Source organism: Cricetulus griseus, chromosome 8 (genome assembly GCF_003668045.3).
Source record: "Cricetulus griseus strain 17A/GY chromosome 8, alternate assembly CriGri-PICRH-1.0, whole genome shotgun sequence".
NCBI classification, from domain to species: Eukaryota; Metazoa; Chordata; class Mammalia; order Rodentia; family Cricetidae; genus Cricetulus; species Cricetulus griseus.
The window spans coordinates 22,847,477-22,908,424 of NC_048601.1; the positions used below are offsets into that span (position 1 = coordinate 22,847,477).

The 60,948-nt window shown below is 45.3% G+C and overlaps 1 protein-coding gene across 1 annotated transcript; it reads left to right on the forward strand.

Annotated features, from left to right (window-relative positions):
* Positions 1-18,178: 18,178 nt before the first annotated feature.
* Positions 18,179-59,325, forward strand: A2ml1 (alpha-2-macroglobulin like 1). The gene is made up of 35 exons (XM_035449021.1): positions 18,179-18,246; positions 18,973-19,159; positions 19,510-19,672; positions 20,202-20,254; positions 23,305-23,325; positions 24,163-24,322; positions 24,568-24,652; positions 25,494-25,620; positions 26,162-26,276; positions 27,465-27,574; positions 29,406-29,573; positions 31,087-31,314; positions 33,659-33,719; positions 33,971-34,116; positions 35,859-36,008; positions 36,588-36,782; positions 37,912-38,005; positions 38,270-38,381; positions 38,727-38,955; positions 39,525-39,651; positions 41,145-41,266; positions 41,800-41,851; positions 42,388-42,471; positions 43,934-44,110; positions 46,559-46,640; positions 46,929-47,085; positions 48,289-48,363; positions 48,767-48,929; positions 50,101-50,312; positions 54,883-55,098; positions 55,381-55,508; positions 55,769-55,859; positions 56,386-56,454; positions 58,551-58,653; positions 59,285-59,325. Exons 1-35 carry the CDS (start codon positions 18,179-18,181, stop codon positions 59,323-59,325), a joined length of 4,371 nt encoding a protein of 1,456 aa, XP_035304912.1.
* The last annotated feature ends 1,623 nt before the right edge of the window (positions 59,326-60,948 follow it).

Consider the following 60,948-nt stretch of genomic DNA (forward strand, 5'->3'; position numbering starts at 1 on the left):
GATCCAAGTTTTTAAAATCTTAAAAACAACAACAGTTATTTGAACAAAAGGACTCAACCAACAAAAGTGGCCCCAGATGTGCAAGTCACCAGCAACATGGAAAACCATGGTAACATGTCCCTCCCCTAAATTACTAATTCCATAGTAATACACCCAATGAAAATGGCCTGCGGCCTGCGGGAACTTCTGAAGAATAAAAAAGAATGATTACAACTGTGCTCAAACAACTCAAAGAGGATATGAGTATACACCAGAGAGCAAGACTCAAGCTGAATGAAATAAGGTGGTCCACTCAAGATCCATAAATAGCAGTGGCTTTAATCCCAGCAGTCAGGAGGGGAGACAGACAGATCTCTGAGTTTGAGGTCAGCCTGGTGTATAAAGTAAGTTCCAGGACAGAGAAACCTTGCCTTGAAAAAATAAACGAAATAAAACAAAACAAAACAAAACAGCCAAAGATACAAAAATAGAGTTCAATAAAGAGATAGAATTGCTGGAGTAAAGACGGACTGAAGTGATGCTGGAAATGAAAAAACTCAACAAAACAAAACAGGCCTCATTGGGCAGCTTTATATACAATAGATCATGTGGAAACAGTGTCAGGGGTGGAAAACAAAATAGAGGAATTAGATCACTTGGCCTCCAAGCATTGACCTTCACCAAGTGATCCAAATGATAAATTTACAAAGAAATGTGAACAGAACATGGAGAAGTTTGGGATGTGGTAAAAAAAAAAAACAAATATAAAAGGTATACAGAATATTCTCAATAAAATCATAGAAGAAAAATCCTCAAACCTTCTAAAGAAAGAGCTATCCATCTGTGATAGTTTGAATGCAATTGGCCCCCTGTAATCTCATAGGGAATGGCACTATCAGGAGGTGTGGCTTTGTTGGAGGAAGTGTGTCTCTGTGGGGATGGGCTTTGAGGTTTCCTATGCTCAGGATACTGCCGAGCTTGTCAGTTGACATTCTGTTGCCTGAAAGACATAGGACTTTCAGCTCCAGCACCACATCGGCCTGCATGCCTCAGCCAAGCATCCCTACTTTGATGATAACGGACTGAATGTCTGAAACTGTTGGCAAGCTCCCTCAATTAAATTGTATCACCTTAGAGTAAAAGTTGGGAAATAGTATTCCAAGGGAATGGAAGCCAGAATGCAAGAATAGCTATTCTTATGTTTGATAAAATAGACTTCAAACCAAAGCTAATCAACAGAGAAAAGGAAGGTTACTACATATTCATTAGAGAAATAATAAACTGAGATGATACTACAGTTCTAAACACATACAATAAACATAGGTGCTTCAATTTCACAAAAAAATTCATTGAAAAACCACAGGTTAACCTCAACACAGCAACAGAAGGTGACTTCAATACCCCCTTTCAGCAATGACAGCTTGTCCAGACAAAAACAAAATAGAGAAACACTGGAGTTCAATGATATCATAAACCAAATGAACCTAACAGAAGTGGCGGTGGTGGCACATGCCTTTAATCCCAGCACCCAGGAGGCAGAGGGAGGTGGGTCTCTGTGAGTTTGAGGCCAGTCTGGTCTTCAAAGAGAGTTCCAGGACAGCCTCCAAACCTACAGAGAAACCCTGTCTTGAAAAACAAAACAAAAACAAAAAAACAAAAACAAAAACAAAAACAAAAAGCTTTCTTTTCAAGACACACGGGGGGGAGGGGGGGCGCTAGGCCCTATCCCAAAGAATACGCTAGACTCTAATGGCCCCCTATGGAAGGCCTCACCATCCAGGGGACGCAGAAAGGATATGTGATCGGTAGGGTTTTAGTTGGGTGGTGGTGGCAGGGGAGGATGCGAGGGACAAGGGAACTGGGATTGTCATGTAAAACAATCTTGTTTCTAATTCAAATAAAAAAATCTGAAAAAAAATACTGGCAAACCTAATTTAAGATCACAAAAAAACTATTACTCATCACAACCAAGTTGACATTATTCCAGAAATGCATGTGTGGCTCAATATATGTGCCTTAGGTTTTTTGTTTATGTGAGGAGACACCATGACCACATCAACTCTTATAAGAAAAACATTTAATTGGGGTGGCTTACACTTTCAGAGGTTTAGTCCATTATTATCAGGACAGGGAGTATGGTGAATTCAGACAGACTTGGTGCTGGAGCACTTTACAGGCAACCAGAAATCAACTGTCACACTGAGGGAAGCTTGAGCAAGAGAGACCTCAAAGCTCACCCCCACAGTGACACACCTCCTCCAACAAGGCCACACCTCCTAGTAGTGCCACTCCATTTTGGGGCCATTTTCTTTTCTTTTTTAAAATTATCTATTATGTTTACAGTGTCCTGTCTGCATGTCTGCTTACTGGCCAGAAGAGGGCACCAGATCTCATTGTAGTTGCTGGGAATTGAATTCAGGACCTCTGGAAGAACAACCAGTGCCCTTAATCTCTGAGCCATCTCTCTAGCTCCCGGGCCATTTTCTTTTCTTTCTTTCTTTTTTTTTTTTTTAAGATTTTATTTGTTTATTATGTATACAACATTCTGCTCCCATGAAAACTGTACACCAGAAGAGGGCACCAGATCTCATAACAGATGGTTGTGAGCCACCATGTGGTTGCTGGGAATTGAACTCAGGACCTCTGGAAGAGCAGTCAGTGCTCTTAACCTCTGAGCCATCTCTCCAGCCTGACATTTTCTTTTCAAACCACCACAATATGCAAATCAATAAATGTTATCCATCATGTAAATAGACTCAAAACAGAAATCTCATGATCATTTCCATGGAGGCAGAAAAAGTCCTTTGACAAAATTCAGGATTCCTTTACAATAAAAAGTCATGAAGAAGCTAGGAATGGGGGCTGGAGAGATGGCTCAGCAGTTAAGAGCACTGACTGTTCTTCCAGAGGTCCTGAGTTCAATTCCCAGCAACCATATGGTGGCTCACAATCACCTTAAATGAGATCTGGTGCCCTCTGCTGGTGTGCAGGCAGAAGACTGTATATATAATAAATAAATAAAATCTTAAAAAAAAAAAGACTCAACCAAAAACTCTTAGAGCTAGTAAACACTTTCAGCAAAGTGGCAAGATACAAATTAACACGCATAATCAGCAGCTTTCCTATAAGCCAATGTCAAACACACTGAAATATATATCAGGGGAATGACACAATAGCTCCTAAAATAATTAAATTCATAGGAATAAACCTAACTAAACAAATAAAGCCCTCTACAATGAAAACTTTGAGACATTAAAGAAATTGAGGAAGACACTAGAAGATGGAAAGAACTTCTGTGTTAATGGATTAGAAAGATTAATACTGTAAAAATGACCATTCTCCCTAAATCAATCTACAAATGCAATGCAACCCCAATAAAAACTCCAGGATGACATTTTACATATGTTTGGTGGCACAAAAAGTCAATCTGCAAGACAAGCTGCCAGGCTGAACCTGCCTCCAGTTACAGGCGTACTCTAAGGTAACCATGGGTTAGGATTCAGCATGAATTTGGAGAAGGAAACATAATTTAACCCACAACACAGTTCAAGAAATACTTATTGACAAAGTATTTCTTTCTCATTGAGTAACCTGAACCCGTGAATCCCCTGTTTCTCTTTCCATCTTTTAACACAAACCTTCTTTTCTTTCTTACTTTAGGGAGTGAACTGTATGTTTTCAAACAGCCATCTAAGCTTGGGTGGGGTTAAAGGCCATCTCATTTGCCTTCATGCATTCATTTGGGAGCTTTGGCACATTGCAGAAGAAAAGGAAATAGGATTGAGCCTGTAATTAGTCAAGGGTGGAGGGGACACAGGGGCATCAAAGAGTGGCCAGGAGTCACTGGCTCTTCCTTTTCTTTTCCTTGTTATTGTGGTTGTTGTAGCCCCAGTTCTCCAGAGTAGTCTTGAGTCAGCATTTCTGGAGTGAGACAGAAGGAGGCCTCTCTTTTCTGGTCTCCTCTGGAATAAAAACCTAGCTACCAAGAATTCCATCTCCACCCCTACCTCCTGCAGAAGGTACCCCGATATTCTTAAGGTGTCACCAAATGACATGGATTAGGAACAATTTTGAAACCATTTCACAGAGAATGAAAACAGTCACAATAAATATTTTCAGGTATGAGACCAATGATATATGTGAATGCTTTAGAGCAAAATATCAAATACTTAGAGGTCTGGCTTGGTTTAGGTTTGTTTTGTTTTGTGTGTGTGTGTGTGTGTGTGTGTGTGTGTTTTGAGACAGGATTTCTCTGAGTAGCTTTGGAGCCTATCCTGGAACTCACTCTGTAGACCATGCTGGCCTTGAACTCACAGAGATCTACCTGCCTCTGCCTCCTGAATGCCGGGATTAAAGGCATGCACCACCACTGCCGGCCCCACATTTCTTTGTATGCATGTCTGTGGTGTGGTGTCTTCATTCCCCTCTGCCACAGTCAGGTCAGTCCCAAAGCCATGCAGGTCATGGCAATGTACCATTTGCCATCTCTACTTTTATTTAATTTGGGTATTTCCTTTCATTTGGTTAGTTTTGGATAAGGCTTTGTTGACCTTGATTAGTTTTCCAAAGAACCAATTCTGTTTCATTGAGTCTTTGTTTTTTCTTTTAGTCTCTATAGAAGTAATTCATGCCCTAACCATTTCTTAGCATGAGTATGAGAATGTGTGTGTGAATTCAGGTGCCCATTTAGGCCGGAGGCATTGGATTCCCTGGAGCTGGAGACTACAGGTGTTTGTGAGCTGCCTGATAAGGGTGATGCCAATCAACCCAGGTCCTCTGGAAGAACAGTACATACTCTGTAGCCCCTGAGCCATCTCTCTAGCCCAACCTTGACCATTACTTTCCATGAATAACACTGGCTTTGGCTTGCTCTTTGTTTTTTAAGGCCTTAGGGTATACCCTTATATTGATTTTCTAATGTAAGCACTCATAGCCAAAAACTTTTCTACTGGTTGCATCTCTCATCATTGTGACAGACTACCCAACAGAGGCAATTTAAGTGGGGGGGGGGGCTTGTTTGTGACTCACGGTTTAGGGGATATAGTCTATCCTGGCAGGTGTGTTAGTATTTCTTTTACAGTCTAATATGTGATCTATGTTAGAGAAAGTTCCATAATCAGTTGATAGGAATGTGTTTCCATAGCTATAGGATAGAATATCCTATAGGTGTTTGTTAAAATCCATAGTTTTTAAGATTAATGCTAAAGTTTTTTTAGTTTGTTGGTTGTTTTTAAAATTTTTGTACATATTATCTAGTACAGAGAGTTGAATGTTAAAAGCGCCACTGTAAATTTTATGGCCCCATCTGTCCCTTTATGTCAAACAATGTTTGTTTTATGATACTGGGTACATAAATATTTGCTGAATATATATGTATAATCATTATTCTTTAGACAGGGTTTCACTATGTAGTCATGGCTGGCCTGGAACTCACTATGGGAACCAGGGTGGCTTTGAACTCACAGAGATCCACCTACCTCTGCCTTCTGAGTGCTGATGATCTATATGTGTAGGTGTAGTACACATATAGACTGTGTTGTACACAAGGTAGCGAAAGAGGAGTTTGGGTTTTATGTTTGAGCAGGTAAAATATAAATCATGGGTTTTGTAGTAGTTTTTTAGGTTTATTTTTTATGTTTATAGTCAGGATTTTTAGGAGGGTCTTCATTGATCAAACTTGATCATCTTTAACCTGGAATAAATCCACAGCCTTTCATTTCCTATGGAAATAAAAGCATAACCTCTCTCCCGGAGCAATATACCTTTTGACTTCTATTTTGAAGTCAAGATAGTTTTAAAAACATATAGGTAAGTTTAATCTAGCAGCTTTTATAATCCATTGTCTCTCGGCAGCCCAAAAACTTAAAGACAACACAATAACATACAGTATTTTTAACATACAGATGTAATAACATACATCTCTGAGTATTTTTATGTGGGTATTTTTTATATTACTTTAATACCTTTTAAAGGATTTTATTATTTTAAAACTACACACACACACACACACACACACACACACACACACACACACACACAGTGTATATATAATCACTGTCAATACCAATTTTTTCTCTCCCAAACCATTGTACGTTTTTAAATACACTACAACCCATTTAGAGTTTTTGTTTCCCATCTGGATCTATCTTTACTGAGCATCTGTGACTTTTTTGTTGTTGTTGTTGTTTGTTTGTTTGTTTTTCAAGACGGGTTTCTCTGTAGCTTTGGAGGCTGTCTTGGAACTCTGGCTGGCCTCAAACTCACAGAGATCCACCTGTCTCTGCTTCCCAAGTGCTGGAAGCTGCCAGGAGACATGTCTCTGTACCACAGCTGGTATGAGAGACTTGAGATTAGGAAACCGCATTTGGCTCCATTTTTGAGTGTTCAGAACCTTTTAAAAGCTTTTTTAGGTTTTATGTGGATGTAGGTGCAGGTCGTTTGGGCGCCATTTGTGTGGATATAACTCACTGTGATTGGTTTAATGAAGAAGCTGACTGGACAATAGCTGGACAGGATAAGGTTATTCTGGAGAACTGGGAAGAAGAGGGGCGGAGTCAGAGGAGTCACCAGTGAGACACAGAGAGGAAATGGGAGGTGCAAGATGAAAGGGAGGTAATGTCCTGTGGCAGAATGTAGATTAATAGAAATGGGTTAATTTAAGTTCTAAGAGCTACTTAATAATAAGCCTGAGCTATCAGCCGAGCATTTATAATTAATATTAAGTCTCTGTGATTATTTGGGAGTAGCTGCTAGGACACAGAGAAACTGCCTAAGGCATCATTCCATAAACTGGGGAGATTGGATTGGACTATATAAAAAATAGATAGCAAGCTGAGCACCTGTGTTTGTCTCCCTGTCTGTCTCCTGCTGCAGATACAATGCAATCCATTGCTTCAAGCTTCTGCCACCATGGTGTTCCTGTTGTGATGGACTACACCAGGAACTTCCAGCACAAACCCTCCTTCCTTAAGTTTCTTTAGTTACAGAAACAAGAAAAGTGACTACTACAGACAAACTTAGCCAAACCATAGCATGAGATAATATATGATTATGACAATAGAGAATTTATATAATTCTTGTTCTAAAAATACATTTTTACAATAAAGGTTCAAGTGGAAAAGTCCTTCCAGATAATACATTTATCTATGTGTGCTAAAACTCTGAAGCCAGAAATCTGTTGTTCTCTCTCTCTCTCTCTCTCTCTCTCTCTCTCTCTCTCTCTCTCATTTTTTCAAGATAGTTTCTCTGTATAGCCCTAGCTTTTCTAGAACTTACTCTGTAGACCAGGCTGGCCTTGAACTCTGAGAGATCCATCTACCTCTGTCTCCTGAATGCTGGGATTAAAGGTGGGCACCATCACTGTCTGGTCACTATATGGCTGAATAGAACTTATATAATTCAGGGTTCTCTAGACGAATAAAACTGACTGTGTGTGTGTGTGTGTGTGTGTGTGTGTGTGTGCACGCGCGCACACGCACGTGTGCTGGGTGGCTTGCGTGTTAACTTGATACAAGTTAGAATCATCAGAGGAAGGAGCCTTAGCTGAGGAGATGCCTCCATGAGATCCAGCTGTAAGGCATTTTCTCATTTAGTGATCAATGGGGGAGGGCCCAACCACATGGTGGGTGGTGCCATCCCTGGGCTGGTGGTCCTGCGCTCTACAAAAAAGCAGGCTGAGCAAACCACGGGAAGCATCCAGTAAGCAGTTCTCCTTTGTGGCCTCTACATCAGCTCCTGCCTCCAGGATCCTGCCCTGTTCAAGTTCTTATCCTGACTTCCTTCATTGAACAGCAATGCTGAAGTGGAAGCCTAATAAATCCTTTCCTTCCCAAGCTGCTTTTTGGTCACGGTGCTTTGTCACAGCAATAGAAACCCTGACTAAAGCAGGGCGGTGGTGGCGCATACCTTTAATCCCAGCAAAAAAAAAAAAAACCCAAAAAAGAAACCCTGACTAAAACAGTGTGTGTAAATATATGTTATATGTGACTACATATATATATGTGTGTGTGTGTGTGTGTGTGTGTGTGTGTGTGTGTGTGTGGAATTTATTACATATATATTAGGTATGTATATATTATATATATGGAATTTATTAGAGAATATTACAGGCTATAGTCTAGCTACCTCAACAATAGTTGTCTACCACTGGGAAGTCCAAAAATTCAGTAGTTGTTCAGTCCACTCACGAGGCTGAATATCTTTATTCACCAGAATCCTGGAGAGGTAGGCTGTAATGCCAATGAAGGAATGGCCTTGTCAGTAAGAGTGAGGGCAAGCAGGCAGAGAGAGCTTCCTCCTTCCATGTCCTTTACATACGCTGCCACCAGGAAGTGTGGTCCTGATTAAAGGTGGATATTCCTGCCTCAAAAGATTTGGATTAAAAGTGGGTCTTCCCACTTCGGATGATTTGATTGTGAAAAAAAAATCTCTCACAGATGTACCCAGCTGCTTGGGTTTAAGCTAATTGCAGATGGAGTCAAGTTGACAACCAAGAGCGGCCACAACAAAGCCCCCGAGCCTGGTGCTCCTGGCTAACTGAAACTTTGTACTCACGAATCAACTCTTCTCTTTCCTTTCCCTGCCTCTCCCCCTGCTCACTGTTATTGAGAATGAAGATTAGCACAGCCATTATATAACACCATGGTCGTTCCTCAAAACAGTCTGGAGTGGACCTTCCTGTGATCCAGGAACTCCACCACTGTGCAAAGGAAAGAGGCCATATTCTCCTCTCAGCTTCCCAGACACCACTTTCTAGTTTCACACATGCGTGAGATCACGTGGCTCTTGTCTTTCTGTGTCTGACTAAATTTACTTAAGGCAACACTCTCCAGTGCACTGGTGCTGCTGGCAGTGCAGTGTCCTTACTGATGCCCCAGGGGTGGACACTTCCAATAGTTCCCTTTTTGACTGTTGTGAATAGCTCTGCCGAGAGTGTGGATCTCTTTGGTACGATGACTTCATTTCCTCTGTACATTAGTCAGATTCCTAGGTCACATGATCATTTATTTCCCTTTAAAAATTAAATTCTGGACTGGAGAGATGGCTCATTGGTTAAGAGCACTGCCTGCTCTTCTAAAGGTCCTGAGTTCAAGTCCCAGCAACCACATGGTGCCCTCTTCTGGCCTGCAGGCATACATGCAGGCAGAACACTGTATACATAATAAATAAATACATCTTTTAGAAAAATTAAGCTGGGTGGTGGTGGCACATGCCGTTAGTCCCAGCACTCAGGAGGCAGAGGCAGGCGGATCTCTGTGAGTTCAGGCCAGCCTGGTCTACAAAGTGAGTTCCAGGACAGCCTCCAAAGCCACAGAGAAACCCTGTCTTGAACGCCCCCCCAATAAAAAAAAATAATTAAAATTAAATTCCTGATATTTTTCAGGAATCAATGCTGTTTTCCATAGGTGCTGTACTAACCAACAGTGTGCAAGGGCTGCTCATGGGTTATGCCATCTGCCAGGAGGGGGGTTTGAGTCAGCCTCACTTAGGGTTATCTAACTAGACTACCCCCGCCCCACCAAATTCCAGGCAGATAATCTGGCTTATAATTGCATTTAAAGAGAGACAGAGGAGATGGAGACAATTAGAGGACCAATTGCCTGGTGTAAGTGACAGTGTAGACAAACAGCTCCCACTGGAGGCCACTAGGTCTCCTACAGAAGAGGTAGTGTTAATGGGCCTGGGCACAGCACTTCCCCAGGCAGAGTGGTGGGACAGAGAAAATTCAAGACTTACCGAGTGATCGTTCATGTGTTTCTAACATGCTGGTGTTTTGACCAACCCTTATTCATGGGCCCTCTGCAGTTTTCATGCTCTGAAGTTTATTTCAACTGCAGTTTGATTTAAACTGAAAGCAGACATGGAGGGACTCTCTGATTAAAATCCAAAGCAGGTATTAATCAGATAGTAAATGTAGTTGATTGGAAAGTACTGGACTTAATTAATGCAATATAGTGCTTAACTGTTGACTATTTGAAGCTTCTAAGAGGTGAGGTTGGCACTCTCTGGCAGTTTAAAAGCCATGCAAACACCCCAGGAAAGGCAGAGAGCAAAAAGAACACTTCATATGTGCGTCAGTGAGCTTTCAGTGGCTGTGACAAAATACCGGAGAAAAACAAGTAATACAGAGGAAAAGTTAATTTTGATCCATGGGCTCAGAGCTTTCACTCCATGTTTTTGGACCTTCCCCGTGGGAAGCCTGTGGTTAAGCACAGGGACCAAGTAAGAATTATTTGTAGTAAGCAATTGTTTGTTTGAGAGTTTATTTGGTGTATATCAAAACTTTAATTGGATGTACAGGTTTTCCCCTGTGCACAAATCAATCCAAGCCCCCAGGGAGACTCTCCGGGGCTCCATGTTTAGTAAAGAGTGCTAGGCCGAGCACGTCTGCTCTGCCCTTTGTATGTATGTGGCAGAGGAGTAAAGAGCAATACCAAGGGGTTATCTTGGGTTGTAGAAACAAGTTCCCCAGAGTTTCCCTAACAAGGCACTTAAATCATTTATAACCAGTCTTATGCGACACACACACACACACACACACACACACACACACACACACACACACGCACGCACGCACGCACGCACATGATATATATGTACATGTGTGTGCACAGTTATACCAGTATTGATTGAAAGCTTCCAGGCACCATACAACTCTTGGGAGACAGAATCAGCCGCGCACAGTCTGCCCGGGCTCGGAGCATTGCCCAGAAAAGAGTTTTGCAAGAATGTTGATTTGAATCACTTTCTGGGCCTTCTGGGGCAAACCAAAGACCCTAAGGTGTGGATGAAATTTAGCATTCATTATTTTACTATGTATGCATCATTGCTTTTAGGGATGTGTTTTAAAAGAAAGCCATACACCATAAAAGCTTGAAACAAGCCCTCATAATTTTGAAGTAACTCTCTGCATCTGGATTCATTCCACCGAGGCCTCATTAATCCAGAACCTTGTTCCTTTCACCGAACACGGCTGCTATTTCCATCTTCCCCGGGGGAGCACAGTCCCAATCTAAAATTGCTGATAATAGGGATAATAGGCTCAGAGACGTCCTGGGAGGAACAGACTGAAAAGGGTTTCCTGGCCTCTCTCTGTTGGCGTTGGAAAGGGAGATGCGGAGATGGGATGGGCTTTCTGAGAACTTCCGCTCTAAACTCCAGGCCGCGTTTCTGGCCACTGCTCCCTCTTACAGCAGTGGTTCTCCAAACACCATCCCCGGGCCAGCAACACCAGTTCCGCCTGAGAATTCGATTCATTCGTATCCAAATTCTTAGGCCCCACCACAGAACGATGATGGATCACAGACCCTGGACCAAGGAGCATGTGCTTTACCATGGTGCGATGTCTCCATCGCTAATTCATGAGACAAAAGCTGCGTTCACCCCACAGTCTCTCATCTAGAGTATCCAATGCTAATTGTCAGAACGAACAGTTCTGATGTCAGCAGTCATAAACTCCTCACCAAGCAAGAGCTCCAAACACAAACACTGTCGAGAGGGTCGTTGGGAGCAGGAGTAGAACTGCGGAGGACATAGAGAGGTGGACAGAGTGGGACGCTTCTCCCACCCCTGCCCGCTCGCCGTGCTCTTCATCCAGAGGCCCCAATGAGACCTTAGGCTCAGGGAGAGCATGTGGGGAAACGGTGGTTGCCACTCTGAAGGGTTTCATAGTGTTGAGTGGGAGTCACGCTGATGAACGGGGACAGGACAAAATGGCTAGATCTGTGGTCAAGCTCACAAGGTACTGAGGTTTGGGGACATAGACAAAGGAGGAATTAGCTCTGCCCACAGAAATAGAAGATGATGGGTTGAGTTAGGTCCAGGTGTGATGGCACATGACTGTCATCTCTGCAGTCAGCCGGGCATAGCCCCTTCGAGTCCCTCAAATCTAGCGTGGTGGCACAAAGCAGTTATAGGTAATGGTGACATGAGCCGGTGATATGCAGATGAGTTATTCTTACCGGTTTCATCGAAACTTTACTTACAAAATAGACAGCAGGCTGGGTTTGATCTTGAGGCCACAATTAGCCCAACAGTACATCTTCTGCCCAAAGAGCTTCCTTTAATATTACTGGTGGCAACAAATTCACTCTTTTTTTTTTTTTTTTTTTCTAGAGAGAAGGCTCAAGGATTAAGAGCACTGGCTGCTCCTACAGAGGATCTGTGTTCAATTCCTAGCACCTACATGGTGGCTCATCAGCACCAGTGACTGCAGCTCCAGGGGCTCTGACACCCTCTTCTGGCCTCCTTGGACCACAGACATGCATATAGTATACAGACATACAGGCAGGCAAAACACCTATAGACATAAAATAAAGATTTCCTTTCATAGTAGGAAGACACTTTTGCTGTACCGAGAATTTTGAATTTCCACGTTTCTTTTCTTTAAGCATTTTAATGTTACAAGTGCATTTTTTCTGGCGTATGTTTTCTCACAAAACATGGTGATATGGGTTAGTTAGCCACAAGGAGCGGTTGGATTCTTATCTTAGGTAGCGTGTCTCTGTTCTTTGATCACCTTCAAGGTTTCCTTTTTAGCTCTTATTTCTAACAGTTTGAATGTGCATTTAGGTCTATTTTATTTTATTCTTCTGTTTCTTTTTTAAAGACAGGCTTCTCTGTGTAGCCCTGGCTATTCTGGAACCCTCTCTGTAGACCAGGCTGCCCTGGAACTTAGAGATTTACCTGCCTCTGCCTCCTGAGTGCTGGGACTAAAGGCGTGCGTACTACTCCCAGCGGCATGCTTTATTTTGTTATTTATCTTAGGAAGTCTCTGTGATTCTTGACCTGGGTTAACATCTTTGATAACATTTAGAATATTCTCACTCTTTAAACTGTTTATTTATTTATTTATTTATTTATTTATTTATTGTTTACAGACAGGGCCTCACAAATCCAGGCCAGCCATGACCTCACCACGGAAGTAAAAGAGAATGATTTTAGAACCCCCGGCTCCCCCGTCTGCACCTCTTGAGTGCTGGGATTGAGTACAGGCGTTGCCACATCCGACTCCACGCTAGGCTTGGAATCAAACCCAGGGTTTCGGGCTAGGCAAGCGCTCTGCCAACTGAGCTGCATCCCGGACCCTAAACCTTTTTTTCTGTTGATTCTTTCTCTCTTCTCCTAAGCTTCCAGTAAGTAAAGCTAAGCCACTTACGACTTTGTCCTGCAGCGCTTGGGTATCTTGTTCAGTGTTTTCCCACTTGTTTCCCCTCACGGTAATTTCTGTGGATTTAACATCCGATGTGACTGATGGCTTTCCCGATGTGACTGATGGCTTTCCCGATGTGACTGATGGCTTTCTTCGGTGCGCTAATTTACTAATGGGCTTTCCAAACTTGTTCGGCTCTTATGTTGTATTGCTATTCCTTCCTCCTCTTCCTCCAACTCCTCATCTTCCTCCTCCTCTGTCTTTGTGGTGAGGCTGAACTCACAGCCCTATGCACACTTGTGTTTTTATTTTCTGGAATTTCTATAACTTCTGTTTTCCTTTTGAAATTCCCTACCTGTTCATGCATGTGCTCCATATATGTTCATTAGAACCTTTTACATATCATTTCCTGTATTTTAGACTATTTTTGTGGATTTTTTTTTTTTTTTGAGACAGAGTCTCATTGTGCAGCCTGCCTGTCCCAGAACTTATTTTGTAGTAGAGGCTGGCCTGGAACTCACAGAGATCCACCTGTCTACTTCACAAGTGCTGGGATTAAGGCCCTCATCTTCTTGCCTAGTCTGCACGCAGGTGCAGAGGACCCCTTAAAAAGATAGGCCCCTGCACCTTTATGCTCTCTCTGTCTCGCTCTCTCTCTCTCTGTGTGTGCTCTCCTGTCTCTGTTTGCCCGCTCTGTCTATGGCGACCGGCCATGGCGGTCAGCCATTACCCTGTTCCTCTTCTTAGTCTACCCATTCTGTTGCGCCTTATAATAAACTTATAGTCAATATGTCTGTCTCAATATTTCTCTTTTCTTCTTTTTAAACAAAAGAATAACAGTGACTACCCTGTATTTTTTGCAAAGGAGACAGTTGCTGTTTGCCTCTTCTTTTGGAATATGTTATGATTTTGTTTGTTTTGGTTTTTGGCATGGTTTGGAGATCAAACCCATAGCCATGTACATGAGAGGTGAGCTGTCTACCACTGAGGTAACCCCCATCCTCCCACTTGAAAATTGTATTTGAGGGCAGGTGAGATGGCCCAGACAGCAAGATGGCTTGTTGCCGAGCCTGGTGACCTGAGTGCAATCTCCAGGTGTTTTTGGCAGAAGAAGAGCTGACTCCTGAAAGTTGTCCCGACTCCAAGCAACATGCTGTGACAAGCTCCCTCCTCCAGCTTCCTCCCAAATACAAATAAACAAACAAATAAATAAATAAATATAATTTTTTAAAAATCTGCTTTGTGCAGGGTCTCATTTATGTAATCCAGGCTAGCCTGAAACCTGAAATTGCCCTTCGTGCCTTAGCCCCCAGAGCAGCTGGAGTTACAGGCATCTGCCACAACACCAAACACATTTTCCATTCTTCCCCCAGCACTTGAATCTTGGGCATACAAGGGAGACAAGCACTCTGTCACTGAACAACAGCCCAGCCCTTGGATGTTTCAGTTTTTCATCGACTATATAGCATCTTGTGTGAATCGAAACAAACTTGAGAAAACAGTACTTTTTCCTAGAAATGAGCACATCTCTCCCCAGGTAGGCAGTGCAGGAGGCTGAGTCAACCTCATTACAAGGTGTGCTGGAATGAGATTTGTCCAGAATTTCACTGTAGCACAGTTTCCCATTACAAAGTCTTACACCGAGGGCGGTGTCGGGAATGCAGTAGGTTTCTCAACAGTCTTGCTTCATGGAGCTCAGGCCTTGCTGTATACACAGATGTACCGCACAGGAGCCTCTCTCCTGTCAGTAAGAGGCGTGCAGTTAGTATTTTGACAATTGCTGTTTTCCCTACGGTGAAGGAAGCAGAGGCAGAGGCAGAGGCCAGGAGAGGGCATTGGATTCCATGGAATTGGAGTTATCCACAGTTGAGAAGCACCGTCTGGTGCTGGAAATCCAACCGGTTTCTCTGGAAGATCAGCAAATGCTCTTAAAGGCTTAGCCATCTCTCCAGCCCCTGTCAGGTGTTTGTTATTCTCAGAGAGGGAGCAAGGCTCACATTTTTTCTGGATTCTGAGCGACAGTGGAACTTCATACTTGTTGATTTGTGTCTTATTAACAGGGAAATTCCATTCAATCAATATCGTGGAACAATATTGTTGCTATTTTCCACGCCAAGGATTAGCCCAGAGCCTCACACACAGAAAGCACACATTCTACCCACTGAGCACACACTTTTAAGTATGTACCAGTCACATCCTGCTGCCCAGCTGGCCTCGAACACATAAGCAACCCTCTTGCTCAGCCTGGCAAGTAGCTCGGACTACAGTCCTGCTGAGGCACACAATGTGTGGTTCAGAAAACAATATTTCTTTCTTTTCAAAATGCGTTTTTGTTTCATGTGTATGGATATTTTTTTAACATTTAAAATATTTATTTTATGTAGATGGGTGTTTTGCCTGCAAGTCTGTCTGTGTATCACTTGCATGCCTGGTGCCAGAGAGCAAACACAGATCCCTGGGAACTAGATTTACAGATGGTTGTGAGCTACCATGTGGATGCTGGGAATTAAACTCTGGTCCTCTGGAAGAGCAGCCAGTGCTCTTGACTGCTGAACCAGCTCTCCAGTCCTACAAAACAATATTTCTGACTTTAATTTTTTTTTTAAATGTTTGAGATTTTTTAAATGTAGCCCAGGCTGACCTTGAACTTGAAATCCTTCCCCCCTCAACCTTCCTAGTGCTGGGATTACATGTATGGCTACCATGATCGGCCTAAGAAGCATGTTAAAAATTGTTATCAAAAAGTTTATTTACTATTTATTTTTACACTTACTTGTTGTGTGTGCCCACATCTGCACATCTGCAAAAGTGTATGGGTGGAAGCTGGAGGAGAGGGTTGGGCAGTTAGCCTGCTCCCTCCACAGTGTGGGCTCTGGAGATTAAACTTGGGCTGCTAGGCTTGATGGCAAGCTCTCTTATTTGCTGAGCCATCTCCCCAGCCCAAGGAGCTTTAGTTTTTTTTCAATGGCTGCACGATACTGCTTTATGTTAAGATGACAACTTGCTTAACCAAACCAGTGTTATTGGGCACTGTATAGACTGAACGCTGTGTTTTCTAGGCATCTTAATCCAATTTGCCTCCTCTGGTAATCGTCTTTGCTTCCTTTGGGGAGTTTTCTCTTGCCAGCTCTGCAGGAGTCCAGCTGGGTTGTCAGTCCTAATACCCCATGGGGCTGGCCTTGGGGTGAACAGGAGGCACTGGTCCTGCTCAGCACAGCACCTTGGCTACAATGACTGATTCAGGGAGGAACAATTGGGTAGGGGAGCAGAGCTTTTGCCAGTTGGAGCCACAGAACTACAAGAACGTGCATTGTAGACCCAGAAGCCATCTTCTTTACGGAACGCCTGAGTGCGCAGCACAAAACAGCCTGGCCTGAGAGTGGGAACTTTGGAGAGGCGAGGCCTGTCAGCCCAAGCCCAGATCATTAATCGTCTTCAGTTGTTCTGGTTCTTTCCATTCTTTCTTCATATCTGAGGTGCCCCAGTTACTGGAAGAAGCCTTTTTTGTTTATGTTGTTTTGATATGGCTTGGTCGTTGTGCAAGAAAGCCTCCTCACTGATTTATAGCCTGAATAATCTATATTATAAAGAAGACACAGAGTGGCTGGATCTCTTACTCTCTCTCAGTAAGATTCGTTCCCAGACTAGGAGATGCAGAGGCAAAGAAGCAGAGGCAAAGGTGCATAGGTAAAGAGGCAGAGGCTAAGATGCAGAGACATGTCTTAAAGGCTTTTACTGCATGTGGCCAAGTTGCTCTCATCATGCATATATATATATATATATATATATATATATATATATATATATATATTATTCTTTTCTCTAGATCTACATATGTCCCTATTTCCACACAGTCACACCAATACTAAATACTAAATAGCATTGAACTTAAAAAACAAAGCAAAATAAAACTCCTATTTAGGGGTTGGCATGGAGTTAGCTTAGTTGGTAGAGTGCTTGCCTAATGTGCAGAGACCTGGGTTGGATCCCCAGCACTACACATACCAGGCATCTCAAAAGAAAACAGCAGTGCCTAATTAGAGGATTATTGCTTCCCTCTCCACTTCCCTCCCTCCTTCCTTCCCTCCTACCTCCCTTCCTCCTTCTTTCCTTCCCTCTTTCCTTCCTCACTTCCCTCCCTATTTTCTTCTTTCTTTCCTCACTCCCTTCTGTAGTTGTTTCTGTTTTGTTTTGTTTTGTTTTTTTAAGTCTCTTTTACTCCTTTGGGGGCCCGCCACCCAGCTCCCAAATAAATCATATGGAGTCTCACTCTTTCTTGTGAATGCCCAGCCTTAGCTTGACTTGTTTCTAGCCAACTTTCCTTAACTTAAATTATCCCACTTACCTTCTGACTTGGGCTTTTCCTTTTTCTATTTCTGTGTCCCTTTCTTTACTTCTTATTCCGTGGCTGGCTGTGTAGCTGTCTCCTTGCATCCTCCTCTCCCTCTTTTCCCCTTCTTTGATCTTCTCTCCCCAGAATTCTTCTATTTTTTCTCTCGCCTGCCACCCCCAACCCGCCTATCCTTTCCCCTGCCTTGCTATTGGCCGTTCAGCTCTTTGTTAGACCATCAGGTGTTTTAGACAAAGTAACACAGCTTTACAGAGTTAAACAAACATAAGAAGAATGTAACACATCTTTGCATCATTAAACAAATGTTCCACAGCATAAAGGGATGTAACACATCTTTAGTATTCCACAACACCCTTTATCTCTTTCTTTCCTTTTTGAGACTGGGTCTCATGTAGTCTGAGCTGGCTTTAGACTCACAACTCACCCAAGACCACCCTTAAGTCTCTGATCCTCCTGCCTGCCCCTCGGAGTGCTGGGTTTTCTGGCACTACCCAATACACAGGGCCATGTTGGCTGTCCTGCACTGATCCTCCAGGGCTCCATGTCCCACAGTGTACTTAGCAGAGGAGATCAAAGGAGAGCCTGAGTTGGGAATGAACCCAGAAATTAAAGGAGGAGTCCAGGATGTGTTCTACAGCTTTACTTCCAGGAATACTCAGCCTCTCCCAAAACTAGTGTTAAGGACTGGCTGGACCAGTATGAATGTTCTAGAAAGAGTCAAGAAAGGGAGCAGTGGCCCGACCCTGCTCAACCTCCTCAGCTTAAGGCATGGTAGCTGATTGGCCAGGGTCCAGTCTTGCTGCACACCCCACCTGGGTGTTTAGGATTTAAGCAGGAGAACATCGAGAGCAGAACTCCTGGTTCCTGCTCCTGGGCACTCTGGCTTACTCACAGAGATGCAGGCTCCACTCCTCCTGGGAATGCTGGCCCTAGTGTCAGTGGCAGCAGGCCTCTGTCCGTGAGTTAAGGGTGTTAGAGTTGATTGGGGGCCAATGGCTTTTTTTTTTTTTTTTTTCCCTTTTGGCCTGTCTTTCCCAAGCATAAACATGGACAAGCAAAGACACGCCCATGGTTTCCTTCGCTTTTTGTCTCCTCTTTTTCCTTCATTCCTTTCCTGGAATGAAAAGCTGAAACACTAAACTTGATCTTAACAACAGCAATAAGATAACTATTAAAATGTGAAAATGTGTAGGCTCTTTGTATCCTGTTCTCTGTAACAGGCCTAATTTTGTCCTTGATACTCCAGCCAGGCTTGGGCTCTCAGTGGTGGTCGCTGGGGAAGCCGGGAGGCTTAGAGCAGGGCGCTGAGACCTGTGCTTTCTCCTTTATAATGTGTGTGTGTGTGTGTGTGTGTGTGTGTGTGTGTGTGTGTGTGTTCATAAAGGCAGGGGCTTGATCTGCTTGGCTTACTGCTGGTTGCTTCTAAGGGAAGGGATTAGCTTTTCACCGAAGGATGAATCATCGTCTCTCTGAAATTCTTTTTCTCCCTTAGTGGAAAGTACTTGGTGACAATACCAGCCCAGCTTGCCTTCCCCTCCACACAGAAGGTTTGCTTGGATCTGAGCCCTGGGAACTACGATGTAAAATTCACTATTACCCTGGAGACCAAGGATAAGACACAGAAGTTGCTAGAACACTCTGGATTGAACAAGAAGAACTTCCACTGTATCTCATTTTCAGTAAGTGCTGACCAGGCCTAAAAGCTAATCCCTCAATTTCCTGGTCTCCTCCCAGGCTGCTCACCATAGTCCAACTTCAAGTATGGTTTCTGCTATGGTACTTTGACTGGGTTTGTCTGGGCTCTGCTAAACTTCAGCTCCAGGTGTGAGCTTACCCACAATTCCCTTTCCCTCGAGTCTCTTTCAGTTCATCTCTAGTCCCTGGTAACACTGCTTCTTCAGGGTGTTCTTAGGACTTCTCCTTTTGACTTAGTTCTCTCCATCTGTTCTCCCACTGCTGGGCTGAGACCGTTGGTTGATTATGTCCCCCGATACCCTACTCCTCCCCAGAGTTCTGCTCTCCTGCCCAGGTCCCCCCACCAGCTGGTGGCATGGAAGAAGTGGCTACAATTCGAGTGTCAGGAGTTGGAAAGAAGCTCAGGTTTGAAGAGGAGAAAAAGGTTCTAATTCAGAGGCAAGGGAGCGGCACGTTTGTGCAGACTGACAAACCTGTCTACACCCCAGGCCAGAAAGGTGAGGCATGCATGTCTAGGGACAGACAAGGCCAGGGGACCGGCTCTGCATCATGATAGAGATTTGTGAATTGGATAGCGGGCTTAGAGAACAAGTAGGGAGAGGTCAGGGAAGTGTGGCGATGAAGCGTTCTGGCCTGATTGTGAGTCTCACTCTAGCAAGAGTGGGAATGGAGTTACTGATGCTTCTGGGTGTCTAAAACAAAGCTTCACTATGTCCCAGTGGGTGGTGTGTCACAAGTAATTGGGTTAATGGTTCTTGTGGGTAAGAAAGTAGCCAGTGTCTGGCTTGAACCTCTGTTGTTCTGCTCATTTTCATTGTGGGTCATTTTACTCTGAGGCCTCAAACTCAGGAGCCCCGGAGAGAAGCTAAGAAACTGTGTGATCTTCACCTGTGTCTCGCATTGGAAAACAAAACATCCTGCTGTCTCCTCAAGCTAATGGGGTTTTCCTGACTCAGAAATAAAACAGGTGGAGGAGCGATTCTGGGAGGGGAACTCTCTTCCCTAATTATGCCCATTTCTTCCTAGTGCTTTTCAGAATTGTCACCATGAACAGCGACTTCATCCCAGTGAATGACAAGGTAAGAATTTAGCCGGAGGAGGGAAAGGTTCCCAGTCTCTGAGAATGAAGAAGAGAAAGTGATGCCGAGCTGTGGGCTGTAGAACACATTCAGGAAGTAATCCTAGCCTCGGGCACTAGCCCGCAGACGCCCAGCCCTGTCTGTGTGGGAAACTGCAAAGGTGACTGGTTTTCAGCCTCACACCCACATTTCTGTTAGCATAACTTAATTCCTGAGGGATGGCTGCATTTGCTTAAAAAGACTCTTCATAGTTGGGGGGTGATGGTGGTGGTGCAAGCCTTTAATCCCAGCACTCAGGAGGGAGAGGCAGGCAGTCTACAGAGTTATAGGACAGCCAGGCCTACACAGAGAAACAAACAGACTTTTCAGGTTGGAGAGGTGACTCAGTGGTTAAGAGATATTGTTGCTGTTCTAGAGGACTCAGGTTCAATTCCCAGCACCCATTTGGCAGCTCACAACCATCTGTGACTTCAGGCCCAGGGATTTTGACATACTTCTGATCTCAGCAGGCACTGCACACATGAGGTGTGCACACATGTGTTGTGTATGCATACATGAAGGCAAAGTGTTCATACACGTAAGACAAATCCAAAGGAGAAAAACTGAAAGACTTTATCTTCAGGGATGATACCAAATGCCTTTGCAGTTCAAATATTAAGACATTGGGGCTGTCCATGTAGCTCAGTGGTTGGACTTTTAGGTTCTGTCTCCAGCATGTACACACACACACACACACACACACACACACACACACACACACACAGAGAGAGAGAGAGAGAGAGAGAGAGAGAGAGAGAGAGAGAGAGATAAATCAGGAGTATACTTAATAAAAAGAAAAAAATAAGAATATCCACTTTTGCTATTTTTTTTAAAAATTAAGAGGCAATGCCAGGCATGGTGGCTCACGCCTTTAATATCAGCACTCAGGAGGCAGAGGCAAGCAGATCTCTGAGTTTGAAGCCAGCCTGGTCTACAGAGTGAGCTCCAGGACAGCCATGGCTACACAGAGATACCGTGTTCTGAAAAACAAAACAAGGGGCTGGAGAGATAGCTCAGAGGTTAAGAGCACTGGCTGCTCTTCCAGAGGACCTGAGTTCAATTCCCAGTACCCACATGGTGGCTCACAACCATCTGTAATAAGATCTGGTGACCTCTTCTGGTATGTAGGTGTATATGCAGACAGAACACTGAATACATAAGAAATAAATAAATCTTAAAAAAAGAAAAGAAAAACAAAACCACCAAAAAAAATTTAAGAGGCAAGATAATAAATAAACTTATAAAATAGTCTGTTTTCTTCTGGCATCACTGAAAGTGGAAAATTGAAAGTGTGATAACACTTAGTAAATATACTCCAATATTCCTCCAATCAATCCTTGGCATCGTGTCTTTTCATAAGTCTTTATTTTTCCTGTTGTGGGATATGGAACCCAGGGTCTGACCAATGTTAGGCAAGCACTCCCCCACAGAACCACTCTCTGATCATAAGTTTTTATAACAGGGTTGATCTTGTTCAGGGTACGCTGTTTTTGTTTTTTTTTTTTTTTTTTTTTTTAATGAGCTTTGGTATTTATCCCTTGATGCCTCATTGCAGTCTTCCTGTATGTTCAAGTGGAGCTTAAATACAGGAAGGGTATTTTTTCTGTTTTCTGTCTCCATGGCTTCAGCGGTTCCTTTTACTGTGTGCTTGTTACAGGCTGGCAGCTGTAACCACATTCTTTCCCAATAGCCTTTCAGTTTCTCTTTCCAATCACCAGTAACCCTTCTATAGTTTGGTACACTGTTGGGTATTGATTTCAAAACTACTATATCAACCAGTGCTTAGACTCTACTGCCCCCTGGAGGTTGATCTCATTAGCTACCCCTGTTACACTGTCTTTCTTCTGCCGGGATTGCTGAAAAGGTTGTGGGTTTTGTTATAAGGCTTGATTTCTCTTCTAAAAGACTCCTCCCTCCCTATTCCATTTACATAGGTCCTTCCTTCTAGGTTGAGAACTGACATTAACTAAAGGGCTTTTACCAAGAAGCTCTGGGACAGAATGACACATTTAAAGAACATAGTGATTTTACACTTGGGAGGTAGAGAGGAGAGGGCTACAGAGTGAGTTGAAGGCCAGCCTGAGCTACATGAGATGACATCTCACTCCTCCACCCTCAAATAAATAAAGGACACAATATTTTATACCCAGACCACTAAAGCACAGCGGAAGTGGGCCAGCGAGATGGCTCAGGGAGTAAAGGGTGCTTGCTGCCAGTCTGATTGATGAACCGAGCTCCAGTCCTTGGGTGCACACGGTGGAAGGAGAGAGCCAACTTCTAGAAGCTGTCCTCTGAAATTCTCTCTCTCTCTCTCTCCCTCTCTCTCTCTCTCTCTCTCTCTCTCTCTCTCTCTCTCTGTGTGTGTGTGTGTGTGTGTGTGTAAATATAATAAAACATGACCAAGGCAAACTGATGATTGCTCCTCTGGCTAACTGGCCTCCTCCCTGACTCTTGACCCCTATGTTAAGAAAGTACTTTTTAGCCGGGCGTTGGTGGCGCACACCTTTAATCCCAGCACTCGGGAGGCAGAGGCAGGTGGATCTCTGTGAGTTCGAGACCAGCCTGGTCTACAAGAGCTAGTTCCAGGACAGCCTCCAAAGCCACAGGGAAACCCTGTCTCGAAAAACCATAAATAAATAAATAAATAAATAAATAAATAAAATTTGACCATGAGTGAAAGTGAGGTCACTGCTATCCACAGGCCTTGGGTGTCAAAAGAAGGTGCTGGGAAATGACTTGCTCCCAAGAGGAGGCTACAGCGTGGGAGTCCAGGGTGTTAACATTTCCCTTCAGGGACTGGAGCTGCAGTCCTTCAGACTTTAGGACTGGTGATCCTCTGAGAAAATCTCTTTCTTTCTCTACTGGCTGAGTCTTTGACCCCACTGTTACCCTTCTCAGGGCACAAAATAGCCAGGTAGAAGACGGGTAGAAGCCAGAGGGGAAGGAGGAGTCCTCTGTCCGGGGTGCTTTTAGCCAGCCTGCTAACCTGTGCTCTCTGGTTCCCTTTTCAGTACTCCATGGTGGAGCTGCAGGTAAGCAGAATGCCTCTTCTCCTGGGATCTGGGAAAACAAGGTGAAGGCAGAAACTATCCAACCTTGGCCCAGGGTTTCCAGACCATGCCCCAGCACCAGGAAGCCATAGGTCCACCCATATTCTTTCCATTGCCTTATGCCCCCTGGCCTGTGCACTGAGACCTAAATCTCTGTCTATAAGGACACCGGGGCTCTGACTCCTCTCTATGTAATGTTCACTTGGCCAAAATGTTGTTTGTCTTTGTTTGTCTCAGGTCACAGCACCTTTCAGACAGAAACTCAGCAACGGAATACACAAATACTTTGAGAAATGTCCCAAAGTTCGAGGCCAATGTAAAAATATTGTATTTTTAGACAAAATTACCCATGTTTTAGGCTGCTTCCAATTAGTTAGTTCCCCCAGCCTTGTTTCTTAAGAAAGACTAAACAGGAGCAAGCACTCCTGATGAGTAGGACTTGAAAGTTTGTGTGTTTTCTGAAGCCAGCGATAGCACCTATACAAACTCAAAGAGAAAAGGGTTTCTCTTGAATGAGGCTGGATTTACAAGTCATAAATCACATAGACAGCTACTTTTTTTTTGGTAAATAATCTGTATTTTTTTGATTCCCTGGGATGGGAGTTAAAGATAGCTGTGAGCCACCATGTAAGTGCTGGGAATTGAACCCAGGTCCTTTGGGAGAACAATCAGTGATCTTAACTGATGATCCAGCTCTCCAAACCCTGCCTCTTTTTCTTGGATGAAGCCTGATGAGCACTGGGTAGGATTTGTTCTGCTTTTTGCCATGCAGAGAGAGTTGCAAGCCACATCATGCAACTTCTCTTTATTTGGACACAGGACCCAAATACCAACAGGATTGCACAGTGGTTGGACGTGGCACCTCGGCAAGGCATCGTAGACTTATCCTTTCAACTGGCACCAGAGGCAACGCTGGGCACCTATACAGTGACAGTGGCTGAGGGCAAGACCTTCAGCACGTTCAGTGTGGAGGAGTATGGTAGGTGGGGAACAAAGACGGCAAGGCACTGGGCACAGTCTTGATTCAAAATCAGCAAAGGCAATGTCAAGGGGGAAGGGATTGTTTGTTCATGTTTTTAATCCGTGCTGAGTCTAACTTCAAGACCATTTACTTAAACAGCACGCCATTAATTAGCTAGTTAATTAAATGATTGCTATTGCCATACTCCTTTATCACTTACTAGCTATGCTGGGACCGAGAGTGTTTCTTTCTACTCTCCCCAGTGTTGCCTAGGTTCAAGGTAGATGTGTTGGAACCAAAGCAGTTATCAACTAGGGATGAATTCTTCTCTGTAAAAATCTGTGGCAAGTAAGTTCTGCAGCTGTGGAGATGAAGCTGAGCGGGTGAGAAACGGGGGGGGGGGGGTTATGTAGGTGAGAGGGTGTGGGAGGAGGGGTTATGGGTGAGGGTGTGGGAGGAGGGGTTATAGGTGAGGGTGTGGGAGGAGGGGTCATGGGTGAGGGGTGAGAGAGGAGGCGTTATGTAGGTGATTTGATGCGGCTTTGGAGTCATCCGGGAAGTTTTATAACCACCCATGTCATCTCACTTTCCGTTATTAATTTAGACAAGATTATGGATTTAATTCCTACTCTGCACTGAGTCCAACCCTGAAGCCCCCGGGGAAATAAAAGGAGCGCTGGGTCTGGTAGCGAAGGCCTGTGTTCCCCATTGCCCGGGAAGCAGAGGCAGAAGGATTGAAAGTTCAAAGTCGGCCAGGGCTGCAGAGAAATTTCAAAGCTGTTCCAGGCTCACCATAAAGAAACACAGAAGAGCTGGGGGTGCGGCTCAGTGGTGGTTCAGGGCTTGCATAGCATTTGCAAAGCTCTGGATTGAATCCTCAGTACCGCAAAAGAGAGGGAGGGAAGGAAGGAGGGATCCAGGGAGGGAGGGAGGGAGGGGGAGGGAGGAGGAGCGAGACCTCTGTGTCCATGTGCTTGAATGTAATGGAAACACTCAGGGTCTGAACAAAGATGGGAAGGAAGGAGCTGGAACATGGCAGGACTGTCCGAGCACCTGAGACAGAGCACCTGAGACAGGGGTGTGGGAAAGAAGCGCGCGTGTGTGTGTGTGTGTGTGTGTGTGTGTGTGTGTATCTCAGGGAGTTTCAAATTGTCTCCTTGTGGGTTTTTGTTTGTTTGTTTTAAATCAGGTACACATATGGAAAGCCTGTTCAAGGGGCAGTTAAGGCCTCCGTGTGTCAGAAGGCATACTCTTACTGGTACGGAGAATCAGACCAGGAACAGCCAACTGATAAATGCAGAAACCTCTCAGGACAGGTGAGCAAATGCACTGAAGAGAAAGCCTATCCAGTATCTTTCACAGCATCAGTAAACACCAGCATAAAAAAGTACAGAGTGAAAGCTTTGTTGTTGTTGTTGGTGGTGGTGAAGGTGGTGAAGGTGGTGGAGGTGGTGGTGATGCTGATTGCTGGTGGTGGTGTTTTTGCCCAGATTCAAGTCGAGCAGCAGCACTTCTCACCAGAATGCAGCTCCTCAGTCTGCGCTGGAGCCAGGAAGTTAGCCTTGGCCCCGAGGATTTCCAGTTTCCCTTCCTCTTCTTGTAGCTCGGAGTTGCAAGGATGTTGTGTGACAGTCTGTGTACTGTGTATATTCTCTGTGTAGCCCTGGTGTCCTGGAGCTTACTTTGTAGACCAGGCTGGCCTCGAACTCAGAGATCTACAATGGTGTATTCTCATGTTGCAGCAGAGTTTTCTCTCTTGAAGAAACCGAGGCACAGAGACTTGCAACAAAGGGCTTCCATGGCACTCTGTAAAGTGGAAGGGGGTTAGAGTGCTTCTCTCTCTGATTGCCTCCACAGACTGACGCAGCAGGGTGCTTCTCCGACTCTGTGGACATGTCTACCTTCAATCTCACAGGGTATATGTACAGCCACAGCATTAACATCGTGGCTTCCGTGGTGGAGGAAGGGACAGGTAAGAGAGGTGCTGCTTGACTCACGAAGAAATCAGAGGGGGCAGGGAGGTGGCTCAGTGGATAAAGGAGCCTGCTGCTAAGCCCGATGACCTGAGTTCAATCCCTGGGGCCCACACGGTGGAAGGAGAGAATGAACTCCCATATCCTGTGGCACACATACAACATGACACAAACCCACACAAATTACGTAAGTAAATAAGATGTGAGCTGCCAATAAATAAAATGTAACAGCTACAAAAAGAAGAATGAGAAGGAGGAGGAGAAGAAAAAGGGGGTACCCTGCTCGTAGTCCTTAATCCAGGGAAATCCCAGCAATTCCTGTCATCTATTACCTATCTCCCCCATCTCCCCCAAAGTTTGGGGAGACAGAGTTGATTTGTTTGTTTTTTTAATATTTTTTATTTAAATTAGAAACAAGATTGTTTTACATGTCAATCCCAGTTCCCTCTCCCTCCCCTCCTCCCCTACCCCTCACTAACACCCTACTTATCCAATACTATTTCTGTTCCCCAGGGAGGGTGAGGCCCTTCCATGGAGGGGTCTTCAGAGTCTTTCATACCTTTGGGATAGGGCCTAGGCCCTCCCCCACAGTCTAGGCTGAGGGAGTATCCCTCTATGTGAAATGGGATCCCAAAGTCCATTCCTTCGCTAGGGATAAGTACTGGTCTACTACAAGAGGCCCCATAGACTTCCGAGGTCTCCTCACTGACACCCACATTTATGGGGTCTGGATCAGTTCCATGCTGGTTTCCCAGTGATCAGACTGGGGACCAAGAACTCCCCCTTATTTAGGTCAGCTGTTTCTGTGGCTTTCACCAGCCTGGTCTTGACCTCTTTGCTCATCACTCCTCCTTCTCTGCAACTGGATTCCAGTTCAGTTCAGTTTTTAGCTGTGGGTATCTGCTTCTACTTCTATCAGCTGCTGGATTGAAGGCTCTAGGATGGTATATAAGTTAGTTGTCAATCTCGTTATTGGGGAAGAGCATTTAAGGTAGCCTCTCCACTGTTGCTTAGACGCTTAGTTGGTATCATCGTGGTAGATCTCTGGATTTGTTTTGACATTTGATCAGCTTCATATTTGACATTTGATCAGCTTCCCATGATACCATCCTCTCTGGAATTTTATGTTCAACACGAAGATGAGGCTACCAGGATTCAGGACATGACACATCTGTTTCCTTCTGCAGGACTGGAGGCCAATACCACCCGGGACATCTACATTTCCTCAAAGATGGGATCCATGACCTTTGAAGACACTAATAATTTTTATTACCCCGGTTTTCCCTTCAGTGGGAAGGTATGCTAATTTGTCTTTGCATAGACCCAAACAAGCCAACCAACCAAGCAACAAGCATCAGACACATCAAACTGAAGGAGCCATCCCCACCTCCTTCCTGCTGTCCCAAGTGCTTTGGGTCCCTTTGCGTATTTAATGTTTACAATACTCCTAAGAGGTTGAAACTGTCATTTGGCCCCATTTTACAGATGACAAAACTGAGGCAAGAGAAGGTAAGTGATTTTCCAGAGGTTTCTCACTGCTCCGTTACTATGATTAATCCATCTGCAATGAGCATCTTAACTCCTTTTTTGGTGCCTTCAACATCAGAGTGAAATTTTAGGCCCTTCCTAAGACCAGAGGTGGTGTTGCCATCCACTTCCTCTTCCTAAGGAATGTGTTGGGTCCCCTGGACCTGGGGTTATATGGTTTTGAGCTACAATGTGGGTACTGGGACCTGCACCTGGGTCCTCTGGAAGAGCAGCCAGTACTCTTAACTGCTGAGCCATCTCTACAAACCCCAGAGTCTCCTCTCCTAGTGTCCAGATCTTTGAAGTTAGGAGTTGCAGTATATCTGGGGAAGTCATTTAGGTGGGCTCCTGTGTCTGGGAAGTATTAACACTGCACTTCTCAACAGAGAGCCGTTTTCAGAGCTTTAATCTTTTTCCTTAGAGATTTCTGATTTCATTTGTCTGACTGAATTTCTACTCTCTTGGGAGGCCTCTTCCTCTTCCTCCTCCTCCTTTTCCTCCTCCTCTTCCTTCTCTTTCTCTTATCTTCCTCCTCTCCCTCTCATTTCCCCCTTTTTTGTTCTTCTTGTTTTTTTTGTTTATTTGTTTTTGTTATTTTGAGAGTCTGGATGCTTAGCCCAAGTTGGTCTTGAACTCTGAGTCCTCCTGCCTCAGCCTCCTAAATTCTGGGGTTACAGCCCACCACATCCAACTGCTTACCTTTTTCCTCCAGAGACAGGGTTTCTCTGTGTAACAGCCGTGGCTGTCCTGGAACTTATTTGTAGACCAGGCTGGCCTGGAACTCACAAAGATACGCCTGCCTCTGCCTCCCAGTGCTGGGATTAAAGGCTATGCCACCACCACCTGGGTATCTTTTATTTTTTCTTCACGAAATGACTAACACAATTTTGTGCACCTTTAAACTCACTTTTTCCTTAGTCATCTTATCCACACCAAGGATGGAGCCAGTTGTCTTTAGACCTTAAAGATTACATAACTGGGGAGGTAAAGAAGTCTGTCTTTAAGAAAAAGAAAGAGAGCTGAGGCAGGAGAACCTCAAGTTTGAGGGCAGCTGGACTACATAAGCAGAACCTATAGAAATAAATAAATAAATAAACAAGCATTCACTCAAAATGATGCACAGAGCCTCAGAAGGGGCCTGTGCCAGTGAAAGGCTAAAAAGTTGCATGGCTACACAACCAAGTTCTACGCCAGGCTGTTACTTCTGTGTTTCTAGGCCTGGGTACATAGCCCAGCTGTCAGATATTTGCCTACCATGCACAAACCCAGCTGTGGCTTGAGCCCCAGAATCCCATTAACTAGATGTGCTAGTGCTTGCTTAATCTCAGCTCTTGGGAAGTAGAGGAAGGAGGAACAGAAGTTCAGTGTTATTCTTGGCTACACAATGAATTGAAGGCCAGTCCCCGATACATAAGGTCTCCTCTCAAAACCAAAACAAACCAACAACTTCTGTGTGTTTCCCAAAGCTTGAGTTGAATCTGTCTTTTCCTAGGCTTCTTCCTGAAACGTGTTCTTGGAATTTCTGTTGCCCCTTAACTTGGCCTCCTACCTAGGCCTCCTCCTAACCTGATGTTAAAACCTCATTAACTTTCACCCCTCAGATAAGAGTTAGAGGCCATGATGACTCCCTCCTGAAGAATCATCCGGTATTCCTGGTGATTTACGGCAAAAATGGAACCACCAACCAGACGCTAACTACCGACAATGATGGCCTTGCTCCCTTCACACTGGATACAGTCTCCTGGAATGCAACAGATATTTCTCTGGAGGTGAGCCCTGGGGAGGCAGCATCCCAGGTGAGAAACCTCCCCGGAGGAAAGGTTCAACTTCTCTTTGTAGTTCTCCCGAGGCATGTAGCTCCCACACTGTCATTTGTTCGGCCCACAAAAGGTTCTTAGATTCTTTTTGTTTTAGTATTAACATGAAAGCCCTCATATCCAAATTGCTACACTGCTCTTATAGTTCGTCCCCATTTCTGACTGATGATGGGCCTGAAACCCAGTAGGAAGGGAAGTGGTTCTGAGTGAGGCCTTCTTCTTCTCTTTCCCTCTGAACTTGTGAAAATGACTCTTTGAGGTCAGTTTTCCACCATCGTGACAAAACATCTAAAGTAACCAACTTAAAGAGAGAAAATCTTTAATGTGGTTCATGGTTTCAGTTTTTAGTCCGTGGTTATGTGGCCCTGTTGCTCTGGGTCTGTGGTGGCACAGTACCTCATGGCAGGGGTGGGTGACAGGAGGCAAGTGTTTAAATTCATGATAGCCAGAAAGTGGGGGTGGGGTGGGGTGGGTCGGGGGCAACGCCAGGGCCTAACGTCCCTTCCAGGGCACACTCTATTGGGTTCTATTTCCTAAAGGTTATTCCATCTTTCAATAGTGCCACAGGCTGGGAACTAAGCCTTCAACATCCGGCCTTTGGGGGACATTCACGATCCAAGCATCAGGAGACCTGTGGGTTCTAGATGATGTGTAGAGAAGGTTGGTTATATCAGGGATTAGCTGGACAGCTGAGCAGTGAATGCATGAAGCAGTCACACATTGCCTCCATAGAATGGAGAGTGCTCACTGCCCACCCATCCACAGCGGTCAGCTGGGCAGCTGCTCTTGGTGGACTCTTGTGTATGCCTGTGGGTCGACTGGCTGCAAGCTGGGGTTCCACATCTCTCTCAAATCCCAACCTGTTTGTCCACGTGTGTACTTACAGCAGTGATGGGGTGCAAGGCCCAGAGCTCACTCACCAGGGCTTTTCCAAGTCAATGGTTAGGGTATGCTAACATTCTGCTGCCATCAGTGAGTTCTGTGGCAGGCACATAGGGTAGAACACAATTACTTGGTGAACAATATTGGTACAGGAATATGATAAACTGGAGCCATTGTGGCAGTCACTCAGCAGTACCATTAAGCAAGCACATAAATTTGTCTTGTAGTTAATTTAACTAGATATTTATTCTAGGCTTCAGTCAATTATCCCATTCAGAAATAACTATTTTCAACCTCCTCATCCTCTATACCTAGTTTTCTTATCCCTGAAATATAAACTTGGTTCTGCTTATCTACCCAATCAGAAGGCATATCACTCCCAATTGGCCATTACCTGTCTTCTACATCACAGTGTTCCTGCACACACAAATGTCATTTGTCATTCTCAGGAAATGAAAATTGGAGAGAAAGAGAGGAACGCACATCTTCCTTCCTTCCTTTCTTCCTTCCTTCCTTCCTTCCTTCCTTCCTTCCTTTTTTCCTTCCTCCTCTCCTCTCATCTCATCTCTTCTCTTTCCTCCAGGGCAAGTTCCAGCTGGAAGATTTGGTATATAATCCAGAGGAAGTGCCTCATTACTACCAAAATGCCTATCTGTACCTTCGTCCCTTCTATAACACCACCCGAAGCTTCCTGGGCATCCGGCGGCCGAGTGGCCTGGTGAGGTGTGGCCAGACCCAGGAGGTGCTAGTGGACTATTCCATTGATCCAAAGGATGCAAGCCCAGACCAAGAAGTCATCTTCTCCTACTATGTGAGTTGGGAAGTGGGGGCTTGTGAAAGGGTATCGAGAGTCAGCCAGAGAGGAGAGATAGATAGATGCCTGGATGGAGATGAGATACAGGACATGTGTATAACTTTAGAGACATACTTAAAAAGTTAAGACATCCCAAAGCTGGGTATGGTGGTACATACTTAGACTCCCAGCACTCGGGAGGCAGAGGCAGGAAGTTGGAAGTTCAAGGCCAGCCTGGGCTACATGAAATCCCATCTCAACAAGCAACCAACAAAACCCGGGACAGGTGTGTGGTCTCCATGCCTGTAATCTCAGCATCAAGAAGGCGGTTCAAGGTTAGCTTGAGGTCTACAGCAAGACCCAGCTTAAAAAGCCAAAAGAATAAGAGATACTTACAGTCTTTTTCTCAACTAAGTCTCTGAAGCAGCACACATTTAATCCTTACAGCATGCCTGCCTCGGTTGTGATTCACTGCACTTTAGCAATCAGTGCTGGATGCTGTGACTCGCTCAGGGTTTGCACACACCTGCTGGCAGATGGACTGCACTCCCTTGAAATAAAGCAAGGGATGAGGGATTGAAGACAGAGAGGGTATTTTTTGTTTATTTGTTTGTTTTTACATTCCAATCCCAGTTCCCCCTCTCTCCTCTCCTCCTGCTCCCCCAACCCCCATCTGCTCCTCAGAGAAGGTAAGGCCTCCACTAGGAAGTCAACTAAGTCTGTACAATCATCTGAATTTTTTTCCAGAAACCCATTGTAACTATATAGGAAAACAAAATGAGAATTAACTGAGAAAATGATGGTAGCCATGGCTGAAGCAAGGTGGATGAGTGGGAAGGGAAGGAAAGAGAACTTGGGACTCAGAAATGATTCCAATCTCTATTTCATTGCTCAGTTTTGAATTAGAGTTTTTGTTGGTGCAGATGATTGAACACAGCAAGAATGCTACCATCGAGCTGTACCGCTAGTCTTTCAGTGCCATGCGTGTACACGTGTGCACACATACTACAGCGTGTGTGTGTGTGTGTGTGTGTGTGTGTGTGTGTGTGTGTGTGTGGTATAGTGACAGAGACTAGAGGGCAACTCTGTGGAATTGGTTCTCTCCTTCTACCTTTCTGTGAGTTCTGGGACTTGAACAAAGACTCCAGGCTTCACAGGCTTCTATACTCACTGAGCTATCCATCCTGCCAGCCCTGGACTGTTCCTTTCCTTTCCTTTCCTTTCCTTTCCTTTCCTTTCCTTTCCTTTCCTTTCCTTTCCTTTCCTTTCCTTTCCTTTCCTCTTTCTTTCCTTCTTTCTTTCTTTCTTTCTTTCTTTCTTTCTTTCTTTCTTTCTTTCTTTCTTCCTGAGATAGTTTCTCTGTGTAGCACTGGCTGTCCTGGAACTAGATCTATGGACCAGGCTGGCCTTGAACTCAGAGATTCACCTGCCTCTGATTCCCAAGTGCTGGGTTTGAAGGCATGCGCCACACTGCCCAGATTCTGGACTATATTCACAGCAATGTTATAAAGTGAAAATTGCTATCAACAGCAGGTTCAGCTGGAGAGAAAGCCAGGTACAAACATAAGTAAGTTACTGGCCATTCATGGCGACAGAAGGAACTAGATTCAAATAAGCCTTAGGAGGCATGACCCAGACAATCTTCTTGTTCCCTTCTGCTCTCAGTTTCTGAGACTTTCTCTCCTCTGACTCATTCTGATTACTTCTGTCGTTTCACTGTTTCCAGCAAGCAATAAACAACCATCTTGACCCAGCAGAATGGGGAGGGTGTGCAGAAAGTAAGTCACAGGGGGAATACAGACAGGGTCCTCAGGACAGGGGTGGGAGGCGAGGCTAGGGAGCTGGGCCTGAGGAGCTCTGAGAATCAGGTGGGTGGCTGAGAACTGGCAGTGAGCACTGGGTGGGAGCAGGATGGCCAGGGGGCTCTAGTTCAAGTGAGAGCACGCAGAACGCTTGGGAAGTTGTGTTCTCCTCCCCTCCAGACACCAGATCAGCTCTGGACAGTGTAAGAGTCATTTCCACCCAATCGGATTGTAATAAAAGAATGATTGTGAGGATGGGTTTTTAGCTGACTTTATGCTACAAGAATCATAGAACAATAAAACTCGGAGATCCTAAAGAAGTCCTGGACTTCTACCATCCACCCATTCTGGCTCTCAGACAAGCCTCCTCTTGGAGATGAGCCATCAGGACCTGATAAGCGGAGAGCTGCTAGGTGAGGGACTTTGCAGGCTCTGGATATGTGCGAAGAGCAGGAGTTCATGGTGGGGACACAGACATGGTGGGGACACAGACATGCTCGGCAGGTAGGGCCCAGCGGAAAGAAACTGCTGAGTCTTTGGTTTTTCTTCCTCTTTGATAGGTAACAGGGAAAGGGAGTTTGCAGACAGAGGGGCAGAAACGCCTGAAGGTTAAAGAGAAAGGTGAGTATGAATGCTTGGGGCGGGGGTGGGGGGGGGGTGGGGGTCGGGGTCGGGAGGACAAGCCTGGAGAAGATCTCCTGTGCAGGGAGACAGCTGGAGGAGGACGCTAACAACCCGAGACTAGAGAGAAAGGAGTGGCAGCGTGGCCCCTGCGGCCTCACCGGGCGGGCGCTGGAGAACAGTGTGGGAACAGCGTGCGTGCATGTATAGGGGGCTGCACAGCCTGGCTCTTGTGCCCTCTTCTTTCTCAGGACCGAAAGGCTCCTTCTCCTTCCCTCTGACCTTCACCTCCAGAATGGCGCCTTCCCCCTCCCTCGTCATCTACACTGTATTTCCCAGTGGAGGCGTCATAGCTGACAAAATCCAGTTCTCCATGGAGATGTGCTTTGACAATCAGGTGAGACAGCAGTTGAGAAGAGTAACAGAAAGGAGCTGGGTGAAGGGAAAGTTCTCGTGTGCTATGGAGTTGGAGATGAAGCAAGTTCAGGGCGATCTGAAGGGTACATATGGAAGTTGGTTGCCACGCTGTACCTGTGTCTCTAGTAGTTTAGATCTATGCTGGTCTTTCTTAGTCTTCTTCCTACCCGTCCTCCCCCTTCCCCTACTGGTCTCCCAGCCCTCTCTGCTCCTCCTCTCCCGCCCTCCTAAAGTCACAGCAGAGCTGGGGGTGGGTAAGATGATTGTGAGTTCAGGGACAGTCTATAGCCAGACTCTGTCTAAGAAAGCAGGGAAATTGATCAATATCCCCGCATTTGCTATCATGAAGCTCTGAACAGCAATGTTATAACCAGGCTTCTGCCTTAAGAGGTTATTTTCCTTGTGAGCATTTTACTGAACGAGAATAAGTGACAAAATTAATGGAAAAGGTATTCCTGAGTTCTATATGCACTTTCTTTTTTTAAAGATTTTATTTATTTATTATGTACACAACATTCTGCTTCCATGTATATCTGCACACCAGAAGAGGGCATCAGATGTCATAACAGATGGTTGTGAGCCACCATGTGGCTGCTGGGAATTGAACTCAGGACCTCTGGAAGAACAGCCAGTGCTCTTAACCTCTGAGCCATCTCTCCAGCCCCTATATACACTTTCTAGTTTACATTATTCATATAATTCTTATCTGACCCATGCATTTTATTTATAGATATTGCAATGTGAAATTACTGATACTTTGCTCTGGATTTGACATCCAGACTTAGAATTCCTTCTTTACTCACAGATGTCACAGTTCTTAGGATCAGCAGTCCCTTGGTTAAATGCATTTTCATTAGCTATAAATATTCAAGACCATTATTGCTGAGTGGTCCCTTAGTAACCGGTCCTGCCACAAGTCAAACAAGTTGCGTTTTTTTATTGTAAATTTGTTGTTGACGCTAAAGTGCCAGTCCCTTTCTCCTGTGAACTAGAGCCCATGGAATGCCCATCTATCCCGATGGGTGCACTGCATTTCAGAGAGAGGCATTCTGTCCACAGCATCTTAAATTCAAGTGTCCTCAAAGCAGGAGGAACAGTGTCTGTTCATACGTAGTCAGGATGAAGGTCTGTTTGGGAATGAGTGTCCTTTGAAGCTGGAAACAAACCTTTTCTAACCCTCTCCACCACCCCACCCTGCCCCACTCAGGAAATCAATAAAACAAGCATTTGGCAAAAAAAAAAAAAAAGAAAGAAAAGAAAAAAAGAAGGCATGTTCTGCACCTTCCCTTCTCTTCTCTTTATTTTTGAGACAAGGCCTCACTATGTAGCCTAGGCTGACCTTAAATTTGTGGCAACCCTCCTGCCTCTGTCTCCCAAGTGCTGGGATTATTAGCATGTGCCACCACAGCTGGCCATATATCCCCCTGCCCTCAGTTTTTCTACTGAACTTTATTAGTTGCCCCACTTTTTCTATCTCTGTGTAAACATTCTAGTATAAAAATGTTATAGATATTGTATGTCAATTAAATAGCAATGTTAGCAGTCTGATTAATATTCTACCTTAATTAAAATGTTATGAATATAAAATATATATTATAAATAACAGCGATGGAATGGGTTGGATCCCAGGCAGAGGCATGCTGGCTGATGTTTCAGGTCCTCTTGTTTCACCTGATGTCTGGGATGACAGGACCCCCACCATATAACCTATCTCTTCCCCAGGTTTCCATTGGCTTCTCACCTTCCCAGCAGCTCCCAGGAACAGATGTGGAGTTACAGCTGCAGGCAGCGCCTGGGTCCCTGTGTGCGGTCCGGGCTGTGGATGAGAGTGTCCTGCTCCTCAGGCCAGAGAGGGAGCTGAGCAACAGCTCTGTGAGTGGTCTGGGACTGGGATGGGGCATAGGAGATGATGGAGAGAACAATTTAACCGCATCTGGATATGGGCGTGGGCAGGAGTCCTTGGGAAGCAGCACCCTGATGAAGGGTGCTAGAAAAGCCCTCGTTTGACAGTAGAGCCCTGTATGGGGGCACACGCCTGTAATGTCAGCACTGGAGAGGTTGCGGCTATGGGTTCATAGCCAGCCTGGGCTGTAAAGTGAGGAAGGAAGGAAAGAAAGAAAGAAAGAAAGAAAGAAAGAAAGAAAGAAAGAGGGAGAGGGAGGGAGGGAGGGAGGAGGAGGAGGGAGAAAAAGAAAAAAGGAAGGAAGGAGGAAGGAAGGAAAGAAAGAGATAAAGGTATTTGAAAAACATAGCAATCACAGTAATTTGGATGCTAGGAAGGAGGAGGGTGAAATAGGAGGGACCAGGCTCTGGGAGCCCCACAGAGGTTACCATGCAATAAACAGAAGAATCTATACATGAGAAGTGAGATAGCATGAGCGGTGGCAGCAGAATGGGAGTGGTTCCCACCGGCTGCACTGAGTCGGGCTTGTTCTCCTCCCCTCATCGCAGGTCTATGGGATGTTTCCATCCTGGTACAATTATTACCCCTACCAAGTGGCTGAATATGACGAGTGCCCAGCATCCGGCCCTTGGGACTTTCCTCAACCCCTCATTGATCCTGTGCCCAGAGAGGGACTGAGCAGGCACTCCATCATCTGGAGACCCTGGTTCTCCGAAGGCACGGACCTGTTCAGTTTCTTCCAGGTGGATGCCCTGACACTTTTGTTCTTTTGAAAATGGTGGTTGTGGGAACCAGGGAAGGGAAACCCACATCTGAGACAGCAGAGCGGCTCGCATGGGCACTGGCAGGAAGGGCTGTGGGAGAGGCTCTGTCATGTGGCCAGTCTCACGGGGCTCTTCTGCCTGGAGAACTTGTCTGGTGAAAGAACCATTGTGTGAGGCTGTCTTAGAACTGTTTCTGTGGCCCTCTCAGGGGACACTTGAGAAGGAACGGAGGGGGAGGTAACCCAGATGTCTGTATTGTATAGAACAGTTTATACATGTTTTAAGAGCAGGGCTTGGGTAATATGTACTCAATCACAAGAGGGTATTAGACATAAAGCAAAGAACAACCAGCCTACAGGGTACAACCCCAGAGAACCTAGGTAACAAAGAGGCCCCTAAGAGAGACCGACATGGATCCGTCTAGAAAGGGGAAAATGACAAGATCCCTTGAGTAAATTGGGAGTGTTGGGGGGCAGGAGAGGGGGTGGAAGGGGAGAGGGGAGGAGGGAAGGAGAGTAGGGAAAATATATAGCCCAAAAAAGAAAAAAAAAAAAAAAGCAGGGCTTGGGCTGCTGTGTGAGCCAGGTCTAACCAGGGGATGTCTGAGGTCAGAGACCACGTCTTCTTCATCCGTGTGCTCTTTCTAATGCTTGCCTTTCCATAGCACTCATTGTATTTTGTAGGACTGATTAAGCTGGTGTGGTCTCTGCCCTCAGAAGCCAAATTCTGAGGACACAGTGACATTTGAGAGAAGCCTAAGCATCTCTAGTTTTGATGAATTTAAGACTGAGCTAGTTAGGCCTCATTAGTCACATTGAAGTCTCATGCAATGTTATCCTCCTTTCCTTGTTGTTTGGGGGATGGAACCCAGGGCCCCGAATGCCACTTGTGCTTTCTGTCACTGAGCTGCACACCCAAACCACAAGTGACCTAATAAACAGTCTGGTCCCTGTGGCTGAATGCCCGGTGATAACCACTGGTCTCACCATGAATAACAAAAGCATATTTTGATTCAAACCTTTGAGGGCGGAACTCCTTGGCTGTGGGTCTGGGCGTGGGGTAAAGACCCCTTCACATTTCATTTGTTGGTCCTTTGGGTGCTCACCAGGACATGGGCTTGAAAATCCTATCAAATGCCAAGATCAAGAAGCCAGTAGACTGCAGTCACCACCCTCCACACTACAGCACTACCATGGGCGGAAGTAAGATAAGTAAGATGCCACTCTGGGCCTCCGGGATTCTGACAACCTCCTCTGCCCTTGGGCTGAGTCTATCCCTTTGAAGCCTGGGTCCCTTCTCTGTCCGTTATCTGGCCACAGCTCTTGGTCCGTACTTCGCCAGTGAACTTTCTGCCTCTCCTCTCTTTGGCGGTCCTTTGCTTTGTATAGGTTCTCTGGTTTGCTCTGAGTTTCTTACTAGCAGTGTTGCTCATAAAGAATCTTCTGTTTTCTAATCCTCGTCAGTAGGTGGCGGTGGTGCCCCGAACAAGGAGTTCGCCTCGCCATCACCGCAGACACAGGGCTCTAAGGTCCGCCAGTACTTCCCAGAGACCTGGCTGTGGGAACTGTTTCCGATCGGGTAAGCGATGCGGTAGAGTCTGCAGAAAACTCAGATCCGTCTTTTCGAGAGTCTCAGTGTCAGGAACTCCTCCCCTGGGGTCCCAAAGCAAGCGCTCAGAACAGACTCACACCTCACACCCACGTAGCGCGCACCGCATGCTCGCCCCAAGTCCACACTGATGCTTAGAACCACCGAAAGTGCCCGTTTTGGCAAGCCACAAGCCACCCCTTCTCCCACGTCTGCACATACCCCTCACCCGAGGTTCACAGCCAGGGCAGGCGCCTCTACTTTTCTGTAGGATTGCAGATCAATCCTCTGGAACGCGCTGGGTCCAGTACCTCACTTGGGTTCTTGTGTTCACAGTAACTCGGGAAACAAGGTGGTCCAGGTCACAGTTCCCGACACCATCACTGAGTGGAAGGCTATGACATTCTGCACCTCCCAGTCCAGAGGCTTCGGCCTTTCGTCTACTGTTGGGATGAGTGCTTTCCAGCCGTTCTTTGTTGACCTGGTGCTGCCTTACTCGGTCGTTCGTGGAGAATCCTTCCGCCTTACAGCCACGGTCTTCAACTATCTCAAGGACCCCATGAGGGTGAGAGTGAGGATGCCCGAAGGACTGCCGCTCCTCAAGTCCCTCTCTAAAGTGGAAGCATACCGGATTTCCTTGGAGATGCCTTGTTGGAGTTATGGGCCCTGAGTCCCTAGGTCACCCTCCCCTCCCCTCCCCTCCCCTCCCTCCCCTCCCCTCCCCTCCCTCCCCTCCTCTCCCTCCCCTCCCCTCCCCTCCCTCTCCCTTCTTCCCTTCTTTCATACTGTGAGTTGAGCGCATGGCTTTAAGCACCCTAGCCAAATGCTTGACCATTGGGCTACATCCCCGCACTCTTTTTTATTTATTCATATATTTATTCTTTGACAATTCCGTATATGAATGCATTTTTGTCCTCTCTCGCTGAATTCCCACCTCCCAGCCTACTTTTTTACTTTTTACTTTGCGATAGAGGCTCACAAAGTTGCTCCCATTGGCCTTGAACTCACTCGGTAGCCCAACCCTGACTTGGACTTGCGCTCCTGTGCGCTCCTGCCCGGGCCTTCCAAGGCGTCAGGGTTTACAGGCCTGCACCATCATGTTCCACTCATACCTTTTACTTCTTGATCGTGCAGGTTCAGACTCGCCTGGCCCCATCAGATGAGTACCATGTGGACTCAGGGACAGATTATCAGGCCTCCAGCTGCCTGGGTGCCAACGAAGCAAAGACCTTTCACTGGAACATCACGGCTGTCAAGCTGGGTAAGAGAGGACTAATGGACTGGGAAGCCGACAGGACAGAGACCTCTGTGTTTTCCTGCTTTGTTGGCTTGTTTCTGCTTTGCTCCTTTTCATTTGCCGCTACCCTGTCCCTCCTGAGGCTGTGACATGTAAATAAGCAAAGGCTCCAAGAGAAGACCAAACAAAAGTACCCAATCTAGAATATTCAGAGTGTGAAGGAAGAGCTTCAGTGTTTAGACCTGGACAAGGACCCACATGGGATGGACACTGTCCCAGCTGCTTTAATGTTTTAACCCATTTCTAGAAAATACTTATTTTTATGTGTCAGTGTCTGAGTGTACATCCATGTGCCATGTGCAAGCAGGAGCTTGTGGCGGGCGGTCAGAAGGAGGGCATCAGTTCTTGGAACTGGAGTTACAGATGGTTGTGAGTCACCCTGTGGGTGTTGGGAACTGAACCTGGGTCCTCTGCAAGAGCAGCTGGAGATCTTAACCACTGAGCCATCCTTCCAGCCCCAATACTAACTCATTTAATCTTCATACCGACCCACTGGCTCTCTCCCACGGAGTAAATCCCTGCAACCAAAAGATGATTTAATAGTCATAAACTACTGGAAAACTTAATGGGTTGGAAGAACAAACATTTATTTATTTATTTACACACAGCTACATATATTCCGGGCTGGCTTCAGATTCACTGTGTAGCTGAGGACAGTCTTGAGCTTCAGATCCAAGCCTCGAGCTCCTGTGCTGGGATTATAGTCATATGTGACCACACCTGGCTTATGTGGCACTGAGGTCTGGCAAGGCTGTGGTCTCACCTGAAGACCTGAGAGAAGATCTGCTTCTGAGCTCACTTCAGAGGCCCTGTTTCTGGCAGGCTCACGGTCTGAACACCATTTTCTTAGCTTCCGTTGTGAGCTGGAGCCCCCATTCCATGACTCATAGGAGTCTTCTCTGGGCAGCTTTGTCACAAAGCAGCAGTCCTTCTCCAGAGCCCATGGCTGGCAAGTCTGCACACCAGAGAGAGCCTGCAGCCTTTGTGTGAGCATCAGAAGACCTAGCCCATTGCTTCTGCTTGGTCTCGAGTCACTGGGGCTGGGGACCTGCCTCAATGGCAGACTAATGGCCTAGTGTGTGTCACAAGGCCAGTAGTTCCATCCTCAGCACCAAAACTACAAAAACAAACAAACAAACAAAAAAGCCAAACATCCTACCCTATTCAATGGAGTCACTCAACCCAGCCCACACACCAAAGGAGGTAACCATTAAAACGCAGGGCTCCTGTACCCTTACAAGTCACCTTTCATACTGCCTCCTCATCACTGTGTCACCCAGGAATACCTGAGAAGTGCAGAATCCAGGCTGCACACCAGGCCTCTGAGCTAGAGCTTGCACTGTGACACGGTCCCAGGTGATGGTTGGGCCATGCCGGTTTGAGAGTCTAAAGGGGAGGAGGCCTCGTTGGCCCCTTGGTTGTTAGGCTGACACTCCCCTTCCTTTATCTCCCCTCAGGTCATGTCAATTTCACTATTAGCACCAAAACTGTAGACAGCAATGAACTCTGTGGGGGCCGGAAGGGGGTTGTCCCTAATAGAGGCCAGAGCGACACGCTCATCAAGCCAGTTCTTGTCAAGGTGAGTGTCTCTCAGGACTGGCATCAGGTGGAGATGACAACCACACAGGATGCTCAGTGCCCCACCCTGCCAGTCAGTTTCACAGCCCTCACACTCTACCTGCAGCCTGGGAGTTTCTGTGTTCTTCTCCCTTGGCCCTTCTATCTTAGCCATTTGCCTAACCCATGCCTGGGGCCCACGGGAGTGCTCAATGTGATGCCAGGCTCACTGCAAACACTCAAGCGAATGTTAGCTTCCCTTATTAAAACTCATGACCTCATCAGTTGCTTTTTTAACCCATTGCAAACCCTACTGAACCTTGCTTCTAAAAACTTTTCTAAAGGTTTCCCTAGCTGTAGGCTGTGTCTGGAAAGATGTTTATAAAACGAGCCCATCCTGGGATCGAGACAGGGTACTTCTATGCTTCAAAGAAAATCTCCCTTTTCTTTCATTCTGAGGGAAGCATGGGACCCTGGGAAGGGCCTTCTCCCTGTCCTTCCCCTTCTATTCCCATCATGCTGTTCATCTGATGCTCCCTCCGTTGTATCGTGCAGCCTGAAGGCATCCTTGTGGAGAAGACTCACAGCTCACTGTTGTGTCCCAAAGGTGGGTGGACCTGAACGGGTGGCTAGGAAGATGTCCCTTGGGCAACAGGTGATGTTCACACACAAAAGGAGGGTGGCGCTGGAAGTGGTGGTGCAACCTGTAATCCCAGTTGAGTGCAGAGGCAGGAGGATCACAAGGTTGGGGTCAGCTTGGTTTAAACTGGGAGTTCCAGGCTAGCCAGGGCCACACAGAGAGAGACCTTATTACCAAACCAAAACCAAGCAACCAAACAAACAAACAAGGCAGAGGAGTGCACAGACTGGAAGTGAAAAGAGAGGCTGGCTAGGTTGTTACCCCTGCTGGGATCAAGGAACTGAAAGGCAGGATTTTACAAAAAGGAAAATTCTAAGGAGCCCATGTGTGACTCCTTGAGTTTCATTTTCAGCAAAAATCACTGTGAATCCGCTTAAACCCAGCTGCATGCCACCCCATAGAAAATACTGGAACACACTGGGAGTAGAAAACCCTTGATCACAGGACTTGACTCAGAATCCCAGGACCCCACCATCCATGTCACCTTTTCTATGTGGTCACAGGAGAGGTGGCTTCAGACTCTGTCTCCCTGGAGCTCCCTGAGGATACTGTTCCCGACTCCGCCAAGGCTCACATTACTGCTCTGGGTAAGCAGCTTGCTTGGAAAGGACAAGGTACAAGGTGGGCCAGAGGCTGCAGAGGCATAGCGGGGCAGCATGTGCACCTGAAGCAAGTATCCGAGATCTGAAGGAATGAAAGAAGGAAAGCAAGTCCTGTACCAGATGGGGCTACAAATGCAGATTCAAATGAAGGTGCTGTTTGTACCTGGAGGCTAAGCGCACATTCCGCTCTTCCAGGGGGCCCAGCAACCTGTCAGTTGACTCAAACTTGCTTGTAACTATAGCTCCAGAAGATCTAGTGCACTCTTCTGGCCTCTGAGGGTACCTGCGTGCACACACACACACACACACACACACACACACACACACACACACACACACACTAATAAAACATATCTTTTTTAAAAATGAAGGAATCGAGGCAGGATAAAAATAAAACCTTTTAAACAATGGAGGCGTTGGGGCAGGAGGAAGCTAGCTGTTACGGAAGTTTGATATGTATTTGGGTCTAAGGTATCTATAACCTGGGTAGAGAAAAGATAAAATGTTTGCTGCAGCCATTTAACAATGAAGCATCTATGTTCAGCTCAGAAGGTAACAACAGCCATGTTCACACAGACAGTGCACAGTGTACGCCACTCCTTAGGGAGAACAGGGGGAATGAGCAGACATGGCGTTTGACACGTTCATCTTGCCACCAAACCCCTCCATGAACCAAACAAGGTCACAGATGACCCAGCCTTCTTACCCGTCTGTGAAACAGTGATAGTAACCACCTCTCAGGACTGACATAGGACTAAGACCTGTGTCATAGAGTTGTCATCACAGTATCTAGCACCTGGCAGGAGCTGGGTACTCGTCAGTACTTTCTTTAGTCTCTCACCCCTGCCAAGATCCCTTCCAGGTCACTTTCTCTGTTGTGACCGTGACCTATCAGTAACCGGGCTACTGCGCACATTCCCCTCCAGTGTTGCTACACATGAGATCCGTCTTCACTCTGAGAACATGGCTCGTGTCTTTCTGTCTCTGACAAATTCCTTCAGCATAGTTGATGTCGAGTACATGTTTGTAGATTTGAATTGAACCTAACTAATGTCTAAAACACAAAGGAGTCACAGTATCCTGCTAGCTGGCTTGTGGGTGTGTGTGCTGTGTCAGTAGGTGTGAATTGGAGAAAGTACCTGTAACTATGGGTGTCTGGGAGGAATGTGCTTATTTGGGGATAAATTTATGTGCAGTTGAGGAGCTTAGGTGTTAAGGTTATATTAAGGCTAAGGATGGTGGTTTTGTTATGTCACTTGCAACATCTCTGGCAACATGTCCACTTAAAATCCCTGTACTTGACCAGGTGGTGGTTGGTGGTACACACCTTTCATCCCAGCACTTGGGAGGCAGAGACAGACAGATCTCTGAGTTCAAGGACAGCCTGGTCTACAGAGTGAGATCCAGGACAGCTACCATATCCTTTATTTCTCTATCTGGATCGCAGGAGACATCATGGGCACAGCTCTCCAACACCTAGATGGTCTGGTGCAGATGCCCAGTGGCTGCGGGGAGCAGAACATGGTCATTTTTGCTCCCATCATCTACGTCTTGCAGTACCTGGAGAAGACAGGGCTGCTGACTGAGGAGATCAGGTCTCGGGCAGTAGGCTTCCTGGAGAAAGGTAAGTTAGACTTTTCTTCATTGTACACCCTTCTGGAAAGCTTACAGTAGGTGATAAGCAATAGAGAAGTTCAGTTTCTGAAGTGTCCCACATCCTTGAAAATCTTTTTTTTAAATTAAAAAAACAAGCTTCTTTTACATGTCAACCCCAGTTCCCTCTCCCTCCCCTCCTCCCCTGCTCCCCACCAATCCCCTATCCCATCCCCTTTCTGCTCTAGGGGTAGGGTGAGGCCTTCCACGGGGGATCTTTAAAGCCTGCCATATCATTTGGAGCAGGGCCTAGGCCCTCCCCTGTGTGCCTAGGTTGAGTATCCCTCTATGTGGAGTGTACTCCCAAAGTCCATTTGTATACTAGGGATAAATACTGATCCACTACCAGAGGCCCAATAGATTGCCCAGACCTCCAAGCTGACATCCATGTTCAGGAGGTCTGGAACAGTCCTATGCTGGTTTCCCAGCTATCAGTCTGGAGTCCATGAGCTCCCCCTTGTTCAGGTCAGCTGTTTCTGTGGGTTTCTCCAGCCTGGACTTGACCCTTTTGCTCATCCATCACTCCTCCTTCTCTGCAACTGGGTTCCAGGAGTTCAGCTCAGTGTTTAGCTGTGGGTGTCTGCTTCTGTTTCCATCAGCTACTGGATGAAGGCTCTAGGATGGCATATAAGGTAGTCATAAATCTCATTATCGGGGAAGGGCATTTAAGGAAGCCTTTCCACTATTGCTTAGATTGTTAGTTGAGGTCCTCCTTGTAGATCTCTGGACATTTCCCTAGTGCCAGATTTCTCTTTAGACCTATAATGGCTCCCTCTATTATGGTATCTATTTTCTTGCTCTCCTCTATTCTTCCCCTGACTCAGTCTTCCTGCTCCCTCATGACCTCCTCTTCTCCCCTTCTCTTTCTTCTAACTCCCTCTTCCCTCCCCCCATGCTCCCAATTATCTCAGGAGCTATTGTCCCTTTCCCCTTCTCTGGGGGACCATGTATGTCTCTCTTAGGGTCTTCTGTATTTCCTAGCTTCTCTGGTGGTGTGGATTGTATCTGGTAATCCTTTGCTCCATGTCTAAAATCCATATATGAGTGAGTACATACCATGTTCATCTTTTTGTGACTAGGTTATCTCACTCAGGGTGGTTTCCTCTAGTTCCATCCATTTTCCTGCGAATTTCAAGATTCCATAGTTTTTTTTTTTCTCCTGAATAGTACTCCATTATGTAAATGTACCACATTTTCTCTATCCATTCCTCCGTAGAGGGGCATCTAGGCTGCTTCCAGTTTCTGGCTATTACAAACAACACTGCTATGACCAAGGTTGAACAGGTGTCCTTGTTGTATGAATGTGCATCTTTTGGGTCTAAGCCTAGGAGTGGAATTGCTGGATCTTGAGGTAGACTGATTCCCATTTTCCTGAGGAATCTCCATACTGATTTCCAAAGTGGCTGTACAAGTTGGCACTCCCACCAGCAGTGGAGGAATGTTCCCCTTTCTCCACATCCTTTCTAGCAATCTCCATCCTCTAGACTGTCCTTGGAGTTTTTGATTTTAGCCATTCTGACAGGAGTAAGATGGTATCTCAGAGTTGTTTTGATTTGCATTTCCCTGATGGCTAAGGATGTTGAGCACTTTCTTATGTGTCCTTCAGCCATTTTAGATTCCTCTATTGAGAATTCCCTATTTAGTTCTGTATCCCACTTTTTAATCGGAGTTTTTGGTGTTTTGGAGACTAGCTTCTTGAGTTCTTTGTATATTTTGGAAATCAGCCCTCTGTCAGATATGGGGTTGGTGAATAACTTTTCCCATTCTGTAGGCTGCCATTTTATCTTACTGACTGTGTCCTTTGCCTTACAGAAGCTTCTCAGTTTCAGGAGGTCCCATTTAGTAATTGTTGATCTCAGTGTCTGTGCTACTGGTGTTATGTTCAGGAAGGAAGCAGTCTCCTGTATCAATTCATTCGAGGGCATCTCCTACTTTCTCTTCTAAGAGGTTCAATGTGGCTGGATTTATGTTGAGGTCTTTCATCCATTTGGACTTAAGTTTTATACATGGCGATAGATATGGATCTATTTACAGTCTTCTACATGTCAGCATCCAGTTATGCCAGCACCATTTGTTGAAGATGCTCTCATTTTTCCATTATATAATTTTAGCTTCTTTGTCAAAAAATCAGGTGTTCTTAGGCGTGTGGGTCTATATCAGGGTTTTCAATTCAATTCCATTGGTCTCTCTGTCTATTTTTGTGCCAATACCAAGCTGTTTTCAGGACCATAGCTCTGTAATAGAGCTTGAAGTCAGGGATGGTGATGCCTCCAGATGTTCCTCTATTGTACAGGGTTGTTTTGGCTATCCTGGGTCTTTTGTTTCTCCATATAAAATTGAGTACTGTTTTTTCCTTGAAAATCTTGATGATGTGAGTTGACGTTGTCATGACATCTAAAATCACATCTTGGTTCCTCAGGGTACCAGCAGGAACTGATGTATAAACACAGCAATGGTTCATACAGCGCCTTTGGGGAACAGGATGGAAATGGCAACACATGGTAACACTGCCTGCTTCCCACAGGTTCCCCCCTCCCGAACCTAACTCTTGAAGCACCCGCTTCCTCCCCATCTCTCCCTGCAATCTCCTTCCTCATGCTCTCAGGCTCTGCCCTTCAATGCTGCTTAGTTTTGCTCACACGTGGTCAAGTCCCTCACTCTTTCCCAGGGCCTTAGTTCACCCTTTTCTAGGTGTCTTGGCCCCCTTCTAGAACCAGAACAAACTGGAATTGTGCGCCATCATCTGGCAAGTCCCTCTTTTTGCTGTGATTTTTTCTTCACCTGTGTAGGTTGACAGCCTTTGTCACAAAATGTTTTGGCCAAGCTCAGAAATTCATCTTTATCGACGACAAGAACATCCAGGATGCCCTCAAGTGGATGGCAGGAAACCAGCTCCCCAGTGGCTGCTACGACAATGTGGGAAAGCTCCTGCACACAGCTATGAAGGTGGGGATCTTTGGAGGGGCCTGCAGCCCCCACAGTGCCTGGGAGTGCCTTTTCAGGTCTAGCCCTGCTGTGGGTGGTCTTGGTCAAGGGCTTACCAGTCTGGTCTTCTGTCTTTATGTCTATGGAAGGAGAAGAGTCTCCGGAGTCTAGTCTAGTGTTCAGATCAAGGGCATCAGCATCAGTTGGGAATTTGCTGAAATGCAGATCCCGGCTCGTACCCCAGATGCAGTGAGTGGAAACTGGGAGTGTGAGCCGGCGGCCTGTGATGATCTCATTAGAAACTGAAGTTTCAGACCGCTGGACCAGGCGGTCTCTGGGTCCCTTGCTATTGCCATTTTCCATTGTCTTTTGTACCAGGTACTGTTCTCAATATTTGTTTGATACTTAATGTTTACAACAAATCAGTGAGCTAAGTACCCGTACGCTGCTATTACTATCATTTACAAAGGCCCAGAGATGCAGTGAACTGCCCTGCTCTGTAAGTGGAAACTTTGCAGCCAGACTCCAAAGGCGCTGTCCCCTCCCCACCCCTCTACTCCTACTGTGTCGTGTAAGGAAGGAAGGATTTAATTTGGCACAGGGTCTGATGGCCTGGTGTCGGGAAGTTATGGCATGGGAGCCTGGGGAGGCAGTTTGTCACATGGTGTCTGCAATCAGGAAGCAGGGAGACATGACCACTCACGCTCGGTTCATTTCCTTCTTCGCATGCAGTCCAGGACTCCAGCCCATGGGCTGGCCACACTCAAGTGCTCTTCCTATTTTTTTTTTTCCTCTGGTTTTTCGAGACAGGGTTTCTCTGTGGCTTTGGAGGCTGTCCTGGAACTAGCTCTGTAGACCAGGCTGCTTTCGAAATTTTTCAAATTTCCGAAGCTCTTTCTAGGAGCCGTGTTGAGCAGAGAAGGTTACTCTTAATCTTTCCTGGATAAGGGGCTGGGCACGTGTTCCTGGGGTGGGGTGGGGTTGGGGGTGGGGGTTCCCTGTGAGAAACTTATTCCTCCACCTCTAAGTGCCCCCCACCCAGCTGGCGCTCTCAGGCTGCCTCCTCCTGTGGCTTCCATTCCAGTCTTTCTTACCTCACTGTGTGTCCTGGGCTGTCAGGGCTGCAGAAAGCTCCAGGGGAGACAGTTTCTTCTTGCAGTCTACACATTATTCTTTGAGGTGTTGGCCGCAGCTCTGATGTCCCCTGTCCCTGCTTCCCCCTAGGGTGGTGTTGACGATGAGATTTCCTTGACTGCTTACATCACAGCTGCACTGCTGGAGATGGGAAAGACCGTCAATGTGAGTTTTCTAACTCCTTGTCTTGCCTGTTCCTGGAGACATTTATTCTTCTTTGTCCCTATTTAACCCTGTCATTATATTTTATATTTTATTCTGTGTGCCTGTGCACACGTGCGTGCGTGCGTGCGTGCGTGCGTGCTTGTGTGTGTGTGTGTGTGTGTGTGTGTGTGTGTGTGTGTGTGTGTATTAGAAGATACTCGAAGGAGTTGGTTGTTTGCTTCTACCACAAGGGCTCTGGATGTCCAACTCAAGTCGTCAGGCTTGGTGGCAAGCGACTTTATCCACTGACCCACTGGTCCACCCTTCACTCTGTTAAAATCAAGGGCGATATGATGATATCTTTATTGCTTCCCATCTTAGGAGAAATGCCTTATGAATTCAATTGACCATGTTGACCTTTTAGGACCCGATGGTGAGACAAGGTCTGCAGTGCCTCAGGAAGTCTGTCACCTCCACTAGCAACCTCTACACCCAGGCCCTCTTAGCTTATACCTTCTCTCTGGCTGGAGACATGGAAATCAGAAGTGCTCTTCTTCGCAAGTTAGATCAACAGGCCACTGTCTCAGGTGTGTTGGTCGTAGTAGGCATTCTTTGGGACTGTGAAGGTGTGCTGTAAATTAGCCGTCGTTTTCCGTGCTGTCCTCTGCCTCACAGATCAGATATTCAGGGATTATTTTGGTAGAAGTTGGGTCATAAGCTCACCATTGAGAGTTTTGAGACAAAGTCCATTTCAGTCATCAAAAGACATCATTGCATATTCTGAACATGGGAATGAATGCATTTGTTGAGATTTACCGGGGTTTTAGAACTGTTTTGGAGATATTTGGTCTAAGATCAATTTGGGCATATTTAGAGTAATATTTGAGGTTATAGCAGAGTCATAAGCGAAACACCAGTACATTTTCTTTATCTATATGTGTAGGATTCTATTTCGAGGCAGAAATTTAATCTCCGCTTTCATCTATATGAACACCAGTACCACCAGAACCACACTGGCCTCTCATATGAGCTCTGCAGAGTTTGTTGTCTTGTACTTGACTGTTGTTGAGAGTGGGCGGGACACACCTGTTCCCCATTAGATTGATCTTGTCTCTTTTGCATCATCTTGAATTGCAGCCCACATGTTTTCCGTTTTGTTCTTCCAGTTTGATTATCTCGTTGAGCTATCCATTATCTCAGCTTCTTTTGAAGACAGTCTTCTTCCACTGTTTATCTCCATGTGTTCTTTTTTCAGGGTACCCATCGTCAGGGTTAATTTTGCCAGTATATTTTACTTAATCCACTTCCTTAGTGGATTTCTTAGCATTCATATACCTATCTTACCATTTTTATTTTCAAAATGGCCAGTCTTTGGATAAGTGAAGCCAATGATGAAAAATTGCTAAAACCTTGTACAGCAGCAACAACAACAAATGCCCCAAGCACACAAAATTCTTATGAAGTTTTTGCCTACTTATTTGCATATGCATTGGAACCTATAAACTAGCAAGAATGGTTCTCGAATATTTCTGCAGCAGAAACATTTATTGACCCTTTAGCTTCACCTTAGTGAGTTACACACACACACCATATATACTTAGGGCCAATTGAATCAGCTGGTTCGAAGAAGTATTTTCTAACCCACGATTGATTCTTGACTGCCACTTCTCCACTTTAAGGTGTGATGTTTACTAAGTGAAAATGGGAAAGTCTGTCAGTTCTTGGCAAACCTTTGCAGTGACGCTTTCTTCTCTGTAGGAGAATCCATTCACTGGAGCCAGAAACCTGCAGTTTCAGATACTAGTCCTTGGTCTGAGCCTAAGGCGGTGGATATAGAGCTTACAGCCTATGTATTGTTGGCCCACCTCATCAAAGACAGCCTGACTCAAGAGGAAATAGCCAAGGCCACTAGCATAGTGGCTTGGTTGGCCAAGCAACGCAATGCATATGGGGGCTTCTCTTCCACTCAGGTGAGCATCCAGCTTTTCTGACATAGCCAGGTAAGCTGTGGAGATAGAGAAATATCTCCCTTGCCCTCTGGGTCCTTAGACTCCTATAGAAATGGAGAAAAGGTATATGAAAATATACAGAAGGATTAATTAAAGCATGTCATGTGAACATGTTGTTTTCAGATAAGCCCACCAGAGACTACTACAAGGGCACTCTTAAAACAGAAAAGAAAGTCTTTATCACTGGCTGGCAGCTGTACTGAGACCTTGCCTGAATCCTGCATCTCTGAGCCTTTGTCTTTTGTAAACACAGACCACATCCTGGTTGTCAGACTTGGCAAGAAGCAGAACTACAGAACCCAGAGAGCGGAGTCAGTACATTTAGGGACTTTTTTGGGAGCTGTGGACTAGGTCTTTGTGGATAAGGTCTTTGTTTCCATTTTGGCAGCTTTGTGGGGCCAACATGCTGCGTTTTAAGGTCAGAATGGTGTCTCTAACATGGCAGTTATGCTAAGATCTGGGGGCCTTTTACAATGTGAGTGATGCCAGAGATGCATTTGGTCTTTTCTTTGTATTTTTATATGTGTGCTGGTTAGCTTTTGTCAACTAGACACAAGCTGGGGTCATCTAGGAAGAGGGATCCTCACCTGAGAGAATGCCTCCATCAGATTACCTGTAGGCAAATCTGAGGTCCATTTGCTTGATTAATGATTGATATAGAAGGGCATGGCCCATTGATTGAGAAAGCAGCCTGAGGGCTAGAGAGATGGCTCAGAGGTTAAGAGCACTGGCTCAGAGGTTCTGAGTTCTGAGTTCAATTCCCAGCAACACATGGTGGCTCACAACCATCTGTAATGAGGTCCAGTGCCCCCTTCTGGCATGGAGGTGTATATGCAAACAGAACACTATATGTAATATAAATTAATTAATTAATTAATTAAAAGAAAGCAGCTTGAACCAGGTGGAAGCATACACCTTTACTCCCAGCACTCAGGAGGCAGAGGCAGGTGTTTCTCTGAATTCAAGGCCAGCCTGGACCACAGAACGAGTGCCAGGACCACTGGGGCTACACAGAGAAACCTTGTCTTAAAAAACAAAAGAAAGCAAAACAAAACAAAAGCCCAAGGAAGGAAGCAAGGAGGGAAGCTGGGCAAGCCGGGAGGGCAAGCCAATAAGCAGTGTTGTTCCTTGGCAGTTGCTTCAGTTTATGCTGCCAGGTTCCTGCCCTGTTTGAATTCTTGCCTCATTGATGGACTGTAATTTGGTCATATACAAATAAATCCTTTCTTCCTCAAATTGCTTTTGGTCATGGTGTTTACCACAGCAATAGAAACCAAACTAGGAGCCAGACAGTGGTGGTGCACACCTTTAATCCTAGCACTGGGGAGGCAGAGGCAGGCGGATCTCTATGAGTTCGAGGCCAGCCTGGTCTCCAGAGGGAGTTCCAGGACAGCTAGGGCTGTTACACAGAGAAACCCTGTTTTGAAAAAAAAAAAAGAAAGAAAGAAAGAAAGAAAGAAAGAAAGAAAGAAAGAAGAAACCAAGTTAGGACAATATGTAAATAGAAATAGGACATCTATGATTATGGCAAAAATTATATGTTAACAAATTATAAAGCCTATTAGGGGATTTGTACATATGAAAACTGAGGGTTCATGGGCATGTTCCCCTCTACTATTGCAAGTACCAGAAAGTTAATATGATATAATCTCTACTCCAAATATTTACACCATAGAAGGAAAGCTAGGTCACATTTCACATAAAGGAAAGGAGTGTACATCTTTAATCCTAGTACTGGGGAGGCAGAAGCAGAGAGCTGATCTCTGAGTTTGAAGGCAGCCAGACCCTTTCTCAAAATACCATATACATGAAGGACGATCTGGAATTAAACACCATAAAGGTGGGAACTTTATCAAATTAATCAAAAGACTGTGTGTATGTGTATGTATTTGTGTATCTCTGTGTGTGTGTATGTACTCATATCATCAGCTTGAAGGATAAGAGTGGTTTGTTTGTGCGTGCATGCATTCATGTGTGTGTGTGTGTGTGTGTGTGTGTGTGTGTGTGTGTGTGTGTGTGTGTATGTGTGCGCGAATGCACGCCTATTGGATCAAGCACACTACCACTGACCTACATGCCTGGTCCAGACTTTAAAAAACAGAAACGTTTTCCAAGAGAGTGGTTAAAAGAGAGGGATCTAAGTGGATACATAAAATTTTAGTAGGCAACTACTGAAAGGAAAAAGAAATGATGTAAACAGAGACAACAATGTGTAAAGATGCAGACTGGCTACCAGGAAAACTGGCTTAGTTGGAGCTAATGGGACAGAGGCCGCCTGGAAACCAGTGATGTTCATCTTATGGTGGGGTCTTACATGGCGGGCTTCAAGCTAGGACATAATTCCAGGAGGTTAATGGTGGCTTGTTTTGGTTTTTAAACTTTGCTTCAGAAAGATAAAAAATAAAAATAAAAATAAAAATAAATAAAAAAACCCTGCTGCTTGGGGTAATTCAGAGGAAAGAGTCCCAGGACTTGGGGGACCAGGAGACTGTTTCATTAAACTAGGAGAGTAACAGGAGGAGATAAAGAAGAAAGGTAGAATTTTGATAAGTTCGAATGTATCAAAACTTATCTTAGAGCTCAGTGGTAGAGCGCTTGCCTAGCACGGGCAAAGCCTTGGGTTCAATCCACAGTGTACATATATACAAATTCACACATATGTGCAGCTTATAGCAGGGTGATTGGTCATTAGTTCATTGTTCTGAAAATTAAATATCTAACATGTAAAAATTACTCAAATGAAGAAGAAAATGTATTTTTTGTCTTCATGGAAATTATAAATTGATTTATTGAAATTAGTATAAGGCTGGGCAGTGGTGGAGCATACCTTCAATCCCAGCACTACTTTTTTTTTTTTTTTTTTTTTTTGAGACAGGGTTTGTTTTTGTAACCCTGGATATGCTGAAACTCAACTATGTAGACCAGACTGGCCTTGAACTCTCAGAGATCTGACTGCCTCTACCTCCTAGTGCTAACATTAAAGGTGTGTACCACCACACCCAACCAATTTAATAAATTTTAAAACAACGATCTGGTATTGTGCCTTACATCAGGGAACAACTTTTGTTGTTTGTCCTTAGGGATTGAAAATGTTTTTTATTTATTTTCAATTTTTGCTGCTGGGGATTGAAACCTGGGCCTTGTACCTGCTAAGTGCACAGTCTGCCAGCTGGATACACTCCAGCCCCTCTGGGACATTCTTGGCCAGGAAAGACATCTTGTTGCCTAGCCCTGAGTAATTAGAATATAAATATTCTGCAAGCAGTGAAAGAAGTCTTCAGAGCTGTTGGTGACAAATGCCTGTCAGAATTGCTTTTCACTAAAATCCTTAGTGGTTACAAAAAGTCCTCTCTCTCTCTCTCTCTCTCTCTCTCTCTCTCTCTCTCTCTCTCTCTCATACACATACACCCACATAAACAGACAATCACATATACATACTCACACACACAAGCACTCACACACAACCACACAACCACACACACATACATATTCACACACATACACACTCACACAATACACAATCATACACACACATACATACATACACACAGGCACTCACACTCACACACACACACACACACACACACACACACCCTGAATCTTTAGCCCATGGGAGGTTCTGTTGCATTGGTTGCTTCAGCGTGTTTAAACAGTGACCATCCCATGGCTCCAGCTCACAAAGGGTAGACAGAGCTTTACAGGGGAAGCTGATTTGTATCGTCCACAGGGCTGCCCCACTCCCTACTTCATAGGGCAGCAATGCTGTCTAAATATGCATGTTCTTTAGGTCTCTTTGGGATATGAAAAGTGAGGTTCTTTATTCTGTAATATGTCTTTGACAGTGTCAAGCATGTGGGCATTCTCACAGCAGAGAGCAGAACATAGCAGTTTTCCTGGGCATCTCATTTTCTTCCTCTTTATTGTAATTTTATATAAATGGCGGTTTTTGAAGTGGAAAGCTTCAAGCTACACAATACAATGTGCTCTTAGTGATAGTCTGTCTTATTCGGAGTTAAAGAATAGATATTATGTGTCCCAGTAGCTAAGAAGCCTTGGACTGAAAGGAAAGGCTGTTCAAGGGTCCTGGTACCCTCTCCAACTAGACAGAGGTCACCGCACAGATGACTGCAGAATAAATGACTGTAGAAGGTATGAACTTTCTAGGACATCAAGTAGTTGCTATTCCTCCAACAAGAGAGCTATGAAATGTACAATAAGCCATTATCCACTTGATTCTGTAAATAACCCCTTTGAAGCCAAGTTCTGTTTCTAAGTATGAATTCACCAGAATGGCCAGATGACCTAATGCTGTCCAATAACAACTTGTTAGTGATGATTGTCTATGCGTGATTTTCTATACAGCTTTGTCAGAGTTTTCCATCTCAGCTTCCCCAGGAGAGGTGAATACAGTTCTCTATACTTAGGAGTGCTGTGACCCAAGCCAGCTCCAGCTACAGGCCATTGGTTACAGGGTCCTTGAGGTTAATCTGCATGGCTCACAAACCTGTAAACCATGCTTGTTTTACTTCAGGATACTGTAGTTGCCCTCCAAGCACTTGCCAAGTTTGCCGCTATTGCCTACGTGCCATCCGAGGAAGTCAGCGTGGTTGTAAAGTCCACTGAGAATTTCCATCACACTTTCAACATAAAGTGTGCCAACAGACTGGTCCTGCAGCAGGAGGCACTGCCCATGATCCCTGGAGTGTACACTGTGGAGGCCTCAGGCCAGGGCTGCGTCTATGTGCAGGCAAGCAGAGGGCCAGGAGAATGGAGTGCATGGGAAAACAGCATCAGAGATGTCTCACCTCAGATACCTCTCCCTTGTCCCTCCTCTTCCTCTCTCTCCTTTGGTATCTCCCCTCTCCCTCTCCTTTTCCTTCCTTCCTTCCCTCCCTCCCTCCCTCCCTCCCTCCCTCCCTCCCTCCCTCCCTCCCTCCGTGTCTTCCCACACCACATCTCTCTCTAGTAATCTGAGATATACCAATTTGAAGTCCTTCCTTATTCTGATTTGGTTATCTCCTTCCACCAGACGGTGTTGAGATACAACATTTTCCCTCCTAACATCCCGGAGAGCTTTAGCATTCAGGTGGAAACGGGAAAAGCTAGTTGTGAAAAACTCACGTTGCCTCGGTCCTTGACTCTCACTATTCATACCAGGCAAGGAAAGCTGGGGGCACCTGGGTCTCGGGAACTGAAATTTATGTGTGGAAAGGGTAGGTGGAGTGGGGGTGTGCATATGACCCCCCCTCCGTGTGTGTGTGTGTGTGTGTGTGTGTGTGTGTGTGTGTGCGCGCGTGCGTGCGTGCGTGCGTGCGTGTGTGCGTGCGTGTGTGTGTGTGTGTGTGTGTGTGTGTGTGCAGAGTGTAGCAAGAGTGGAAATAGTAGATTGACACAAGTCTGCTTCTTTCTGCCTTCAGTTACGTGGGGAGCCGCAGCTCTTCCAACATGGCCATTGTGGAAGTGAAGATGCTGTCTGGGTTCAGTCCTGTAGAAGGCACCAAGCAGCTAGTAGGTGGCTTCTATTTCTTCCATTTATCTGTGTCTTAGGGAACCTAACATTATTGATGAACCCAAACCTGGTGAAGTTGGCATCATCCTATATATCCATGTGCACACATTTACAACTCAAGAACGGACCATCTGAAAGGGCTGTTGAGGTGCACCCGATATATAAAATGGAAGTGATAATAGTTGTGGTTTCTATTCTTATCCTGTGCTGTGGATGGAACCCAGGGCCTTGCACATACTAGGCGAATACTGTACATTTGGCCTACATACCACACTTTCTTTATTCTGGAGCACTTGAAACTGGCCAGAAAGAGCAGGGTCATGCTGGCCATGTACGACAGTACGTAAAAGATGCTGGAATTTGAAGTTGTCGTGAAAAGAAAAAGAATACATACTTGTTAGAACATATCTCATAGTAAAACTGAAATGTCGGGAGTTTAAAATGGAATAAAATGCTTTACGCCCGGCATAGTAGACAGCCTGGCTCTGACTTCTAATCTCTTTCTTACCTCCTTTTAAAATCTAGCTTCTGCAGCAACCCTTGGTGAAGAAGGTCGAGTCCGGCAAAGACACACTTAACATTTACTTGGAGGAGGTAGGTGTTCAGAACTAACCAAAGAGCTGGATTCTGTGCGTATCCGCTGGCTTCCCTTGACGTCTGCACATCCTAGTGTCATGTACGCAGACATGCAGGACCCGGGAGTGCTCAGTGTGAGGAGAGGTCTGCTCCATGCTGGTGCACCACGAAGCAGGTGCCACCTCTGTGGACAAACGTCCTCCCATAGATTGATACCCTGAGCTGTTTATGCCATTCCAGATTTCTAATAAGGCACATTCAAGAAAAGAAAAAATATGATGAGAATTAACATTGTACTTACTAATCCTTGGGAACTTTGAGCTTTGTTGAAATGAGAAGTTAAATGTAACATTTAAATTAAATTAAACTTAGCGCAATAGATAATATGAATGTGAGGTTTCTCTTTTCACTGGCAACAGTTCTGAATATTTTTACAAACTTAAAGCTCTATTATTTTAATAGTTCTGTGGGCTAATTATGTAGCTCCGAGGTCCAGTGCTAGGGACTGAACCTAGTAGACACAATCAAGAAAATTTTAGCTGGGTGTGGTGGCACATACCTTTAATCCTAGTTCTTGGGAGGCAGAGGCAGATGGATCTCCATGAGTTTGAGGCCAGCCTGGTGAAACCTTTTCTCAAGATAATGTTTTTTTTTTTTTAATTTAACTTTATATTCCCCAATATTTCAACTTCACAATATACTGAAACATAAAATAAACATAATACTAAGTGCCTATGTATATGCATCCCATTTTTGCACCTTTGAATTCCAGCATGTGTTTTACACTGTCAGTCCATCTCCATTCTTTCTGGCCAGTTTTGAGTGCTCGGTAGCACAATCATCATTGTGACTCCAGATTACAATACATGCTTAACAGCAAGAGCTTTAGCCAAACTGCTGCTCTGAACTCTTGGTTTTAACGATTGGTTGTGTAGCTTTGTGAACTGTTGAAAGTCTCTGTTTCCTTAACTGTGAAATGAGTTATTGGTAAAAGACAGGTAACTCTATCTGTCCTAGAACTCTTCAGTTTTTATTTATTTATTTGCAGTGCTGAGGGTTGAACCCAATGCTCTACCCCTGAACTGCATGCTAAGCCTGTAGTGTTATTCAGAGGCTTACATGGTTTAAGACTATAAAGGTATTTGAAAGTGTTCCTCACACAAAATAAGCACTCAATACATGCTATATGTCCATATTATCTTATCTTAATGCTAAGATTTAATTTTAATTCAGCTTGTTTTTATTTCAATCAAATTAGACGTTCCCAAGGACCTAGTAAACAGTCTAAACTTTGGTACAACTTTTTATCAAATTTTGTTCCACATGGGGAATAAAGTTACCTTTATTTTATAGCTCACAGAAAAGAGCGAACCAAACTAAGATTTGCTTTTAATGTGAATATCCTTGTCCCATTTTCAACCCTCTGCCCAGCCCGTTCATCTTCCAGAAAGACACATTGGTTTGTTTGCTTGTAGTTCAGAGGATCACACTCAAGGCCTCACATGTGCTCGGCAAGCATCCCACCACTGAGCTATACTGTCCCCTTTTCCACCTTAGTTTTGTTTTGTTCTCCCTCTCCCTACTTCTCCTTGAAACAGGGTCTTGCTGTGTCACCCAGGCACACCTGAGACTCTTGATTCTCTTGTCTCAGCTTCCTGAGTGCCCATGTGTGTCACCATGCTGTCACCATGCATGGTTCATTTTAGTTGTCTTTTAAAAATGTATTTTGGGGTTTTTTTTTTTGAGACAGGGTTTTTCTGTGTAACAGTTCCCTAGGTATCCTGGAGCTTGCTTTGTAGACCAGGCTGGCTTCAAACTCACAGAAATCTACCTGCCTCTGCCACCCAAGTACTGAGACTAAAGGTGAGCGCCACCACCACCAGGTCTATATTTGTGTGTGTGTGTGTTTGTGTGTGTGTGATATGCCTGTGGGTGCCTGTGGAGGCCAGAAGGGTTCATTTAATCCACTAGCGCTGGAGTGACAAGTGTTTGTGAGCCATCCAACATGGCTCTGAGAACCCAACTCAGATCCTCTGGAAGAGCAGCAGGGCCTAACCACTGAGCCATCTCTCTGGCTCCCTCATTTTGATGTGCTTGATCTGTGTTCCCTACAGCTCAATAAGAAGACTCAGACTTACACTTTGACCATCAGCCAAAGTGTGTTGGTCACCAACCTGAAACCTGCAACCATCAAAGTCTATGACTATTACCTGCTGGGTGAGTATGGGGAGCCTACATGCATCTCCCAGGCCGCTTTTATCTCACTTTTATGGCCTCGTGCTCTTAATTTTACAAATACTCCTTCACAAGACAGGCAGTAAGAAATCATATTACCTGACCTAAAACAGTTTTTTTTTAAGTCATCTAAAAAAAACTGAAGCTATAGCTTACCAGTAGAGCACTTGACTAGCGTTCACAAGGTCGTGTGTTCAATCTCAGTATTGGGGATGGAGGTGGGGGTGAGGGGAGCCAAGCATGGCGGTAGATGACCGTAATCTCAGCACTTAGAAGGCAAAAGCAGAAGGATAAGGGCTAGCTTCAGCTACATAGAGAGGCTGAGGACAGCCTGGGCTACACGAGATTCTGTTTGGAAAAAACAAATGAAATAAACAAATAATAAAATCAATAGATAATAAAAGCTCATCTACAGAAGAGGTATTTTCTATGCTGTGGTCTTTAGACCAAAGGAATGCAGTAGACCACTGTTCTCAGGGGACTGATGAGTGTGTCTGTGTCTCTATGTGCTCACAGCACTTGGAGACATCTGAAGGTGGATAAAGCAGAACTTTTACCTCTGAAGGATCACCTCTGAACTCCCCCAAGAATAACATGTCAATTCATTTCACAGATGAACAGGCAATGGCTCAGTACTCTGACCCTTGTGAATGAGGTGAGTCCAGCAGAGAGAGAAGTCCAGTTCAGGGATGGGGTGGTACCATTCAGAAGGAAGAGGACTTTGGGGCAGGGGAGCTTCGGCCGAGAGAACTCTCTTTTGAGATACTGTTATTGTCTTGGTCTTACTAAGTGGCTCAGGCTGGCCTTGAACTTGTAAACCTCCTACCCCAGTTTCCCAAGTGCCATACTGTCCTAAAGTCTTGAAGAGAGCACGATGTCTCCATAGTTCACATCAGAAAAAAAACTAATAGTGATATTTGTGTGATGGTTTCTATGTGATTATGAGTGTATTGTGAAGGTATATGTGTTATGGGTACATATGTCTGTCTGTATGTATGTATGTATGCCTCCTGTAGGGGCGGGACAGAGGACAACCTTCTACCTCATTATTTATTTACTTACGTATTTATATAACATATCTTCATTGTATAAAAATACTGAAATGAAACACCATGAGACAGACAGGGAAAAGAAAAGCCAGGAAGCCAGAGTAAGAATGAGAACCATGATGTGACATGGGTCCGAGGTCTTAGGACAGCACTCTGGGTAAATAAGACCTTCATATCTTCTGCTGTTCATTTATTTGTTCGCTTGCTTTTCAGGATGGAAGCTGGAAGGGAACTGAATTAACCCTCTGTGACCTGGTGAACATCGTTTTGCTCCATCCAATCACACAACTTGATTCTCTGATTGGCTAGTGGAGGGGTGGCTGATGAGAATGCCTGAACCTCAGACTCTCTACTTTCTTACGGAGAGACAGGGTAGGGATGCTCTCACACAGGGGACTCGACAACAAAAGATCACAGTGGAAGAGAACCGGCTCAGCCATTCTTGTATCCATTCATGGGACCCTCGGAGAGTGAGTGGTGGTGGTAGGTGGTGGTGCAGGGAAGATGAGCACATCTCCTGGACATTAAATCTGGGGAAGATGGGACTTAAACTTTGAGATTAAGCTAAAAATTAAAGCTTTTGAAAGGCTATCAGTGTATCTGGCTCTGTGTACTTTTTGGAGTCTGGGATGGTTTGAATGAGAAATGTCCCCTGCTGGCACAGCTATTTGAATACTTGGTCCCCAGTTGGTGGTGCTGTTTGGGTAGGTTTGGGGGTGTGGCCTTACTGGAGTCAAGCTTTAAGGTTTCAAAATCCACATGCCATTCCCATTTCACTGTCTCTGCCTTGTGTTTGTGGACCAAGATGTAAGTTCTCATCTTGCTGCTCCAGCCCCAAACCTGCCTGCTGCCATCATCCCGGCATGAAGATGAAAGACTCTTATTCCTCTGGACAGATAATAAACCCTTCTCTCTACAAGTTGCCTTGGCTGTGTGTTTTATCACAGCAACAGAAAAGGATCTAATTCAGATACCAAAGTTTTTTCTTTTTTTTTTAAGATTTTATTTATTAATTATGTATACAACATTCTGCTTCCATGTATATCTGCACACCAGAAGAGGGCACCAGATCTCATTATAGATGGTTGTGAGCCACCATGTGGTTGCTGGGAATTGAACTCAGGACCTCTGGAAGAGCAGTCAGTGCTCTTAACCTCTGAGCCATCTCTCCAGCCCCCCCAAAGTTTTTTCTTACAGCTAAAACGTTACAAGGGGGATTCTTCACTTC

Bases quoted from the DNA above. Each gene is read 5' to 3' on its own strand.
- A2ml1 (XM_035449021.1), top strand. From the start codon at position 18,179: ATGAATGTTCTAGAAAGAGTCAAGAAAGGGAGCAGTGGCCCGACCCTG. The intron at 25,621-26,161 runs GTGAGCAAATGC...TTGCCTCCACAG, and splicing joins GCAGAAACCTCTCAGGACAG to ACTGACGCAGCAGGGTGCTT. The intron at 44,111-46,558 runs GTAAGTTAGACT...TTGGTTCCTCAG, and splicing joins AGTAGGCTTCCTGGAGAAAG to GGTACCAGCAGGAACTGATG.